Source organism: Helianthus annuus, chromosome 17 (assembly GCF_002127325.2).
Source record: "Helianthus annuus cultivar XRQ/B chromosome 17, HanXRQr2.0-SUNRISE, whole genome shotgun sequence".
Classification (NCBI taxonomy): domain Eukaryota; kingdom Viridiplantae; phylum Streptophyta; class Magnoliopsida; order Asterales; family Asteraceae; genus Helianthus; species Helianthus annuus.
In genome coordinates this window covers 9,153,500-9,204,368 of record NC_035449.2, presented here as the reverse complement: position 1 = coordinate 9,204,368, position 50,869 = coordinate 9,153,500, and the positions used below count along the sequence as shown (strand labels likewise).

Here is a 50,869-nt window from a genome sequence, read left to right as displayed (position 1 = left end):
GAATAGGTTTTACCCTTTCTTTCCTGCTTAAGGCATCAGCACTACATTCGCTTTGCCGGGATGGTACCTGAGATCTCACAATCATAGTCATTCAAGGTTTCCATCCAACGGCGCTGCCTCATGGTTCAACTCCTTCTGGTTGAACAGGTGCTGGAGGCTTTTGTTGATCAGAATAAATCACAAATTTAATACCATAAAGGTAATGCCTCCACAATTTTAGTGCAAATACAACGACACCCAACTCCAAGTCATGGGTGGTGTAATTCTTTTCGTGCACCTTTAATTGTCGTGAAGCGTAGGCAATAACCTTGCCCTTCTGCATAAGCACACACCCCATGCCCGTGTTGATGCATCGCAGTAAACTACGAATTCATCTGTACCCTCCGGTAATGTCAGCACAGGTGCGTTGCTTAGCTTTTGCTTCAGTATTCGAAGGACTCTTGCTGCTTTGGGCCCCAAATGAACTTTTCTTTCTTCTTGGTTAGGGAAGTCAAGGGCGCAGCAATCCTCGAAAAATTTTCAATAAACCTCCGGTAGTATCCTGCTAACCCCAGGAAACTACGGATTTCGGTAGGCGTCTTTGGCTCTTGCCAGTTCATGACCGCCTCTACCTTAGCGGGATCTACTTGAATACCACGCTCACTCACAACGTGTCCTAAAAACTGACCTCTCGTAGCCAGAATTCACATTTCGAGAATTTGGCGTAGAGTTTCTCATGCTGTAATAATTCGAGAATGCAACGGAGGTGCTTCTCGTGGTCAGCTTGGTTCTTGGAATATATAAGGATATCGTCGATGAAGACTATGACAAATTTGTCCAGATACGGCTTGCAGACGCGATTCATGAGATCCATGAACGCAGCCGGTGCATTTGTGAGCCCAAAAGGCATCACTAGGAACTCGTAATGACCATAGCGAGTCCTAAATGTTGTCTTATGTACATCCTCATCTCTGACCCTTAGCTGATGATAGCCCGACCTCAAGTCGATCTTCGAGAAATAGCTTGCTCCCTGCAGCTGATCGAATAGATCATCGATCCTTGGCAAAGGATATCTATTCTTTATGGTAACTTTATTTAGCTCTCGATAGTCGATGCACAACCGCATCGATCCGTCCTTCTTCTTTACAAAAAGGACTGGTGCTCCCCAGGGAAATGAACTAGGTCTGATAAAACCTTTCGCCAGCAGTTCATCCAACTGGGTCCTCAGTTCTTTCATTTCCGTTGGAGCTAGCCTGTAAGGCGCTCTTGCTATCGGAGCTGCTCCAGGAATGATGTCTATTCTGAATTCCACTTGTCTATCCGGTGGCAAACCAGGTAGTTCTTCAGGGAAAACCTCAGGATATTCAAAAATGACAGGAAGATCTTCTATCTTCGGCTTAGGCTCTTCTATTATCACCTGAGCCATGTAAATTACACAGCCTCTGTTCAAACACCTTGAAGCTTTGAGCATAGATACGTCCTCGGGTAACCCGTACTGCGTATCTCCTCGAATGGTAAGAGGTTCACCACTCGGAGTCTTTAAAACTATCTGCCTCTTGCCGCAAATGATTTGGGCCTGGTTATGGGATAACCAGTCCATGCCTAGCACAATGTCAAAACCCGCTAATTTGAAGGGAAGTAGAGATAAAGGAAAAGAATGGTTCCTAATGGACATTTCACATCCTTCTAGAATAGTTGAGACGGTTTCTATCGTGCCGTCTGCTAACTCTACTTCGTATTTCACATCAAGGGTTTTGATAGGCATATTTAGTAGTTGGCAAAATTTCTGGTCTACAAAGGATTTATCAGCGCCAGAATCGAATAGTACTCTTGCAAATATATTATTTACGAGAAAAGTACCTGTAAGCACGTTATCGTTCTGGACCGCTTCCTTTGCATCCATGCGAAAAACTCTCGCATTTGACTTCTTTGTCTCTTCCGCCTTCTTGGCATACTTAGGGCAGTTACTCTTGATGTGCCCCTTTTCATTACAACCATAGCAGGTTGCATCCTTGATCTTTTTGCACTCCACAGTCTTATGATCCTTGGACTTGCATAGTCCACAGGAAGGAGTCTTTGATTGCGACTGTGAGTTCGATGCAAATCTACATTTCCCAGAGTGGGGTTTCTTGCAGATTTTGCAGTTGGGCCTTTCACCAGCTTGCCCATCTTTCTTTGCCTCCGACCCTCTTTTGCCTTCACCGTTTCCACGGTGCTTCTTCCCTGATCTTCGTGAGGTATCATCCTCACATTTTCTCTTCTCAGCCTCCTTGCTCCTTAGTGTCCTCAGACGGACAGCGTCTAAGGTGAGAGACAAGGAGAGGTCAGTAACTGACCTGAAGGTCGTCGGCCGAGAGGCCTTTACACTCGCCTTTATTGCGGGCTCCAAGCCCCCAATAAAACGGGCGATTCTTCGGGGTTCTGGTGTCACAAGGTATGGGACCAGACGAGACATTGTATTGAAACTCGTCAAATATGCCTGGCAGTCCAGGTTCGTCATCACCAGTGACACAAAGTTAGCCTCGATCTTCTCAACCTCATGCTGAGGGCAGTAGTTTTCCTTAATGAGAGTAATAAATTCCTCCCACGTCATTTTGTATAAAGCAGACTTACCAGATGCCTGCACCAACGCCCTCCACCATGCCAGGGCCTCGCCCTTAAATGACTGGGACACATACTTCACCACATCCCTCTCTGCACACCCGCTGATGTCCACAATAGTGTCCATTTCATCTAGCCAGGTGATACAATCCACAGCACCTTTCTCCCCTGTAAATTCCCGGGGCTTACAAGATACAAAGTATTTGTAGGTGCAACCCTTAGCATTTGATGCATCAGTATATTCTCTATCGCGATGAACGCTGTTCTCAGTGGACGAGTGTTTGTCGTCATCTTTCTTGGGTTGAGAGGGTGGTTTGGAGTGTGTCTTTGGTTTAGAGGGTGGTTTTGATACGGTTCTGCCTTGGGACTCCGTATATTGACGATCAAGAGCTGCCTGAACAGCATTGTCAATCAGAGCCTTTAGCTGTGCGCCTGTCAGATGCACTGGCGCGTTGTCGTAGTCATCTTCATTTGTATGGTTGTTCTCTCCATTGGGATCCGCCATTGTAACTTGAATCTGCTACAGAAGATAACAAAATTTATTCAGGAGCTTATTATATAATTGTCTTTTATGACAATTTGTCAACCATGGTAACAGAGACCATATTGGGTTAACTTATTACTTCATTAGATATTAGGATTTGAATATATCCTATTTCAGCTATATCAATAATATTGGCGGCATAAAGCCTAATCACGAGGATGTTTTATAATATTAGCCGAGATTCCAGAGAATCAAAGGCATAGAGGTTTGAACCGTAGTTCTCTTACCCCTTTCTGGCAGGGAGTCATAGACCACCACTGTATTTTGTCTTTATAAGACAATTATTATGGCCCATAGGCACCACACCACTAATGGATGTTTTAATAAGGTTGGCCCGTAGGCACTACATCACTAATGGATGTTTTAATAAGATTGGCCCGTAGGCACTACATCACTAATGGATGTTTTAATAAGATTGGCCCGTAGGCACTACATCGCTAATGGATGTTTGAATAAGTGATCATCTCTACTGATGATTTAACCCATGATTTATAAATCATTTAGTTGGGTTTTGAAATCCTTAAAGGGTTATTGTATAAGAATGACGCGCGTGATTTTAACGAATCACATCTGCCATGATTGTTAACATGCTTGCAGCGGTTAACAGGTAATCTGAATCTTTTAATTAAGTCCTACCATCTTGGCCGGATCTTAAAAGACACCAGGCTAGGTTTCACTCGTAAGATTCTTTATTTAGGCAGATAAATTTAAAAGTATTGGTTTTGATTTATTTCATACATATTAAGACAAAACTCATAACATACATTCCATAATCTTAAATACAATTACATATTGCCCTAAACGGGTCTTTCAAATAGTGCATACCTCCATAGAGGTTTAAAATAAGTGACAAGTCCACGCAGGGACTAATACAAGATAGGTGTCCATGTAAGGACTAAAAGATAAGTCCACGTAGGGACTGAAATACGATAAGTGTCCACGCAGGGACTTATTTCAAAATAGAAATTACATTAGTACAACTATTAAGGGCTAATGGTCACGTTTCTTCTTTTTGCCCTTAAGTAGGTTCGCCAAGCCCTTGAGAAATCCTCGGTGGCTCTTTTTTTCTTCTTCGAACTCTCTCTCCACACGATCTAGTCGATGGAGTATCTCTTCCTGTTCAGGAGGAGAAAATCGTGGTTGTGGCGCGTGTTGCGGAGCTGGGGGTCTGGGAGGTATTGGATACCCATGAGCTGAGTAGTCCGGTGGTCCCATGTTCCCATGAGCTCCATCAGGGTAGCGCGCATTATATCTAGCCGACACCACATATGGGTCGCGTTCATAATTGTAGTTGTATTGTGCTTGTGACGGTTCGAACGGGTTGTAAGCCGTTGGACCCGTGTAAGCAGGTATGGGTTGGTCGTACCCAAATGGTGGCGAATTTGGTGCTGGTGCGGAGTTCGCCTCCTGTATAGGACTTGAAGGTCCTTCTTCTTGTAGTGGCGGATAGTGGCTACTACTAGAATGTCGAGGGGTGCTGAAGTGGATACCCCCTCCTCCTCGGGTGGACATACGAGCATTTGTCCTCCTACGCCTTGGCGGATCAGGCATTACTGGTTGCGCCGGTGGCGGAGGTGGTGGCGTAACTGCCTCAAAGCGTGAATCCTCAGAGGGATCCTGTGGATGTCGCGGTTGTTGTGATGTCTGTTGAGGTGGCGTGTAGTACCACTCATGTCGGTCAAACAATGCTTGGAAACTGTCTGGTCCCTGATAGGGTGTGCCATGGAAGGATGGCCCATCAGAGACTTCTATCGGATGCATGGGCGTACCACGAGCAGGTTCAGTTGGATCAGTATCTTCATCCATATGGTCTTCGGAGAAGTGATCTTGTGGCCCTAATGGAACAAAGCCTGAAGGTTCCTGTATGTAGTCAGCCGGATTAAACTGACCTATGAAGTATGGAGTAGGGTCGTCGTAATTTCGGTGTGATACCGAACGTTGTAGAGGTATGAAGGAAGGTTGTGGGTTGTTGGGATCATTCTCTGAGTTTGGCCCAAAGGAGTGCCGATAAGATGGCGTCGAGCTGTGCGAGGTGGAATGCCTCGCGGGTTCGTAGAGATCTCTTCGTCGTTGTGGTTCTTCGCTCCTTGTCATTGAAGGATGTCTTGTACCTGATGGTCCAGCTTCGTTATCGTGATGTGTTACGACATCTCCTCTGCCTCTTCTTCCCCTTCCTCTTCCTCGGAATATAACAGCTGGCATTTTCCTGCTTTATAAAACTTTAAATTCCAATAATAAAAGAAAAAGACAAAATTGGGATAACAATTCGAATTTGTCCTAAGTTCTTGTCTAGACTCAAGTATGTGCAATTGTGTCATTGAGATTAAACACATTAGGATAGTGTTTAATTCACTCAATGTTGGCTCTGATACCAACCTGTCACACCCCGATTTCCACGTGTCTCACCGGTGGGCCCGGTGGGGGATTACCGTGACGATGTTGGCAACAATATAGTCAAACCACACAATTATATAAATGCACAGCGGAAGCTTAAAGATAAATATATATACTTCAACCTCTGGTTGTAATATCAAATGTATTACAGAAGTCGAATATATCCACAGCGGATCAAAATAATAATAAAATATTGTTCATTCAGATACGGCATCGAGTTTGCGAGACTATTCGTGATGCTTAGGAAGCTAATACCAGCCAATTTCGTATAGTACCTGCACTTAATCTTTTTGGGGAAAATACGTCAGTTTACACTGGTAAATACATTCAACTGACACATTTGAAAATGTTTATTAAAATTGATTTGAATGCACAAGGCACAAACTCTTTTATAACTTGGGAAAATTATTAAAATCTTGTGAACGTTTTACATGTTCTTTTATGCGTTCAGTAGCCCGGGTCGTGCCGGGTTAAAGATTTATAGACACACCACATTGCGTAAAACCGTAGTATAAAAACCAACGGCTACGTCTTTTAATTTAATGTCGACAATATATACCGGGTGTACGCCTACACCGGGATGTCGATGGTCATGGCCATTTCGTAAAATGATGCCAAGGATATCCGGGACAACGGTCATTAAACCCCCCAAAGGCTTTTAAGAAACAAAACTGTTTAAATGAGCCGATCATATTATTTAATTAACCACCTAAGCGATGGAAAAATATAATGCTCAATCAAGCGGTATTAATATACCGTAACCCAAGCCCATATAGGGGAAATAAGTTAAAGTATTTACCTTTGCAAGTATATATCCTTAGTTCGATTAAATCGCCGATAGCTTTTACCGGGGCTCCTAATCTGGAACGAAGGTTTTAATTAACCTCTTAGAATCCTAACGGGTCCTTATATTAGCCGTAGCCTAGACCGGTTGGTTCCGATATATATAGATATGGTTTAATCGCGTGAAAAGGCGAAAACCGAGAATGGAGTGTGATTCTGACCCAACAAGTTCAGAGACTGGTTTTCTATGGGTTTATGGTTCACACTCTGGAATTTGGGGTTCAAATAATAAAACTGACCCGTATCGGCTAAATTATGAAAACTAGTTTCATAAGCCGAATCGTGCGCGCAATAGGCGAAACGGTTAACCATGAGAGTCCTACGCTTATTTCCTAGGTCAATATGCCTTAAAGAGGTTGTGGTATCAGTAGGATACCTTCCGTGATGCCCGTAACGAGTTTTAGTTAATATTACGCCCCGTAGGGGTTTTTCGGTCATTTTAAAGACTTTAAAAGGGCTTTTCGAGTTCTACAGGAAATCTGGGTTTCCCGAACAGCTTATAAAGCTTAAAATACTTTATTTATTATTTGGAACCAGTAGCAACTGGAATCGGGTCAAAAGACCTTGTAGAACTCATGTTTTGGCCGAAAAGGGCATATTCGGTATTTACCGAACCGTAGCCATAACCGCAGGTTATGAGCAAGGTAAAAATTATTAAAAATCTTTAAAATTCCCAAAATATTATTTTAATACAGTGGGTAAAAGTTTTGGTGACGAAATCTTGGTTTAGATAGGCGTTATGCTAATCGCGCCGTTTATTACAAAAGTTTACTTTAATTGCGCTATTTAGCATAACTCTCATTCTAGACCTCGGATTGACGTGAAACTTTAAGGACATGCTTATAATTTAATAAGCAAGATTATGGTCCGTTCACGTGTCCGGAATACTCGTTTTATTTTTAAAATGGCGTTACGGTCAACCTTTAGGCGTTTGACGGAAATGCGCAAAAGACTCGGATAACTCATGAACCGATCACAGAGGTTTATACCATCATGTAACCTGGTCCTAAGAGAGTCCTAAGGTATATCTATACCTCACTAAAACGGGTCAGAACTGAAGTCAAAACAAAAGTCAAACTTTCGCGACATTCGGCTCCGAACCGGGTCAATATAGCAAACGGTCGTTTCAAATGAGCGCAAACAAGTTTATATACTTATTATCATGTTTTATGAACATCAAAACAGGTTTCATAACGTATACATTACAGGTTATGTAGAAAACGGCAAAATGACTTTCTGTTGACTTTTTAAGTGCGCGTTTGACTCGATATTTGACATAGTTAGAGTGGTGATCAGAGGGAACCCTTTTAGGGGTTTATTACCCACATAAATACCAACTCAAAACTACTTTTGATCCGACAATTCACTGGACCATTTGTGAGTTATCGCTATAACAACCGTTAGTTACGACGGTTGAGTTTATAAGCCAAAACTATGGAAATGTAAGACCAAATTGGTTATGAACGACTTACAGAAGTGGTATCTTGCTTAGAGAGCAGAAGAGAATGCTAGAGAGCTCTTGGAATGATCAGATGAATGAGTTTGTGTTGTGGTGAAAGTTGTGTGCATAATGTGGCTATTTATAGTGAAGCCAAGCATCTAGGATCATCACAAACACCTACAACAGGCCAGGGATGATGGGCATGTGTCCCCTGAAGCTATGGGTCAAGTGTAGGGTGCCCATGCTTCATTTATTGAGGTTTGATCGTTCATAATGTTCAAAAGGCAAGAAAACACAAAGTTTCTGCATCTGGGCGTCCCACGCGGCCCGCATGGGAGTTCCATGCATGTTCAATGCGGGTCGCCTGAGTTTCAATTATCAGACGCGTATCTTAGGGAGCTCGCGGCCCGCCTCAACTTAGCCCAATCCTTTACGCGGGTCGCGAGAGGTTAAAATTTCAGAATTTTTAAATCTTTTGTCATGATTACGAAATCCTGGTAATTAATAACGAAATCTTTCGTAATGATTTACCTGACCTTTCGGGTTTGAAGGGGTAACTTTGCGGTTTGGCCCTCGGTTAATTACAACTAGGGACCTCGTGTTATTTACCCGCGTTATTAAATCCCCGGTTAGTTTATTAATTATTCAGAAAGCCTTAACTTTCATTATTGACGCTTTTAACCCTTCTCCTACGAATTCGATCGTAACTTTCTCGTTTCATAACGAAACTTCGCGAAATGTATATATTATATTTTAGTGAGTGTATAATACCGTTACAAAGCCTTGGGAACGTCAAAGGGTCACTCAGAGGTATAATTAAACATGTTGACACGGTTAACCCCTGTAGCTTGTAATCTCTCACTTTCTTTCGCGTTTCGCTTCTGTACGATCTATGATTTATACGTTTGAAGGTTCAAGCATTATTTAGGGTTACTATACAGTATATTTACCCTTGTTGACATTTATAACCCTCGAATTTATATACTTTCAAGGTTTGTCAAAATTAGTCCTTTATTTAATATCAATGCCACGTGTAAACAAATGACACGTGTTAACACATTATTGGACACAAAAATTCGAGGTGTTACACCAGGCCTATCATCTCCGTCTACGTTTGGTTTCCTCAACGAGTTGCCATCAGCCATTATCATCTGGAGAAGAGTATGTTGATATAGGAGAGTTGTTTGAGAACCTGATTCAGATACACAACGGTCTCTTTGCTTCGTCCACTAGAACTATTTGTGTATGCATTCTTTTGGTAGTTAACAACGATAAGCTGTCACAGTTGTCAAGACTGTTTGTCGGGTTTCCAATGCTCACACAGGGTGTAATTTTAATGAAGCAACGAAGATTGAATATGCAAACCGCATCCGTCTTCTGTTATGATTCGAAACATTCCGAATAACTAGCAGAACCCGACACGTCTTCATAGCCATATTCCCACTCACAAGTTGTTCATACTGAGCTTCCTGATACATATCGTTCGTAAGAAACTTTTCGTGCACTGAACCTTCAGTTGTGTAAAAACGAAGTAACTGTTGGAATTTGTGGATTTTGGTTGGTTCAGAAACTTAACAAGAGAAGCAACTAAAAAAATACAATTGATTTCTCTTCATGTTACGGAGAATGTTCTAGAAATTGAAGGAAAAGGAAAAGATTTGTTGAAATCAAATTCAACAGAGATAACTTAATACAAACTGTCAAATCACAAACTATATAAAGATTACAGAGGTTTTTACCATATGTATACGGGCCGTATACCGTTTATACGGCCGTATACTCTCGGTAAAAATTTTTTTTACCGATCGTATACAATGTATACGAACGATGTATACGGGTCGTATAATGTTATACGGCCCGTATACTATGGGTAAAAATTGGTTTATTCTCTTTAATCTATTAGAACGATCCTTGTTTTGAGAATTTGTGGATCAACAGAAATAACTGAAAATAACTCGCCATTCTCTTGCACCTGATTCTGATTTAAATTTGTTTCCAAGTAGGGTTTAGAATGTTTGAGGTATTCTTGGTTCAATACCAACTCTTCTGAAAGACAAGAATACAACGTTCATGTATCACAAGGAATGACCGATCTAAGGCAGAGAACCCGATCCACTTACATTCGAATACCGCTGAGAATCCACAACGCTTATGGCCAGATTCTTTCCTTCAATCTTGGCAAAATCAATGTCTGCTTGTTTTATTATAATGAAAGTACTGAACAACCGAGATAGGCACAATGACAACAACAACTTTCCATGATTTGGAGACTGATCGGAATCGAATCAGTGATTTTACTGGAAGTCGTTTGATTATTTGTGTATGCATTATTTTGGTAGTTAACAACGCTAATTAGAAAAAAATCTGTAAAATTAATCATATCGATTGCTATAACAGGATGGATGTGACACACACAGATAGATAAGCTGTCACAGTTGTCAAGACTGTTTGTCGGGTTTCCAATGCTCACACAGGGTGATAAACAACGCTGATACGAACACATGTGTTTCGAAATAGGCTTTGTTCTTGGTTTAATGAAGTTACACGTAACATCTACTTATATTGAGATTTAAACAATGCCCGCCTCAATTGAGATAACAGACATCCATCAAGCTCAAAAAGAAAACTTGTGTTTCCCATAGTCACAAAAGATTGCGGTTTGTATTTCGCATAGCCACCGTTTCCGTAGTAAAAAACGGTTGGGTTTACACATTCAGTCTTCAATACTTCATTAAAATACCACTAGTAGAAGAACCCGACACGTCTTCATGTTACGGAGAATGTTCTAGAAATTGAAGGAAAAGGAAAAGATTTGTTGAAATCGAATTTGACAACTATGACAGCTTATTAAAGGTAGCAATCACCTCCAATCATTTGCTGGTCAAATCACACACTATAAAGTTTAAAGTTATCGTGTGTTGTAGTTTGGAAAGATGACCGAATAGAGATCTGAATAACAAACTGTGGAGAACTTGTTTGTCTCGAGTTCTTCTGCTAGTTACTTGATCAACGGACTAATCGGTAACGTTACTCTACTTGTCCTCCGATTTAAGCGGCGTGTTCCGATCGTGTGTTGTAGTTTGGAAAGATGACCGAATAGAGATCTGAATAACAAATTGTGGAGAACTTGTTTGTGTCGGGTTCTTCTGCTAGTTACTTGATCAACGGACTGATCGGTACCGTTACTCTACTTGTCCTCCGATTTAAGCGGCGTGTTCCGATCAACGTTGTTTAAAGGTGATAAGAGTTTAGAAACCCTAGAATGATGGTGTTTTTACAGGAAAAAACGTGATAATTGAAAAACATCAATCTATACGGCCCGTATACAGTTATACGACCCGTATACATTTGGTAAACATCAAAAACCTCAGAAATAAATCCATTGAGCCGTATACTTTTTATAAAACGTATACACTTGTATACGACTCGTATAACTATATACGGGCCGTATATAATAAAATAAAAAAAAACATTCTCTGCGCATTTTCCTATTCAAAAACATTCTATACGGGCCGTATACTTTGTATACGGCCCGTATACACTAGGGATGTGAAAATAAGATCTAGGGGGTATGGGAAAATAAGATCTTGGTTTAAGTATTTTCTTGTAACTTGCTATATTTGTGTTTACGTAATCGCGAAGTGTACCGGATTTGTAAATAATGCGTCATATATCATACTAATTAGGGGAGACAAATTATAAATTGGACCTACAAAAGCCATGGTTGTCACATAGAATGCGCAAATTAAAAGATAACTTAATCATTTTCCTATTTTTCTTTATGCATATTGTTACTTTTGTGGGTTTTTTTTAAAAAATTGGAATATGTTTTTGTGGGTTTAACATATTGTTTTGGTAAAAAAAAATTACCAAAATAAGCGTCGGCATGCGCAAAACAAAACGACTTGTTGGTCGGCGCATGGCTCCATACTATCATTCAAGATTGCCTTGATCATTTGAAGCACCCATATGAAGTTATCACTCCGTTCTTTACAAATAACGGCATGCGCAAAACAAAACGACTTGTTGGTCGGCGTCATACCCGTAACCTGGACAAATGGCATGTTGTACATGTTTGTATTGTACGTCGCATCGATTAACAGCACGTGCAGGAATGCACGCCACATATGACCCAAGTATCGATGAACAAATAAGAGCTCTGTTATGACATCTGTTCCAGGTTCCTGCTGGGTCTCCTAAATGAATTTGTTTTCAAACAATAGGGTTTCAAGCGAGTGTATGGAAGTCTTTCTGTCTCTCTGTGAGGCTCTAATCTTCTGCACCATATTTTGTACATCTTTCTGAACATGGAGCCTGTAGGGGTCCTGCTTCCTCATTGTTTGAAAAATGTTGTGTGGCTCCATGTTTTGAACTATCATCAGCTTGTATTCGCTGGTAGAAAATCTTTGCATACACGTGTGGCCCGACAGGTCCTTAGCAGGTTCGTGGTTATGTTGACTATTTCCCACTGCTAGTCCCTATACATCATACGGTTGGTTGGTAACGCACCGCCACCAGATAAAACGAGCAACTGATTTTTTGTTGCCGGATTTTCTAACCGTTGCTATAGTACGGTGCTCACTACCACGGTCTCATTCAAGCCGTGCCCTCCCGATCTTTCCCTCAATTTTCTTCGATCTACGTGTGACAATAACGTAACGTTCCTCATTTGCCCTTTCTTGTACCCATTGCGTTAATTCATTTAGAGAGTTGAAAATCTAAAACACCGATACGGTTAGCTTACATTTTATATTTATTAATCTAGTTTAATCCTTTTATATTACATTTATTGATTAATATATATAACATACGTACAACACTTTCTCAGGTAACTAAGTAAATTTGATACCTTTTTAGTTTGGTAAGGATTACTCGGACTAGGAGGTTCCTCGTCATCACACGATGGTGTATTAGAAGCCTCACCATTGTATCCTCTGTATCCTTTCGGTTAGTCTTCTTGAACGTACAGAGAATGTGACGCATTGTAACTTTCGTAGGGGTTTCTCGGGTTAGTGAATTGTTCATCACCGTACGACGCGGTGAATGGAGGATCACCATTGTATCCTCCGTATCCATCCAGATAGTCTTCATGAACGTAAGAAGATTCACGCCCGTATCCAAGGGCGGAACCATAGTGTTAGGATTTGTAGCACGGGCTACGACTCAACCCCTTATTCGTAGTATTTTTTTTGGTTTTATACAAAGTATACCCTAACCAAAAATAGAATACTTGATATTACTAAAATCTCATTTTTTTAAGCCGAAACATTTTACTACCCAAAAACTTGTAGAATAATTAATCCCAAATGATAAAATAAGCTCAAATTAACAATAATAGAATTGAAAGGAGACCCTAAATATAATTGATAAAGTTAGCCCAAGACCCAAAACAATATTATAATTAAATAAGTGATCTTGCTCGTCTTGTGGTGGAAACCAGAACACATAGTTCTTGTCTTTTGGTTTATCGGCTAGTGAAAATAGCTTTGATTTTACCGGTTGCAACCGCAATCGTTGAAAGTTGTTTTTCTAAATTGAAGTTTGTCAAGACAGATTTACGCAATCGAATGGGTCGGAATATCTGAACAATGCTATGATTTGTGCGATCGAAAAAGAAACTTTTGATAAAGTAAAAGACGATGATGTGATGGAACGATTTCAAACTATGAAAAAAAAAGAAGAGGAAAAATCTATTAGGTATTTGTTTTACTCTATTTATTATCGTTTTTTTTATTATTGTATGATTGCACGGTAATTTTTTTCGGGATACCCCTGAATTAATGGGCTAGCTCCGCCACCGCATGTATCCGTAATCCGGGTACCCTTGTTGCACCGGATCGTATGGTTCATCAGCAGGGAGAGAGTCGTTCAAATCTATAAACGGTCTGTTTTGATCGGCCTATACACCACACACAACTTCCTCTTCATTTGAGAATCGGGAATGCCACACTTCTCCTGAAAATCAATATTACAGATAGTAAATAACCAACACAACAAGGAGTTTAACTTAATAAATGTTACCAGATCGGTTTCGACCACCCATGAGTCGTTAGAATACTTCCCAAAGAAATAATTGTCGTCCCAGAATGATAACATTTGTAATGTGTTGAATCAATTATCTCTCGTTCAACAATCAGTGAAACAACCAACATCAAAATACAAAGAAGATGAGTATAAGTTTATCGAGCATGAAGATTTCTCTGCATCCCAGTCTATATACAATTTTGAATTAAAAATATACGCCACATACGACCCTCTACGCAACGTATATGCTTAATCACGTGCCTAGACAACATCGTATCTTAGTCAAATCAGTCTGCTGGTACACTACGTACAGGCCTATACTTTGTGTATAGGGCATCGTATAACCCAACATATAGTCCCATACATGGCGTACATGTGACCGATTCGATGTTATACGAGGTTGACCACTTGGTTATGAGACAAAAACCTTATACGTCTCGTATAAATGGTGTCCAGAAGCGTGTGTGTGAATTTTTTAAAATTCCAAATTCTTGTCTAACCCTAAATTAATCAGATCCCCAATTTTTCAAACCACATCATTACCTTTTCAAGTCAGTTTTTTTTCTTCAAAAGTTACCAAATTCTTTTCTCAAATTGACAAAAATTGAGGAGAAATCAACTATTCCGATCGATCGGAATCAAATCTACACATACAGATTCATTTGTGTATATAATAATACACACAACACACATAACATATATAGATACATATAGATAGATAAATAGATACGAATTTTTGTAATTTGTGTGTTTGTGGTAGCAATGGTGATGGCGATCGGTGGAGAAACACGGCGGGCACACGCAGCGATGACAATGGTGCAACTTTTCGCCGGTGGATCTCATGTTATTACCAAATTAGCCCTGAATTTTGGCGTTAGTCAGCTTGTTTTCTGCGTTTATCGTGATGTGTTAGGGCTTTTAATTCTCGCTCCAATCGCCTATTTTCGTGAAAAGTTAGTCAACGTCTCTTAGATCTCAATATTTTGATTAGATAATTATATGTTTTTGTAGAAAATAATTTAATTTCAATGGTTGTTTTGCTAATGTGCTATGTTGAATTATGGATTTTGTGATCTTTTTTTACAGTTGTGTAGAAATGTGCTTATTAACAATTATGAATTATGAATTGTAAATGTTTTGTATGTGAATTTTCTTTTTATTATATATGCTATACGCATATGGATTACGGGTGTACATGATCAGTTGTTTGAGGGGGTGTTAGTTTTAAATGAATCATTGTTAATGGAATCTGTTTATGCTGTGATTTTGTAGTGTATTGTAGCATGAATTAATAGTTGGAAAGTTGAACTAAAATCGATGATCTTTAGATGAATAATGAATTTAGCATAAAAGTGAAGTAGTTTGCTTGGTGCTTAAGACGAGTACCGATCTTTCATTCTTGAATTGGTGATCAAGTGATTATTTTTTTATTGTGATCTTGGTTTTAAAATGCGTGCATCATAGTTGTTAAAAGCCATCGCCTTTTGCGCCTAGGCACATTTTTCAGGCGAGGCGAGGCAATTGCGCTTTAAGTCGAGGAAATTGCGCTTTAACTCTCCAGGTGATGGTTCAGGCGCACATTCCGGCCAGATTCCTAGATTCCGGAGAGTTTCCGACTAAATTCTGACAAGATTCTAGCCAAATTTCTACTTTTAATCAAGGAAAACTACTTTTCTACACTAATACACTAATATTTTGGTACTAATTAGATGATATAAAGTGTTACATAATAGATTTTGTTTATTTTATTTGAAGAATAGTATGCTTTTTCTAATACATAATATATTTTTTAAATTTTTCATTATGCGCTTTATTTGTCTCAGGCCCTCGCTTTTTTTTGCGCTTTGCGCCTAGGCCCCAGGCGAGGCCTATGCGCCTAGTGCCTTTAATAACTATTGCGTGCATAATGCGTGATGCGATCATAAGATCGCATCAGGTGATGCGATGCGCTGCGATTACATGATGCGCCCTAAATCGGCTTTTGGGGTCAAAACGCATCGGAGCGCATCACACATTTTAAAATCAAGAATGTGATATTGTTTGATTTGATATATTCATTGGTTTAACACTTTAACTTTAATATAACTTTCTACTTATCTTCTAGCGATAAATAACAGATGAATATCAAGTTATCAACTGCAAAAAAACAAAACTAAAGTTTTCGGTTTTATATGTTTTTTTTTTTTGCAGGAGAACAAGACCACCTATGACTAGGCGTTTGCTTTTGTCATTCTTCTTTCTTGGGTTAATCGGGTACGTTTACATATCCAAAAGTTCATTTGTATTAATTATCATATTCCGCATGCAAATTTCAGTATTCATTCTATTAATTATTTATTTTGATTAAACTTGAATAGGATATTCGGCAACCAGCTTTTGTTTCTTTTTGGTCTCGGCTACACAACTCCAACATACGCTGCAGCCGTACAACCTTCGATTCCCGTATTTACATTTATATTCGCCACAATTATGGGGTCAGTTCAACTAATTTTGTTCACTGTTTTCTTAGTATGCATATGTATATGTTGTGTAAATATATACATATACACCTTTCCTTTGAGTCCATATGAAGTGGTTCGACATGCAGTACAGAAACGGTGAATTTGCTCAGAGTTGAAGGTCAGGTGAAAGTCGGAGGTACATTTGTTTGTGTCTGCGGTGCCATCTTCATGGTTATGTTCCGTGGGCCCGTTGTATTCGGCTATTCTCAGAACGACCTTTCTATACATAATGAAATTAGTGCAAGGAGTCAACCCGAACCCGCTGGATGGTTATTGTCTACTTTTATAGGTCTCGGGTTTGATACCTGGCACCTCGGTGTCCTATGCTTGTTAGGGAACTGCATGTGCATGGCAGCATTTCTCGCTATTCAGGTATTCGATCGTACTACGTGAATTATTCTAGTAATTAGCCATGTATTGGTTTAACTTTCTTTATGTTTTATTTTATATCGAGTAAAATGCCATTTTCATCCTTAGGTTTGGCCAGTTTTGTGACTTTCGTCCAAAGGTTTGTTTTACCGCATGTGGATCCGAAAGTTTGAAATCTTGCGATTTTCATCCAGCTCGTTAACTCCATCCATTTTTCTCCGTTAAGTCAGGGGTCTTTTCGTTTTTTTGTTAATGTAAAGGGCAATTCGGTCTTTTGAATATTTCTGCATTATGCTAAATGCTCGTACATAAAGTGAAAAAGACCGAATTGCCCTTTGAGTTATCAAAAAAGACGGAAATACCTCTTATTTAACGGAGAAAAATGGATGGATTTAAAGAGGCAGATGAAAATGGCAAGATTTCAAACCTTTTGGATTCCAGATGTGGAAAAACGAACCTTTGGACGAAAGTTGCAAAATGGGCCAAACCTCAGGGACGAAAATGTCATTTTACTCTTTTATATTTAATTGCTTTTGAAGTTGAAAATTATGCTTTAAAATCATTTCAGGCTCCAGTGTTGGCCAGATATCCTGCAAGCCTATCGGTTACCGCGTTTTCCTACTTTTTCGGTGTTATTTTTCTGGTCTCAACCGCGTTTGTGATGAACAACGAGTCAACTGATTGGAGTTTGACAAAATCTGAGTTTTGGGCAGTACTTTATGCTGTAAGTATTATTTTTATAGCTTCATTAGAGTAAAATGCAATTTTCGTCCCTGAGGTTTGGCCACTTTTGCGACTTTCATCCAAAGGGTTGTTTTTCCGCACCTGGATCCAAAAGGTTTAAAATCTTGTCATTTTCATCCGACTCATTAACTCCATCCAATTTTTTCCGTTAAATGAGGGGCATTTCTGTCTTCTTAGACATTTTTCTTTACAATAGAAAACACTATAAGAAATAAAGATCCACCTCTGTTGACTTTCTCCCCACCCAAACCCTTCAATCATCACAAAAAAAAAAATTGTCTAAAAAGACGAAAATACCGATGACTCAACGTTAAAAAATGGATGGGAGTTAACGAGCCGGATGAAACTGACAAGTTTTCAAACCTTTTGGATCCACATGCAGAAAAACAAACCTTTGGACGAAAGTCGCAAAAGTAGCCAAACCTCAGGGACGAAAATGATATTTTACTTTTTTTGTAAAGTTTTATTTATTTGCAAATTATGTGTTTAGATTAGATACTTGAAAGCTTCAACTCATTATATAGGGAACAATATCAGTTTGCAGAATTTTCTACGCATCGTTTAAAAACATAGACACGATTTTATTTTCAGGGAACCATATCATCTGCGTTAAATTACGGACTTTTGACATGGTCAAACAAGATCCTGGGACCGTCTTTGGTCGCACTTTATAATCCACTTCAACCCGCTGCAGCTGCGTTTTTGTCGAGAATTTTTCTCGGAAGCCCAATATATATGGGGAGGTTTGTTTCATCACCTCTTTGTTGTGTCAGTATTTCGCAAAATTGGTTCTTAATTAATTCTTACATTGATTATTTGTCGTGTAAACAGCATTGTAGGAGGATTCATGATCATCTCGGGACTTTATCTGGTCACATGGGCAACACATCGTGAAAAACAACAAGTGATTTTGGGCGGTCGGCATGCTCGGGCATCTGAGTCACCATTGATAGGTCACATTTTCGCGGGGACTCCCACCTCCTTACCAAAGATTGTGGATTGATTCGTCGTGTCGGGTGCAGGATTATGGTCTTCTAAATTTATATTTCTATGACTAGCAGGGAAAAAAGATATACTCGAGTAGGGATTTTGATGTTAGAACGATACAAACTTGACCCATATTTTTAACCATACATTATTCCTTTCGACCCGATAGTCGGGTAAGACGGTTGGAACATTTGCAGAAAAGTAATCTGGTAATTCAGTTATGAACATTTTTTGCTTACATGTGTTCTACTATTCTTGCTAGTCGAATATCAAGTTTTGTTTCCTCTACTTGAGTCTTTATACATAATATATATGTTATGTTTGTGTGTATCTACATGTATAATTGTATACCGATGATAGTGGCGGATCCATATGGGATGGAGGGTGGGCATAGGCCTACTGTAGAAATTTGTTTGATAATGGCGGTGAAGACAATTGTTTATTTAAAGTGAGAGAAGTGAATGAAAGTATTGATGTTCTTTCGGGTTTTGGGTATACCCGTCGGGTTCGGGTTTTTTTCCATCCCTAATTTTTGGTTACATGAATTGTGGAACATGTTATGAAACATGATATGAAGATCGAACAAATAATACACAAGAAATAGCGACAAAATAGGTGACAAAATCTTATTAACCAACCCGAAAGAATTTACCCTCCCAAACCTTCAGATCTTACAAACTGTAGGATCATCAAACAATACAAGATACAAAAAATATCCTGATGATCATCAATACGAGAAGATCAATCTCTCCAATATACATATGAGAGAGATTGCAACGATCTACAACAGATCAATGATAACAAACCCTAACAGACTAACAAAAGAAAACAAGTGCGAGATAAGATAGAGAGTGGTGAATGACTGAATCTTCAGTCATGAGCCCAATGACTGAATCTTCAGTCATGAACCCTTTTATATGCTTATCTAGAAAAGTTACATCCAGGTCCACAGGATATGAGCATGATGATCATAGTCCTCCAAAACATTCACATACAACCCTCATACTTTTAATCTGCAACCATTCTAGACCAGTAATAAGAGCCCAATAACACATATTAACAAGCCCAACACCACTCAGGAGCCCATATCAAACATAAAGCCCATAAATAAACATATGAATGATAAGTCCAATTATCATTTCAACATATGAAGACATGTATTGTTATTAGATCCCACATTTTCTCACAATAAATACCTTCATAGGATGCTTCTCATCACAAAGTATTAAAACATGCTTATAAATAATATAATTTATTTTATGGCGCCTCTAAAGCAACAAATACAAGTTATACGTTTACAGAAGACATGAACACATAGTACATTGTCTTCAAAAACATTAAATATAACAGTTTCTAAATGATCTAATAGTAGTCCTCAAAATATCAAACAAACATCACTCCCGACGCACGATCTTACCAAAGTATCTTTGAGCAACTTTAATGGGGGCTCATGGTTGCCGCTCTCTCCTCTATGTCGAGGTTGTTCGCCTCAACGCACTCAGAATTATCCCCTTCTTCACGGACAATTACAAACACGTGATAATTGTGTAGCATGAGAATCAATGAATCATCATTCTCCCTCCAATACTAATTATATTGTACCACATTTGATATATTTCTTCATATTTCATAATTATAACCAATTTTTATTCAAAACCCAATTTCTATAAATTTCAATTATTAAAAAAAGTAGTCAAACACTATCATATGTCTATTATCCGTACAGTAGATCTGAAGTCTTTTATGTACAGATCATTTTTTATGTAAAGTTTATGTAGATAATTATTTGTGATATGCAAGTGCTACTATCCTTAGAATGTAGACATTATGTCGACCTCTTGTTAAGGCACACATGGTTTTAATGTCAGGAATTTTTCGTATTTTTATTATTTTAATATAATAATTTATTATTCTCTTAAACTGACACATTAAATAATAATTTTTTTATAGAAAGTAGTTAACTTCATAGTTTCAAAGTAAAGGTCTTAATCTGAATGTACCCTTCTTATTACTAGTTATATCTCTCTTTGTGAGAGAAAAAGTGACACCTCACCCGTAAGTATATGAGCGGAAGAGGGGGGGGGGGTTACACTTAGTAGGAGTATTACAAAGAAGTACAAAAATAATTTGTTACTTGCACATATTAAATGATTAATAATAAATATTTATGAATTATAAACCATATTTTGAAGTACAATATGATTGAAATTATGTATAAGTAATAATCTAATATATTTGAAATCAAATATTTAGTTTTATTTCCATAAGTTACTAACTAATAATTTAATATATTATTTTTGTTACTATGTTTTTAGTTAATTTTCTTTATTTAATAATATAATACGAATAGATGAAATAAGAGAGAAAAAATAAAGAATTTTGACAAAATAAAACTGTGATAAGTGGTGTAACCAGTTAATTTATTTATTAGCTAGGTACAAATTAATATGAAAATTTTTATTTGCTACTAAACGAATATTACATAGTGGCGGATCCAGGAATGTTTTCCACCAGGTTCCTTTTGATAGATTCTTACTATTTTTTCTAAATCATACAAGGTTTCCACTAATTTTTTTTCATTTTTTTTCAAACCGAGGGGGTTCCTGGGAACCCCCAAAACATCCCTGGATCCGCCACTGATATTACATCCACATAAAACTTATCGATTTAATTACTTGGAACATACATTGATACATAATTCTATTTATGACCAATGGGGTGGTGGTCCATTTGTAAAGATAAAGCCTTTAAAACACCTAGATTGAAAGAGAAAAGTCATGGATTCAAATCCAACAGATAACAGGGATTAAAGAAGTTAGCCCTTAAAAAAACATAATTATAATTATGATTGGGTAGAGACAATACATGGAATAACACCCCACCGATGTTTAGGTACCAATTGTCCATATCATAAAGTGATTTGTTTAGTTACCTATCAATTATGTCGAGGTCACACTCTATTATGATAATAACACTGTTTCTTCGATAACAGTTTCGTTTTCACCACTTACTGCAGGCCAGAGTAAGTTAAGAAATATAATATTTTGTTCGTTTTAATTTTTTTTTTCTAATATAAAGTGTTTTTTTTACCTTTGACAGGTGGTTTATAAGCGTATATACCCGTTTTGACAGTTTGAATGTTTGCAATAAGGGTATCTGTCACTCCTCCATCATCTTTATTTGTCAATCCTTCATCATCTGGCTGCCGTACCCCTATAGATACAAATTATTGAATTTTAATACATCAGAATCAAAATCGCATGGTATACATGACATTTCATGCGAAATCAAATGTGAAGTGTTTGTATGAAATCGCATGTGTCTTTTTAAGGTATCGCATGTGTATAGGAAATGGTGATTTTTTACATAAATTCGCATGTGTTAATTTGAAATCGCATGTTTTACCTTCTAATGCCATTTGTACCAAAACATTGGATATTACTTGTTGAGCTTCTTCATTCTGTCTACTTTCTTCGTTTGTAGTAACTTCATGATGAACTTCAGAAGCTGCATTTTCAGGCTGTTGATGAATATGAGAGGGTGCAGTTTCATGCTCTTGAACCGAATCAGGCGGCACACAAATGAGATTATTCCGAAGCGTCTCATCCCACTGCTTACAGGCCTCCATAATCTCCGGATCCCAAAAACACTTAGTTTTTGCTTCTGAAACTAAGTTGTTCATCCCTTGAACATCTTGAACCATTTTAATGTATTTTTTGACATTGGCTTTCATTTTTTTCAACAGGTTCTGTAATATTTTTCGAGTTAAGATACTATCAATCCAGATGTTAAATATAAATGGATTAAGTGAAGTTAATATTTTTCATGCTTACCTTTTTGTTGACGTTCAAAGCCTCTCGTTCTCGTTGTTGAGCTGAATCGTAGAATACTGACGGTGAAAGTTTAGCAGGAGTGTTGCAATAGTCCATCATTTTCTGTGTCTGTGTCCCAACTCCCATCTCAAGGTTCAACTGAGACATTTCATTGAGTTCAAAACTGAAATCCATCATATCATCAATGTTTTTGTTATCGTTTGGGTCTTCCTCGGTTTCTACGTTTTGTACTGCACGTGCAGTCCTTCTTCTGTAGCTAATTGTGGTGTCAACCGGTGGTCGTAGTGTATACTCCTCCGTTGAACGACCCTCTTCTTTTTCATTTTCACTCTCACTTGATGTCCACACAGGTCCATTATCCGAAATATGCACTTCAACTTTATCAATCTCCGAAGATGTGATATAACGAATAACTGGTATCTCCACGACTTTCTCAAACAGTTTAAGCCTCTTGTTGTACTCATGCGTGTATAGAAGCTGTATAAATCGCAAGATCAAACAAAATTATTTTTAAAATCACATGTATCATTTAATTATATAACAAAACAAACTAGTCTTTTAAATATGTTATCAAATGTAGTAATGCATACCGTAAGAAAGGCAACAGGTCCCACGAACTGTATTTTATAGTTCTTCCAGCCCGCTCGTGTACGACGCAAAGTGTCATGTAGATATGAGCACCAATCTAGATTCTGTATTTCCACAACAGCCTCTACACCAAGCAAACATCTATCATTTGCAGTTGTTGCCTTTGTAATCTCTGCAAAGAACATCATCCAATACACCAGGAAATTTAATCTAAATAGGCTGCCCCCATCTCTTTGATTATCCATTGTATTTGCAATTAAGCCATGGGTAATTCTCGTGTTTTCCCTCCACTGGCTGATGAATGTATCCCTGACAGCATTTCCCGGTTCTTTACTCTTTTCAATTTTCTCCACCTTTTTAACTTTTCTCTTATTGACTATTATTTCAACTTGCTTTGGCCCCTTTGGTATTCCAAATACCTCATAAACTGTGTCCGATGTAATTTTTATTTGGTATCTACCTACGTTTAGTGTATCGAACATCCCAAAGTTTCTTGCAAGTCAATATGCCAAACGTGTTGAAATATGATTGATATTCATATCTAGAATAGCTCCAAATCCCATATTCTTCACCTCATCAACCTGTTTTTTTGAAAAATTTTTCACAGTATCCATATACGAGTTAGGTTGACATCTTAACAGTATTGCTTCGTTGCTGTATTCGAAGAAAGCTCTAGTTTCTGTTCTAGGTGGTTCCACCTTTTTTGAAGGTTTTTTTGTTTGTATCTTAGATTTCCTGTCATCTTTCTTCTTTTTCGGTAGTGGCTTAACAAAGTCATCCTCCTCAGAACTTTCTTCAACAATCCTTCTTTTTCTATTTTGTTAACTTTTTTCAATGTTGATATTGGGTCTTCAAAGTCATCATCAGAATCTATTTCTACAAAATCGCATGCTATCAGTCAAAAACCGTTATAGAATCGCATTTATCAGTTAATCATGTACCCTAACTCATTAAGTTGTTAAAATCGCATGAATGAGTTATCAATTCGCATGTCTTAGTTAAGCATTACCAAAACTAGCCAATCTTATAAATCGCATGCTTTAGACAACTAAAATTAATAAAATCACATGTATAATTTAATCATAATCCCATCAGAATCTATTTATCAGTTAATCATGTACCCTAACTCATTAAGTTGTTAAAATCGCATGAATGAGTTATCAATTCGCATGTCTTAGTTAAGCATTACCAAAACTAGCCAATCTTATAAATTGCATGCTTTAGACAACTAAAATTAATAAAATCACATGTATAATTTAATCATAATCCCCTAAAACTAACTAATCATATAAAATCGCATAAGGTTTTTATCATTTCGCATACTGAGGCTAACCTAAGACAAAAACCTTCAACAAACAAAAGTTAACATATAAAATTGCATTTGTTATACAAAACCCTCACAAAACCCTATATAATATCGCACATATATCAGCATATCATTAACAAAACTGCATAATCATACAAAACCTAATAAATAACCATACCAGTCATAAACCCTAACAAAATCGTAGTTGTGAACATTATGTAATCTTATAAAACTATAGGTTTCAGACCAAAACCTTACTAAACAAACAAAATCGCATATGTCATTCAAAGTCCCTGTAAATATCATTATAAAATCGCAAATGTCAATCAATACCTGGATTCATCTTCTTTGCCTGTGGTCTGTCGTTGTTGGCTTTGCTTCGTTTCTCAAAACTCACGAATCTTAGTTGAATCGCAACGGTGAGTAGTAGGGAACTTGGGGAAGGAGAATGCAATGTTGATTTTGGGTTTACGGTATGATTGTGAGTTATTGTTTGCTGATTATCAGGGATTTTGATTTCGCAATGGATGATTTTAACCCTTGGCGGTTTCATTTATTTATTTTAATTTGATTAATTTTTAATATTTAAACACGCGGTTTAAATGAGATGATCTGACGATTGTGGTTATTGCGCACATAATGTACGATTAGTGGATTCGTATGATAACCGGCCTATATATATATATATATATATATAACTTATATTATTTAACAAGTAGGTAATAGGTAAGATAACTATTAGAAATATGAGATATCTAGACGAGCATGTACAAATATATTGTTTAATAATATTAAATTATATTATATTTGGTTAAGCTTCGTTCTTTTTTGTAGTGTACATGTGCAATAATGCACATCTGTAGTACACATATAATGCACATGTGCAGTACAAGTTTTTTTTTTTTTTTTTTTTTTGAAAAAAAGTTTTTTTTATATATAAAAAGTAGCGAAAATTTGTAAAAAAAATAGCATGTTTTTTTAGACTTTTTTAGTTAGTTTTCAAGTTTTCACTTTAATTAGTTGTTTTTAATTGAACCCTCCCCTACAACAATAAATAAACATATTTATTCTTACGTATGTAAGTATGATGTGTATAGTTATGAGGTTAATGCCATGTTTATATATATAGCCCTAATTAGGTGTATATATATTTATATTTATATTTATATTTACTCCACAACTAAACATATATGTTTGCAGTTACTAAGTGTAACACCCCGTGTTTTCGAATGTCAAAGTCAAAGTCAAAGTTAAAGTCCAAGTCAACTTTGACTTTCTTTGACTGTAAATAGTCTATTTTCTGCTTTACTTGTATGAATGTTTAATCGACGCGAACCGATTTACGACTGTGAATAGTAGGAAGTAACAATGCGATAAAGTTAACTAATCAGTAACCAAACCGATCTAACCATCATCGAACTCGAATCTCGAATTACGTGAACGTTGGTTCTTGTTTTACATGTGTGTGTGCCTTATGTGTTACCTGGGCGTGTTTACTTTATGTTTTGTGTGATGATCAGTCGACTCAATCGAAACTCGAATCGAAACTCGAATCGAAACTCGAAACTCAAACCGAATACAATCGAAATCGAATTACGACAAGTGGTAACGTTAGGATAGGGTGAATTATAGATGATCGTATGTTAGATATAGTAGTTGGGACTGAAAGTAATTTGAATAGGAAACGCTATCGTACTCGTAACGTCTTCAATCGAAACCGAAATATCGAAAATCGTCGCACCGAACACTCGAACCAGGCTGCTATTCGATCAGGCTGTCAGCCGATCGAACAACCCAGTCGATCGAACAGACTGTTCGATGGAGCAGGCTGTCCGATCGGGATGCCAGCCGATCGGCCAGCCCTTCCTCTTTTACAGCCTATAAATAGGGCTGTCATTGTCATTCTTTACCACTTTTGGAAAGCTCTGACTGACCAGCCCGTGCTCGTCTTCTTTTCTCATATTTCCTCCGATTCCGGTAAGTTTCCATCCTAAATCTTGTACTTTCTTGATCAAAACATGCTCCTACACCTTTCTATCTTTCGAATCTTGATTTTTAACCGTGAAATCACCAAGATCTAAGCTTTCTCGGATGATGTCATCATGGTGTTCTTCAAGAACACCATGTTTTGACCTTAATCCACCATGAATAGCCCAGATCTAACTGATTTCCACATAAACAAGCCAACATCTGTCAAAGATCTAAACATTTACATGATGTGAAGGATTGAAAGAAGGAATTCCAACTTTCTTTCAACTCTTTTACGCTCAATGCCTTCAAACCGGTAGAAGCGGAGCTTGAGTCAACTCACCAAATTTTCTGGTGGATGAGTGGTTCAAGATTCGGATTCTATCTACGAGGTTCACCGATTTCGGGTTAAACATTAAACTACCGTTCCGAACCGTTCACTGGCCGTATTTGGGTGATTCCTGTCCGAACAGGTGAAACAAGTAAGAATGGAAGTTCCATGGTTTAGCTCGTTGTCAAACTACCTCGATATAACGTCAAATAACCAGAACAGCCAAGTGTTAGACGAACAGGCCGACCAGGTCAGGATGCTGACCGAACGGTTAGGCTGTTCGAACGAACAGCCCAACCGATCGGACAGGTCAGTCGATCGACCAGGCCAGCCGATCGGCTAGCATGTGGCCCCATAATTTGACAAGCTCATGAAGTATGGTATTAAACGAAGTAATGTCCAATCGAACAGCTGTTCGTCAACATTACTCCTCGGATCATGAGATACTATGCTTCAACACTTAGTCGATTTTCAATTCGTTTGTTGCATAGGAATGCCACCCGATCGAGTATGCTATTCGATCGAGTAGGCTGTTCGATCGAGTGACATCCTGATAAGGACTACTACTGGAGTTCCTAACCAATCGGGTATGCCGACCGATCGAACGGATCGTTCGATCGATTGACCTGAAAGGTAAGAACACTTCAGTGTTCTCAAATGCTACAACGAAAACTTCAAAAGGACAAGCCATTATACACAAACACATCTTTCACAAAGGAAGAAACAATCCACTCGAACAGTCCAGCCGATCGAGCCTACCGGCCGATCGAACAGGTTGTCCGAACGAATTGTCCAGCCGAACGAACAACCCACTCGATCGAACCAACTGTTCGATCGACCAGGTTGTTCAACCCACTTACACTTGTTTCCATTCTATGTGTTCTTCATCGTTGTGCTATCGAACTGTTCAGGCTAACCCCACTCTCAAGCGCTCCCTTCAATCCATCAAATCAATCGCTGTGAGTATACTCGATACCTTTTTGCTTTTAGCACTTTGGGTGTTACATACGTTACTTATCAAAATCACTACCGAACACACTACTCAATTGTTTGAACGCTAACCGAATTGCATGTATTACGTGACTAAATGAATGCTTGTTGATTGTGTTTAGACGTGGAATGCTGTCTACCTGCCTTAACGACGTAGTACTATAGTTTGGACTCAACACCCGTTCACACGGGGGTTGTTAAGGACAATTACTTGCATAGATTACGGTGGTAATCATGTATTGCGAATTGTCTCGGACAGTCAACCCGCAGTCACTGGTATCGATAGGTCCATGTCGATAATTAACATGCTTCGGTTTCTTCTGTGTACGTGCTGGTTATGCGTAAACTATTTCGAACTCTACATGCTATATCAAACTTGTATGCTCACCTTTCCATTATATGTATTGACTTTATTTTAACGTATGTGACAGGTGGTTAAGATGTTTACCTGCTAGGAAGGCGAGCTAGGAATAAGCGTCTAGAGCCTAGTTGTCTGCAGATCTTGCAGATCGAGTCTCTAGAAGCATTTGAACAATATTTCTATTTTATTTAAAATCTGAGTTGTCGGAACAGAATATTTGACTCGATGCTTGTCTGTAATAACTTGTTTTATTGTTTGGGGATACGGTATGGGACGTATCATTTAAACTGAATAGTAATGAAGGTTGTTATGGAAACTTCTGGACAATCTGTTTCGCTCAGTGCCATGCCCCGATGATTCCGCCATCGGTTGGGGTGTGACAAATTGGTATCAGAGCCATAACTATAGGGAGTTAGGCAGGACACGACCTAGTCTGGGTCGCTGTCTTAGAGACCTAGACTATAGTTAGGAACCAACAAACCAAGCTTAGGTGTGCTATATTCCGATGTTCTTCGCTATCACTGCACTCGAATTTTCGAATAAACTCAAGCAGTTTGGTCAGGATTAGGTGTGAAAACCGCAAACTCCCGACTAAATTACTTGATCAATGCCGATTTTATCAATTTGTCAATGATTTCCTTATTATTTTCAATAACGAACGAGGAGAATTATACCAAATCAGGAGTGAAATCCATATTTTGATGAATAATCCCCTCGAATTTTACTAAAACAAGGAAGAAATTGCTAAGCCAGGGGTGAAACCCGAATCTTGGCAACTTATTCCAACTTTTACTCATCTCACCAAAGCCTCGACGGACTCCAACGACCTGAACTCACAAGTATGACCTACGGAATACGCGCTGAATGCCCAAGAATCGAGGCAGAAACGCGATCCCAAGAGTCGAAAAGTGACGACAAGTCTACTGCGAATAGTCGAATCGCTTTGGGTAGTCGATGTCTAGTAGCCGCAGACATTCTATTTCTCGATTTTATGTGTTTCGATTCTGAGCCCGCAACCGCAGACTCTGATGGTTCGTTAATTTTACGTGTTTTATGTGTGATTTACTTGTTTATGTGTTTTATTTTGATGATACGTTCGATCTTTGCTATCACTTCGATCGACACACACGACTCGCATTGCTCTTCTATCTCAAAACGGTAACAAGTCGCTGCAATTCTAGACGACACTATGCTAGGATATACGCTATACTATGCTGTACTCGACATGCTATACGGATATGTGATGCTCTTTGATATACTATACGCGATCGCTATATACGAACGACGCACGAGCTTTGAATGATAGGTTTCTGTATTCTGACTGCATCCGTGGTTCTGTGCTTATGTGCTTCTGTGATTATGTGCTCTATGTGCCGCTGTGATTACGTGAATCTATAGTTATGTGCCGACATGTTTATGTGATGTGTGATGCGACGTGATTCTAAGCTTTAATAAGTAGTAGACGTGTGAGGTGAGATTCGATTTGTTGTGTCTGAGACATACGACGATGTCTGTCGTAGACCATGTCGTCATCTGGACACCGAACCCCACTTACTCACCAAGGGAAGAGAGATAGACATCTCGCTACTATCATCGCCAAGAGCGTGGCAAAAGCTGTGAGCGATGTCTTTGAAAACGCCAGCAAGTCGTCTGAAGAGTCGCGAATCGATGCTCCTAAGGATACCAGCAAGACTGGGTTCAACTTTAAACAGTTCAAGGCATGCGGACCAAAGGAATTCACCGGAGAAGATGGCCCCACAGCTATGTTTCAATGGTTCGATTCTATCGAAGTCACTCTGCGCCAAAGCGGCTGTCCAGAAAATCTCAGCACCCTCAATGCTACAGGCGTCTTCCAGTCCCGAGCTCTAGACTGGTGGACGGCCGAACGAAACAAGCGCGGAAATGATGCAGCTTATGAGCTGACATGGAAGGAGCTGAAAGCCATCATGATGGATGAATTCTTCCCTCCCCATGAACGCCAAAAGCTGGAGGACGAGTTTTGGAACATGAAGCAGAAGGATGGAGATAACGCTGCCTTGACTGCATGCTTTAAACAGCTCAGCATCATTTGTCCCGATCAAGTCAAGACGTCAGTCATGGCCATCAAGAAGTATATTCGAGCTCTACCCGATTGTGTTGCCGATTTCGCTCATGCTGCCAAGCCATCATCGATTGAAGAGACCTACCTGCTTGCCGCTAAGATCAATGACAAGCGGGTAAAGTCTGGTTTTTGGGATAAACATACCAAGTCTCTGCACCAAGCCACCACCGCATCAACCGTCGACACCGCCACTACTCAACCCTCCAAGTCATCAAGTAGAAAGAAGAAGCACAACAACAACAGCTCCAGCAACAAGAACTGTGCTGTGACAATGACTGCTACTCCTTTGCAAGCCGTACCGGCTCAACAACAGTCTCACCACCGACAAGCTCCAGTGATTAATGCGCCGCCGGCTAAGCGCGCTTACACAGGTCCCCACCCGCTCTGCCCGACATGCTCATATCATCATCCGGTGGGAATCGCCTGTCACTTCTGCGCCCACTGCAACCTCTACAGGCATTTCACTACGAATTGTCGCTATGGTCCCCGTCCAGCCCCAGTTCAAGCCGCCGCTCATCAAGCTCTACTCCCAGCCCCTCAAGGCCAACCTGCAGCTCAAGCACCCACGGTCAATGCTCGAGTCTGCTTTGCATGTGGTGATCCTAACCACTTTGCAAACATGTGCCCAAACCGGGTTGTGAAACAAGAACCCCAGCAGCAGAAGCAACAGCAGCAGCCTCTGCAGCAACAGCAAGCAGCCCGTGCCAGAACCTTTAACATCAACGCCCGTCAAGCCCAGGCTGACAACAACGTGGTTAATGGTACATTCCTTGTGAATGGTATTTATGCATCATGTTTGTTTGATACTAGAGCCGATAACTGCTTTGTGTCGTTTGAATTCGAGAAGCTCCTTAGTCGTAAGCGTTCTTATCTCCCCTCGTCATTCGAAGTCGAAGTTGCTACTGGAAGAATCGTCGCAGTTAATTCTGTTCTCCATGATTGTACTCTCGAGCTCAACAATCACATCTTCCCAATCGACCTTATTCCGATGCAACTCGGAAGTTTTGACGTCATAGTAGGCATGGACTTTCTTCGCAAAAACCATGCTGAAGTTGTGTGTTTTGAAAAGATGATTCGATTCTCGCTCGCAAATGGTGATCTCTTATGTGTATACGGTGAAACAACTTCGAAGGGTCTTAAACTTATGTCATGCGTCCAAGCTAGCAAGTATCTCCGCAAGGAATACAGCGCTTTCTTGGCCAACATTGTAGTAGCAGAAAAGGAAAAGAAAAAGAAGGTCGAAGTCAAAGACGTCCCAGTGGTTCGTGAATTTCCTCAGGTGTTCCCTGATGATCTTCCTGGATTACCGCCAAGTCGTGATATCGACTTTCGTATCGACCTTATTCCTGGAGCTAGCCCTGTTGCTAAAGCCCCTTATCGACTCGCGCCATCCGAAATGAGGGAACTCTCGAACCAACTCCAGGAGTTACTTGAAAAAGGCTTTATTCGCCCGAGCACCTCTCCTTGGGGCGCACCAGTCCTTTTCGTCAAAAAGAAGGACGGGTCGTTCAGGATGTGCATCGACTATCGGGAATTGAATAAGCTGACCATCAAGAACCGTTATCCTCTACCTCGAATTGATGATTTGTTTGATCAGCTACAAGGTGCATCGTGTTTCTCGAAGATCGATCTACGTTCAAGTTATCATCAGTTACGCATACAAGAGGAAGATATACCCAAAACCGCCTTTCGTACTCGCTACGGCCACTATGAGTTCGTTGTTATGCCTTTTGGTCTAATCAACGCACCCGCGGTCTTTATGGATCTGATGAATCGCGTATGTAAACCGTATCTTGACCGTTTCGTCATCGTGTTCATCGACGATGTCTTGATTTATTCCAAGTCGAAAGCCGAACACGCGCAACATCTACGTTTGGTTCTCGAGTTACTCCAGGGGAACCAACTCTATGCCAAGTTCTCCAAGTGCGAATTCTGGTTGGAGGAGGTTCAGTTTCTGGGTCACATCGTGAATAGTCAGGGTATTCATGTCGATCCCGCGAAGATTGAAGCAGTTAAAAGCTGGATTACGCCAAAGAACCCGTCTGAAGTTCGTTCTTTTCTCGGACTAGCGGGCTACTATCGACGATTTATCGAAGGATTCTCCAAGATCGCTGTGCCGCTTACCGCTCTTACTCATAAAGACAGGTCTTTTGTTTGAGGAACTGAACAAGAATCTGCTTTTCAAACCCTTAAGCGCAAGCTCTGCAATGCTCCCGTTCTCGCGTTGCCAGACGGAAACAACGATTTCATTGTCTAATGTGATGCTTCTAACCTTGGGCTTGGTTGTGTTCTCATGCAACGAGACAAGGTTATAGCTTACGCATCTCGTCAGCTCAAAATCCACGAGAAGAACTATACAACCCACGATCTCGAGCTAGGCGCAGTTGTTTTTGCATTGAAGATTTGGCGACACTACCTGTATGGTACCAAGTGTACGATCTTCACCGATCACAGGAGTTTACAACACATCTTTAGTCAGAAAGAACTTAACATGCGTCAACGCCGATGGGTAGAACTTCTTAGCGATTACGACTGTGAGATTCGTTATCACCCAGGCAAGGCAAATGTTGTAGCCGATGCACTCAGCAGACGGAGTTATTTGCTCAGTATTCGCAATACCCAAGCCCAGCACCATCTCGAAGCTCTCATCCGCGAAGCCCAACATGCTTGCTTTAACGAACGCACTTTGAAGAAGGAGAGAATCTACCATGATGGAGCTCAGCTTGTAAGCAAGGCAGATGGGATTTTCTATTATCTGGACCGAATTTGGATCCCTAAGCGGACCGATTTGCGAAAGATTATAATGAACGAAGCCCACAAGTCCCAATACTCTATTCATCCCGGTGCCGATAAAATGTACCAGGACCTTCGTTACAAGTACTTGTGGCCGGGTATGAAACGGGATATCGCTCTCTATGTTGGAGGTTGCCTGACTTGTGCAAAAGTCAAGGCTGAACATCAACGACCCTCTGGCTTACTCGAACAACCTCCAATTCCCATATGGAAGTGGGAGAGTATAGCTATGGATTTCATAACCAAACTTCCACCCACGCCATCAGGTCACGACAGCATTTGGGTTATAGTAGATCGTCTGACCAAATCAGCCCACTTTCTGCGAATACGGGAAGACTACAAGGTAGAACGACTAGCCCGAATCTACACTGACGAGATTATTTGTAATCATGGTACGCCTCGTGACATCATTTCAGACCGTGACGCTCGGTTTACTTCGCGATTGTGGGAAACGTTTCAAGCGGCCCTTGGTACGTCGCTTAATCTGAGTACTGCATTCCATCCTCAAACCGACAGACAGACTGAAAGAAAGATCCGTACTCTTGAAGACATGCTCCGCGCGTGTGTCATAGACTTCGGTGGTAGTTGGAACAAATACCTACCGTTAGTCGAATTCTCGTACAACAACAGCTATCATGCCAGCATACAAATGGCACCATTCGAGGATTTATATGGAAGAAGATGTCGATCGCCTATTGTATGGCACGAGATCGGTCATTCGCAATTAACCGGTCCCGAGTTACTACAAGAAACGACTGACAAAATCCTCCAGATTCGCGACAACTTGGCAAAAGCTAGGGACAGACAGAAAAGTTACGCCGATAGAAGACGCAAGCCCCTTGAATTTGACGTTGGCGACTACGTACTCCTAAAGGTATCACCTTGGAAGGGTGTAGTCAGATTCGGCAAGAAAGGGAAACTAGCGCCTCGATATGTTGGACCTTTTAAGATTCTGGAAAGGATCGGAAAAGTCGCCTACAAACTCGAACTACCGGAGGAACTCAGTAACGTCCACCCGACTTTCCATGTGTCGAACCTCCGAAAATGCCTAGCTGACCATGATTTGATTGTACCTCTCGACGATCTTCAGGTCAACGAAAAGCTACACTTCGTGGAAAAGCCTGTCGAAATCATGGATCGCCAAACCAAGCAACTCAGACGCTCACGCATCCCTATCGTGAAAGTCCGATGGGAAGGCAAACGAGGCGCGGAGTTCACTTGGGAACTCGAAGCGACATGAAGGCCAAGTACCCGCAGTTGTTCAAATGAAGATCTGAAGCGTCAAATTGGTAATTCACGGTGCTGTGCAGCTTCGAGCCTAATTTCGGGACGAAATTCCCTAAACAAGGGGAGGCTGTAACACCCCGTGTTTTCGAATGTCAAAGTCAAAGTCCAATTCAACTTTGACTTTCTTTGACTGTAAATAGTCTATTTTCTGCTTTACTTGTATTATGTGGAGTAAGTATTGTATCAGGAAGAATCGAAGTAATCGAATGTTTAATCGACGCGAACCGATTTACGACTGTGAATAGTAGGAAGTAACAATGCGATAAAGTTAACTAATCAGTAATCAAACCGATCTAACCATCATCGAACTCGAATCTCGAATTACGTGAACTTTGGTTGTTGTTTTACGTGTGTGTGTGCCTTATGTGTTACCTGTGCGTGTTTACTTTATGTTTTGTGTGGTGATCAGTCGACTCAATCGAAACTCGAATCGAAACTCGAAACTCAAACCGAATACAATCGAAATCGAATTACGACAAGTGGTAACGTTAGGATAGGGTGAATTATAGATGACTGTATGTTAGATATAGTAGTTGGGACTGAAAGTAATTTGAATAGGAAACGCTATCGTACTCGTAACGTCTTCAATCGAAACCGAAATATCGAAAATTGTCGCACCGAACACTCGAACCAGGCTGCTATTCGATCAGGCTGTCAGCCGATCGAACAACCCAGTCGATCGAACAGACTGTTCGATGGAGCAGGTTGTCCGATCGGGATGCCAGCCGATCGGCCAGCCCTTTCCTCTTTTGGAGCCTATAAATAGGGTTGTCATTGTCACTCTTTACCACTTTTGGAAAGTTCTGACCGACCAGCCCGTGCTCCTCTTCTTTTCTCAGATTTCCTCCGATTCCGGTAAGTTTCCATCCTAAATATTGTACTTTCTTGATCAAAACATGCTCATACACCTTTCTATCTTTCGAATCTTGATTTTTAACCGTGAAATCACCAAGATCTAAGCATTCTTGGATGATGTCATCATGGTGTTCTTCAAGAACACCACGTTTTGACCTTAATCCACCATGAATAGCCCAGATCTAACCGATTTCCACATAAACAAGCCAAGATCTGTCAAAGATCTAAACATTTACATGATGTGAAGGATTGAAAGAAGGAATTCCAACTTTCTTTCAACTCTTTTACGCCAATGCCTTCAAACCGGTAGAAGCGGAGCTTGAGTCAACTCACCAAATATTCTAGTGGATGAGTGGTTCAAGATTCGGATTCTATCTACGAGGTTCACCGATTTCGGGTTAAACATTAAACTACCGTTCCGAACCGTTCACTGGCCGGATTTGGGTGATTCCTGTCCGAACAGGTGAAACAAGTAAGAATGGAAGTTCCATGGTTTAGCTCGTTGTCAAACTACCTCGATATAACGTCAAATAACCAGAACAGCCAAGTGTTAGACGAACAGGCCGACCAGGTAAGGATGCTGACCGAACGGTTAGGCTGTTCGAACAAACAGCCCAACCGATCGGACAGGTCAGTCGATCGACCAGGCCAGCCGATCGGCTAGCATGTGGCCCCACCATTTGTCAAGCTCATGAAGTATGGTATTGAACGAAGTAATGTCCGATCGAACAGCTGTTCGTCAACATTACTCCTCGGATCATGAGATACTATGCTTCAACACTTAGTCGATTTTCAATTCGTTTGTTGCATAGGAATGCCACCCGATCGAGTATGCTATTCGATCGAGTAGGCTGTTCGATCGAGTGACATCCTGATAAGGACTACTACTGGAGTTCCTAACCGATCGGGTATGCCGACCGATCGAATGGATCGTTCGATCGATTGACCTGAAAGGTAAGAACACTTCAGTGTTCTCAAATGCTACAACGAAAACTTCAAAAGGACAAGCCATCATACACAAACACATCCTTCACAAAGGAAGAAACAATCCACTCGAACAGTCTAGCCGATCAAGCCTACCGGCTGATCGAACAGGCTGTCCGAACGAATTGTCCAGCCGAACGAACAACCCACTCGATCGAACCAACTGTTCGATCGACCAGGTTGTTCAACCCACTTACACTTGCTTCCATTCTATGTGTTCTTCATCGTTATGCTATCGAACTGTTCAGGCTAACCCCACTCTCAAGCGCTCCCTTCAATCCATCAAATAATTCGCTGTGAGTATACTCGATCCCTTTTTGCTTTTAGCACTTTTGGGTGTTACATACGTTACTTATCAAAATCACTACCGAACACACTACTCAATTGTTTGAACGCTAACCGAATTGCATGTATTACGTGACTAAATGAATGCTTGTTGATTGTGTTTACACGTGGAATGCTGTCTACCTGCCTTAACGATGTAGTACTATAGTTTGGACTCAACACCCGTTCACACGGGGGTTGTTAAGGACAATTACTTGCATAGATTACGGTGGTAATCATGGATTGCGAACTGTCTCGGACAGTCAACCCGCAGTCACTGGTATCGATAGGTCCATGTCGATAATTAACATGCTTCGTTTTCTTCTGTGTACGTGCTGGTTATGCGTAAACTATTTCGAACTCTAGATGCTATATCAAACTTGTATGCTCACCTTTACATTATATGTATTGTCTTTATTTTAACGTATGTGACAGGTGGTTAAGATGTTTACCTGCTAGGAAGGCGAGCTAGGAATAAGCGTCTAGAGCATAGTTGTCTGTAGATCTTGCAGATCGAGTCTCTAGAAGCATTTGAACAATATTTCTATTTTATTTTAAATCTGAGTTGTCAGAACAGAATATTTGACTAGATGCTTGTCTGTAATAACTTGTTTTATTGTTTGGGGATACGGTATGGGACGTATCATTTAAACTGAATAGTAATGAAGGTTGTTATGGAAACTTCTGGACAATCTGTTTCGCTCAGTGCCATGCCCCGATGATTCCGCCATCGGTTGGGGTGTGACATTAAGTTAGCCGACTAAATTGAGATGGGCAAATTATCCATACATTGAGTATATGTAAAGAGAGTTGATGTATTATATATGTGACTTGAAGTTAGCTACCATTAAGGTGAAATGTATATACTACATATACATTAATTTAGGGAATACATACATGTATATTTGTCACAATATATATGAAGTGCAAAAGAGCTTTAAAAACTCTTAAGTAAATATTTGGAAATATGAAAAATTTGTGCCAGCTCATGTACTAGATGCTAGTCATGAGTCATCATAGTAAACTTTGAAAGAAGCCACGTGAACATGTACCATAGCCACGTGTTGAAATAAGGATGATATCAAATTTAACTATATTCATTATAGTTATCTCAAATTCTATCAACCCGTGGTAGTTTCTGTAAGTCGAAAAGAGAGTTGAATGATAAACAAAAGATGACGGGGATGATTTAGATTGGTGTTAGGGGTCGGTAAAAGGAAGTAAAATTACGATTAAGTTTCGGATACGATAAACTGTTGGACTATTAAGGATCATAAGCAAGGCATTAAGTTGTGTTTAATTACGAAGATTATCGAGGTGAATATGTTTAACTATTTTACAAAGTTTGAAATGATTTACATATTTTTAATATGGCATCAGTTTATATTAATTATGTTTAGCATGTATAGTAAGTTTACTGAAACATTTGGAACAGTGAGTGTATTTCGAATTTGATCAAATTGGTACATGTTGCGAAACCACAAAACCGAGTATGTAATCACGATAGGTAAATTGTACGTAAAACCGGGTATGTATTCACGGTAGTACACACGAGTAATGATACTCGCTGAATGTGTAGCTTACTAGTACGTGTGTAAATAGCTTTAATATTACTTATGCCTTGTTAAAAATTGTTTAGTGTCTGTTAAATGTTATTCACCAGCTATAAGCTGACATATTATTTTTAAAACGTTTTCAGGTAATCATGAATAAATATGAATAGCAGAACTAGTGCTGAAAGGAGGACGATTCCCTAGGCACAGAGAAACCTTGTGGCTAATTTGTTTTGTAAAACTGACATTAGACAAGAATTTTGATTACCTATGTATGAAACATTTTGTATGGAAGAAGGGGTGTTTAATTCCCCGTGTATAAAAGTATGTTTTGTTAAACTTAACAGTTGTTTAATAAATAACAATAAATACAAACATTTTTTCGTTGCGTGTTTATCAAAACAGGTACCAACCAAGTAGTCGCACGCCCGGGGTGTCGAAAGACCGGGGTGTGGCATATAAAGCCCTTGAAAGACCTATACACTCCCCTAAGAGTACATTACCGCAATATGTCATCTCTGTGAACTCTTATTCCCAACCATATACTTTGAGAGATGCAATTTTAGCATATTTTGCCTAATCCACTCATCGCATGTCAGAAGTCCAGAAATGTTGATGTTTAGGGAATGGGTTCGATTTAGCTTGTCAAGGATATATAGGATCCTCCATAATTTGGGCATAGCCTGGGAATAGCATATTCTAGTAATTTCAAAGAACTTATTGACAAAGGTTGAGAATAGGAAGGTAAATTCAATACTGAAAGGATAGAACAAGAAACACACCCATTGGGTAGAGCACAGGTCGGCTTTGGAAGAGAAGTCGTAGGGTTGAATTACAAAATTTTTAGGAAGAACTTGGGAAGCTTTCAGTTGCTCAATTCACTGATCATTGAAGGAACAAAGTTCCTCCTTATAGGACTCAAGGATCTTCTGATTCGTAAACTCGGAAACGTTGGATGATCGAAGAGATTTCTTCACCATTAGCAGGTTTTGCCGAGAAAAATTGAATCGAAAAAACAAAGGGTAGGTAAAAGTGAGAGGAGAGAATTAACCTGATCCTTCAAATTCCTCCAGTTATAATGAGTGAATAGTAAATTAGGGACTTGTGGTTATAATGAGCATCATAGCGGTCAAATCAACATGGGTAACCGGGTCAAAAGTCTATCCTTTAATCTCGTCCACATCTTTTATTTGAAATTTGAAAATTTGAAATTTAACAGCTGTTAATCTACAGCTATAAAATTTGGGGACAATTGTTAGGGGTAGATTTTTCATACTCAGGATCCTTATGTCTTTACCATGCGACACTATCCTAACATGAATTATACATAGGAATAATTATCGTCCCTCTCAGGAATTATGCACAGGTTCCCTCACAAGGGTCGCAAGGTGAAGGGCTCCGGATATGTCGTATAAGAGGTTTGAGAAAATGTGTTGAATGAGGCTAGAAGGGCTGCAACGTTCACTTACTTAGTCATCGTAGGATCCCAGAAATCTCGGACTTCTAGTTAGGATTTGTTTAACCTTTGTACTATAAATAGCATGATCCGGTCGAGTTAAGATTAACTTTTACACACAACGCACACTCACAATACTTGCAGCCAACTCTGTAACACATAGTTCTCGATCGATCAAAGCTCACAATTGTAATTTTTCAGGTGCTTAACTACCGAAGTTATGTCGTTTCCAGCTCCCGGGGTTTTTTGTGCCGGAGATCATCTGTCAAAGATATCAAGGGCTTTTTCCCCGTAACATATCACCTGTGTTCGTGCTGATTCATTATATTCGTCACATTACTCCTATAAACCTTTTTTATCAAGCCTATGGTCCTGACATTAACTCCAGGATCCTCAATATCAAACTAGCAGTTTTTAAGAGTACCTCACCTAACTTTCTCAATTTGGTTACTAAATTGATCTTGTCAGAATTTGATCCAAACAATGTGCATGTTTGATGTTAGAATGTGTTTTGATTAAAATTTCTAAACATTTTATATAAATTGGTAGCTCCTTGTTTTTATTAAGACTATGATTCACTCAACATAACCGACTTTTTAACATGCATGCCAGATTTATAGGTTGATGCTTTGATAGGATGTCCACGATAGAGATTGAAGGCTCCCATACTCTTCATGTTGGCATCCCGTCAACCATAAACAACCCGTTTATGTTAATTTGAATGTTTTGTTTAAAATTGATGAATTGGTGTACTTAGTATCTGATGTTTCCCGCTGCTATTTTATGATATTTACCGATATAAGAACTATGTTTTAATGCAATGATCCAACTATGTAGTCTTACGATAAGTGAGTCATACATCTAAGCTTTAAGGCTACACAATATGAGCGTTATTAGCCCATCCACCTCAACATTTTTCTCCTCAATAGCGCCCTACCATACCATGTGCGCCATTGGAGGGGCACTATTGAGTGCTCGCCACTGCAATGGCGATGAATAACGAAGCAGAGGGTGTTGACCATGTGGTTGTTTTTTTGCTGTTGATGGAAGAAGAAGAAGAGGAAAGGAAGAAGGAGTGGTGTTGGTGACTGGATGTTTAAAGAATTTAGGGTTTAGTTGTGTGTTTTTGTTTTAAAATAATAAAGAGTAGATAGGCTAACAAATGTGCTAAATTAGGAATGCATTTTATCAAGTTTAATTATAAATGGGCTTAAATGATGAATGTTTTTTTAATTGAAACTAGAATTGTACCCCGCACATTGCGGCGGTACCAGTACAATACTGATACGGGATGTAGTTATCAAAAGAGATAAAAAAGCAACTTTATTGAAGTTTAAATACTTTAAGATAACTTAAGTATTTTATCACGCGTATTGTGATGGTCTCAGTAGTATTGGCACGCATTGTTGTCGTAAAGAAAGAAGGAAAAAGTAACTTTACCAAGTTAAGGAATTGTATAATAGCTTTATTAAAATGCAGGGGTGTAAACGAAAAAAAACTATGAACTACAAATTCGTTTAAAAGAAAAAATCCATTAAATGACAACACCATTACTATAGTAAAGTGGTGTTGTCATTTGATATATATATAATACTGTTATGTTTATTTAAAATGTTATGTCTTTTTTATATATTTATATATTTAAATGTTAATACTTGTTAAAAAAACATAAAAAATGATTAAGTAATGATTGAAGGGTCCCATTCCATATCATGGGCTTTATTCAGAAAAGGCAATTGAGCCTCTTGTTCTACGTGACGCCTATGTGTCGATGAGGTGACGCAATGGAGCCCCTAGAGGTTCTATTCCATACCCTCCAGCCTAATACAATAACCTAATATATACTTCATATGAGCTTAAATTAAACCTTAGAACTTAGGAGCTATATTTTTGTTAGGAGTTAAATGCCTTTCAGTCCCTGTTGTTTGCGCCATTTTGTCAGTTTAGTCCAAAGGTTTCATTTTTCGCCTGTGGGTCCAAAAAGGTTTCACCGTTGCCATTTTAGTCCACTGGGTTAACTTCATCCATTATTTCAGTTAACGAGAAGGGCAATTTGGTGATTTTATAAGGCGGAACTGCCCTTCTATATAACAGAATTACATATAAAATGACCGAATTGCCCTTCTCGTTAACAGAAAAAATGGATGAAGTTAATCCAGTGGACTAAAATGGCAATGATTAAACCTTTTTGGACCCACAGACGAAAAATGAAACATTTGGACTAAACTGCTAAAATGGCCCAAACCACATGGATAAGCTTGGTATGACATAGTCCAGGGGATGCCCCCAGGCCCCAACTCAATGTAGTTAGTTGCATCACTTGATGACGTTACCCCACTATTCACTTTTTGTATTTTTCTAATAAACTATACGCACCATAAAGATAAAAAAAAACTAAAACATAAAAAAGTATTGTCTCTTCACTTTAGAAATTAAAACAACCATTGACTTGCAAGAAGGCTTCCACATCCTATGAATTAAAACTATAAATGGTATAAATATGAAATATGAACTTGAATTGATTAAGTGTGTCATAACAAGAAAAGAATCCCTCTATATATAGGGAGGAAGAGGGACCAAAAAGAAATAACTAATTACATGTGGGTACACCTATAATTGCATGCAAGGACATCTAGAATTGTATGCAAGGACTCTATAATTACATGTTGGGACCTCTAGTTAACAACTAGGTCCTTCTACTATTTACAACTAACACTCCTCCTCAAGTTGGAGCATAGATATTAATCATGCCCAACTTGTTACATATGAAGTCTATTTGTGCCTTCCGGAGTGGTTTTGTGAAGATATCCGCTAGTTGGAATTCCGTCCTAACATGGATTGGCTGAATCGATGGGGGATCCTTTTAAGTACCGACTATCTGATCTCTGATTAGGTGACAATCAACCTCATTGTGTTTAGTTCTCTCATGGAATACTTGATTTTTGGCTATATGTATAGCTGATTGATTATCACAGTACAATCGCATCAAGTCTTCAGAGATAACCCCAAGTTCTTTGAGAAGACGGCGAACCCATATCATCTCTGATGTAACATCTGCCATAGCTCTGTACTCTGATTCGACACTTGATCTGGATACGGTGTGTTGTTTCTTACTCTTTCAGGATACAAGGTTTCCTCCAACAAAAAACATAATACCCAGTGTTGGCTTGACGGGAAATAGGACAACCTGCCCAATCTACGTCTGAGAATCCAGATATATGTCCATCTCCATCTTCTGTGAAAGCACCCACACGACAATGACCCTAATCAGAATATAAGATCCCTAGGCCTGGTGTGGTCTTGAGATATCTTAAGACACGGAGAGCAAAATCCCAGGGTCCTAGGTACGGAGTGGCCATGAACTGACTTAGGACACTGACGACAAAGGATATATCTAGTCGGGTGACAGTTAAGTACTTAAGTTTTCTGATCAATCGTCAGTATTGCTCAGGATCTTTCATTGGAATTCCGTCCTCTGGAAGGAGCTTCCTCGTAGGAAGTATGGGCCTATCAACCGATTTGCAACCTAGTAAGCCACACTCAGTTAGCATATCAAGGGTTTCGTTAACAGAGAAGTATTCCTTGCGGGGAATAAGATACTTCTATGCCAAGGAAGTACCGAAGTCGACCCAAGTCGCTAATCTGAAACTGAGACTGAATGAACTGTTTGATCTTGGTAATCCCTTCTTCATCATCCCCTGTAACTATGATATCATCCACATAAACAACTAAGATGATCGTTTATCCCTGATGATGTCTGAAGAATACGGAGTGATCATATGTACTACGAACCATTCCAAATTCTCCCATAACACTAGAAAACCGACCAAACCATGCTCTGGGAGATTGTTTAAGGCCATACAGAGAACGACGTAGTTTACATACTTTGGATGCCTCCTCCTCAATAATGAACCCTGGTGGTTGCTCCTATAAACCTCCTCCTCAAGAACACCATTAAGAAAGACGTTCTTGACATCAAGCTGGTGGAGCGCCCAATGATGAATGGCAGCAAGAGCAATACAAATGCGAACATAAGGAATTTTGGCAATTGGGGAGAAAGTCTGATCATAATTAATACTATAAACCTGGGAGTAGCCTTAGCTACCAAATGAGCGTTCAGACGATGTAGAGAACCGTCAGGGTTAAGTTTAACCGTGAAGACCCAACGACAACCAATAACTCGCTTACAAAGAGGAAGTGGTTCAAGATCCCATGTCTCATTGGCTCGTAAGGCCCCAATACTTCCATGGCTTGACGCCATCCTGGGTGAGCTAGAGTTGTCATTGCATTCTTGGGAATTGGGTAGGAATCCAGGGAAGTGGTAAAGGCATGAGACTCAGTAGAGAGGTGAGCATAGGTAACGTAATCCTGAATGGGATAATGAGTGGAGCGTCTGTGACATTCCTGAAATTTTTATTATTAAAAGGATGCATCATGAGTAAGTTGACCAATAGAAATATGAGGTATTTTGAGCAAGCGTAGGAACCATTTAATAATTAAATTATAAAAATACATTATATTTGGACCTACTCTGTTTTTAATGAAACGTGGTTCAAAATGTAGATAAAAATATGCTCGTTCTAATGGCATATTTATTATTTTATAAAACGTCATATTTTAGAGGTTATAAGCACCAGTTAAGTGAAGCAGTTAAATTAATTAAAATATAATAATAATAAATATGATAAAATAAATAATATTTGATCCAATAGTAAATAATCATCACTCTACCTAATTCTACATACATACAAAACACTCAAATTGTAACAAGACATATGCAAACATTAATTTTAAATAGATATTATGTCATTGTAAGAATTTATGTCATAATGGTGTAGGTGGATGTGTACGGCCAAACTTAGCGTACACTCCAAACTAAAAAGATGACAGTATAAATAAGAGTGCAACTCAACCATTTGGTTTGTTCATTTCCTTCCTCCATCTCGTTCTCTACTTGTCATTTTATATATACATTCACCCCTAAATCCTACAAAGCCCTGCCCCATTTTAAGTATTGTAGCCCCTGATCACTGATACCCTGTCCAAGTGACGTAGGGCCCCGTAACGTATGACAAGGCTCTGCCTAAATTCGTTGGGGTTCTGTCTCGTGACGTAGGGATAAAGTAGAATTGGGTTGCTATACTTAATGTGAGTGCACTATATATTTTATTAAATAACCCATGAGTGATACCCAAAATAGAACAACCCTCCTAAAACACCCCTGACACCCATACACTTCCTAAAATACACCCCGTATGTGAAAACCGAGCCCGAAATACAATATATTATTAAAAATAATTAAAAATAAGAAAATATGAGTTGAGGCGGGCCGCATAGACCCACCCTAACCTTTAACGCGGGCCGCATTAAGGTGTAACCGGACTCTGCTGGAATCTTTAGTTCATGCGGGCCGCGTAAGATATCGTTAAGTTAACGCGGGCCGCGAGAGATCGAAGTTGTGGCGCAGCCCGGTGATGACACGTGTCATCATCGTGGCGGGTCTAGGGGGTGAACAAGCTAGTCCGTTGACCAGGATTGACGCGGGCCGCATAATCCCTGTCCATTCTTTACGCGGGCCGCGTGGGAACCAGTTTCAGCAACTATATAAGGAACGCATCGGATTTCAATTCAGTTCGTTCATTTCTCAATTCTCAATCACAATTTCTGTAGTAGGCTTATTATACTCGGGTATTATACCCCCTAATTAGCGAAGCTCTGCCTCGCTGTAAGTATCATAACCCCTGGATACGTATTAGATACTCTGCCCGATTGATCTAGGGTTCCGTAACGGCTGTCGTGGTTCTGCCCGACGTAGTCGTTGGAATGCCGTCTCGGGGAGGGTATTACTAATGTTAAAATGGGTTATTATACTAACACGTGTGCATTGTTTATTTAATTAGAATATAACCAGGAAGTCACAAAGGAAAGCCCTATAATAGCAATGTGAGTTAATCCTCTTTTTATATACTCATTTTTGTGAGTTGATTCACTTTTTGTAAACCTTTTGTTTACTGTTTTTACAAAACCTCACTTAATTAAATATATACAAAGCAGTTATTGAGTATTTGTAAAGAATACAATTATAGTGGATATGTTGGGGTTTTGTATACAAAATTGGTTACTGGCGTGGTAACATCCCATAAGTTGAGTATGACCGTACCACTGATGTTAATTGTGATGTCTTGGATACAAATGTAATTGCGGATGTGCCCTCAATACTGCATATTGGTTTTTACTTAAACTTGATTAAACTGGGATTCACTCACCAGTATTTCCTGCTGATAAAATGTTTTAAACACGTGTTTCAGGTAACTTAGTATGAAGCCAATAAAAGCCAGCTGGAGAGCACTGAAGGCTTGGAAAAGTGGCAATAAAAGTTACCTAAAATAAAATAGATGTTTTTATTAAATAAAATAGGATTTATTCCTATGAAAATGCATGTACTGTAAAACTTGGGTTTTATCCCATGTGTTTAATATTATGAAAATATGGTGGTGTTACTCTGATAAAATATTTCCTAACTACGGTCCTGATGAAAAATTCCGCTGCCAAACTAGACAATAACAAGATACCACCGAAACTGGCTCACGGCCGCCCGTTCCTGGAATTTTACCATGAGGGAACGGGGGTTGTGACATCGTCTAGGTTCCCTGCGGAAGGAAATAGGGATATCGGGATATGGTGCACCCGAAAGTTTATAAGCCTCCGAGGTAGTATGGGTATCTGGTAAGGGTGTATTAGGTTCAGTCATAGTGGGAACAGAGGACGTATAAGAGGCATGAGTAGGTTGGGGATCAAGGGCCACTGAGGTTTGATCCTTACCTCGCCGAGTGTCACAACCCCCGACCTTACCCTGGGCGGGAGCCGTGAGCAGATACAAGTGGTACTGGTGTTTACTAAAATTGTCGCAGCGGGAAACTTATCAGAACCGGGTGTTAGGAAAAATATCAAAGTTTCAAAACACCAAAATTTTCTTTTCATAAACTGTGGGGTAAAGCCCGTATTTACATAAAGGATTTTCCATGGGATAAACCCTTGATTACAAAACACGTTTTATTCAGGTTTACATAGCCACTTATTTAAGCTTGAGTGCCTCATAGCACTTTCTTCTCTTCACAGTAAATCACCTGAAACGCGTTTTAAAACATTTGATCAGTGAAAAATACTGGTGAGTTCATTCAGTTGTACAAAACACATTGTTATAATTACAACATTAAGAGTTTTTACATTTGTTTATATCTTAAAATTACCCAATAATATTTGTCACTCAGCAAGACCTGTGACTATGGTCATATCATTGTTGATCATTCTCTCAACTAATGAAGCTTGTCAAGGAGTGTATACAAAACCCCACATATCGACACTAATTTAATAATACAAAGACTTAATCACTGTAAATATAACTAGAAAACATTTAGGGTTTTGAAAGCATTTTAATAAAATAGAATGACTCACATTACAGACTTAGGGTTTCAGTACTATCCTTCTGGTTTAATGCTTGGTTTCCTAATTAAGCACACAATCCATACGTATTAGTGTATTAACTCAATTCAGCTTTAAGATAATCACAAGACAAAAAGCAACAACGTGATGACAAAGTATAGCCTTATTCAGGCAGCACTTAAACATCCGTTGGCTTGGTTTCAATCGATCAGATAGGGTACCGTACCAGTGATTCGAGTTAGCATGCTGATTACCGGAAGAGGTTTAGAACTCGGGTATAATAGCAGCAATTTAGAGAGAAAGAAAAGTAGTGAGCGACTGAGAATGCCCCACGCACGTTCCTTTTATAGTTGATCTTGGACCTCGTCGCGTCGCACGACTAAATATGTATTACCCATTCGCGTAGCGCGAAGGGTCTAATCTAGGGCATAGGTGTCATGAGTCACCACGTAGGCATGCCACGTGTCCACTGTCATTCAAAAGTCGGTCGCGTCGCACGATCACATTGTTATACTACCGTCGCGTAGCACGACGTGGCCTGGATTAGAATTCTTTCGTTTTTCATGCCGGTTCTTATCGTGCATGTTTGGAGTCTCGGTTACGAGTCGTTATGGTCTTTTTGAGGGTTGTTACACCGAGAATATGTGAAGAGTAATGTCGGAGGATCTGTCGGAAGGCGAGAAGCTATAGGAGTTGGAACTGTCGTGTCTGAGACCGGAGGGGTAGAGGGAGTAGATGATACAGGAAAGGTGTCACACCCCGATATTTACAACATCGCCCGGTGGGCCTGGATGGGGAGTACGTGACGAGATTGATATCAAGATACACAATATAGCATATCGGAAGTCTTAGATTTAAAATATTATTACAAACATAATTGTCCGAGTGTTCAAAAATAATAATACAGACTGCTTGTAATAAAAGATCCATAGGCGGATCGAAAAATGTACAAAAATGAAATAACATAGTATAGGCTTCAGTGTTGTAGAAGTCGGTCTAGGCTGCTGATTAATCGGTGCCTAGGCGCTAATCGGTTGTTCATCGCCTAAATTTGAGCAAATCGGCCAATAAATCGGTCTAGGTCAAAATCGGTCCTAGTCGGTCAAGTCGGACTAATCGGGCTAGGGTTTTTTTGCTCAAAATCGGTCCTAGTCGGTCAAAAGTCGGTTAATTTTTGAATTTGTAAGTACTTGATTTGTTATGTTTAAATTTAATTGCTTATGTTTGAACCATACTCTTTGAAATTTGAAGTATTTATGTGAATTTTGAAGTATTATTATTATCTTATTGTGTGTATATATATATAAATATATATATATATATATATATATATAAATTTGAAAAATTACATATAAAGATTCCCATTCCGATTAATCCTTATTAATCCCGATTAATCCCTAGACGATACCTCACCGCCCGACTAGCGCCTAGCGCCTTCTACAACATTGATAGGCTTCTATGCAAAGGAGTTGCAAATTCCTCTTCTAGCATTACCAGGCAACTTCCAGCCTATTACGTAACCTTGCAACCTGTAACTTAGTCTTTTGAAGATACGTCAGTTTACACTGGTAAATATAAATAACCAACTCATTTTGAAAATGTTTCAAAATTGTTTTAAGTGCACAAGGCACATATAATTTATATAAATAACTTGGGACAATTCAAAATGATCTTGTATATAGTTTTACATGCATGTCAATACATATGGGGTCCGGTGCAGAAACCAAATAACATGATTAACCGACACGCCACTTTAACCCATAAAGGGGTATCCCCAATATGGGTAAGATAAATATTTTATAATAGTATTAGCATCTGTCAGGTGTATGCCTACACCCCGTGCTTAGTCGTGGCCATTAGTAACTTGAATAAGCCAAGAATATCCAAGACACGGTCGCGTTAACCCCCATTGTTTAAGTTATCAGACAAAACAGATTAAAACGGGTTATGAAGATTTTGTAGTCACAATCCGACATATGATCCCATACCCGACCATGCGGTAATAATTTACCGCATCCCAAGCCCATATAGGGAAAATAGGTTAAGAGTATTTACCTAGGTTAATTATGTCTTACAATGCAAGATAATAAAGTAAGCACAGTCGTAATCAATTAACTAAGGCTGATTGCAATCTACCGGAAGGCCCTAGTCTGGAATGAATGGTATAATACCCAATTAGAATGTTAACGAGTCCTATTTAAGTTGTAGACTTGGATCGATTAACTTAAATTAATGAAAACGGTACGATACGCTTGATTAAGCGATGAACGGAATAAAATGTAGTTTAAACCCAACAAGTATTAAGACTTGTATAATATGGGTAAACAATATACATTCTGGAATTTGAAATAAAAATGATAAGAATTGACCCGTTTCAGTAAACTTACGTAAACTAGTTACATAAGCTTAACCGTACGCATATAAGCGATATCGGGTAACCGGATGAGTCATAAACAAGTTCTATATGCCAATATACTTTAAATAAGTTTTAATATCAGTAGGTTATCAACTTATATGACCATGGAGGTTTTAAAATCAAAATATGCACCATAAGGGCGTTTTAGTCATTATTTGACATAATTTGAGAACTTGCATAAAAATCTGAGTTATGAACAAGTACATTCTGTAAAAACACTTTAATTATGTTATAATATCAGTTGGTAATAGATTTTATATGATAGTTATGGTTTAAAACCATATCATGCGCCAAAAGGGCATTTTGGTCATATTATAACATAATTTACGAATTTGTATCAAAACTCAGGTTATGAACAGATTTGTAATACCAAAATATGTTAATTATAGTAACATATCAGTAGGTAATTCATTTTGCATGTTCATCATTGATTAAAACCAAGTTTTATGCAAAAAGGGCATTTTGGTTATAATTAGGCATAATACAAGAACTTGTGTAAAAACTCAGAATCTGATTATGATCAAGTAGTATAACCTTAGAGGGTTATTCTACATTATAATATGATCATAATACAACTAAAATTCCGTAGCTAACTTAGATAAATCGGGTCAGAATCGAAAGTCAAAGCAGAAGTCAAACTGCTCGACTTTCGGTTGCGGGCCAACACTAAAACTGGAAATGATGGGCTGAACATGTCCATACATGTTCTAATATTAATTACCAACTGATTAAGTGTCAAAAACATGGGTTATAACATTTATAAGATCAATTTATAAAGTTTACGAAAAGCTGCCCTTTGACTTTTTAATTAAAGTTAACGTGATTTCAGGAGGTGCCCTTTTGAGGGATTAACACCTACCTAATTACGATCACGTAGCCATGTTCGATTTGAACAATGGCTGGACCATAATGATCTAAACCAAAAGTCAAAGCAAAAATCATTTTTGCTTAACTTTCGGCCATAAAAGCCTATAAAACGAAAATGAACTGAATAGGAACACTAACAAGTGATCCTTGGAACGAATTGAACTTTGTAGGATGCTCCTTTTAGACCATGAACTTCCAGAGATGAGAGGAGAATGATTTTTAAGAAGGTACAAGTGAAATGGTTGCAACTAGTGTGCTATTTATAGTTGAATGAAGTTGATCAGATCATTAAAGGTGTCTAGAGGTATTAGAGGATCATAGCAAGTGTCCTTGGACGTTGCATGAGCTGCTAGAATGCTCATAGATTCGATTAAGTGGCAAACATGCATGTTTGCTTGGGCTGCACACATCTCTGTCTCTGGCGACCCTTTATGGACCATAGGGGATAACCCTTTGCGGTCCGTAAGGACCTTATGCGCCCACAGACTTCAACCTGCTTACGGACCGTAAGCCACAAGGCTTTGCGGTCCGTAACCGATCATCAAAACTAAAAAATTCCACATCTTGCGGTCCTTAAGCCAAAAGGCTATACGGTCCGCAAAGGTCACTCAGAGGCTAATAAATTAGCATGTTGACACTTTTAGTCCCTCCACATTCAAACTTTCATATGTTGTCAAAATTAGTCCCTCTCGTCCAACTTTTGACACAAATGAGAGTATGGACACGTGTTAGTACATGATTCGACATACGAGGTGTTACAAAAGGTAGGGATGATGTGATACTCTGGTATATCAGGATCAGGAAATAGGTCAGAAACTGGAATGGCATATTATAGAAAGAAAGGGTGCAACTGATCAAAGGTGATGTCGGCACTGGTCCCAGTCTTTGACTCTTAATGAGTACTTTCATTTTAGCATGACCATGTGTAAGGTAGTGGACATCTAAATAGTTCTTGGCCTAGTACAATCCATACAAAAATCTACCAT

The 50,869-nt window shown here is 39.2% G+C and overlaps 1 protein-coding gene across 1 annotated transcript; it reads left to right on the top strand.

Moving 5' to 3' along the window:
* The first annotated feature begins 14,316 nt into the window (after positions 1–14,316).
* LOC110942012 (WAT1-related protein At4g19185) lies at positions 14,317–18,694 on the top strand. Its single transcript, XM_022183707.2, has 7 exons — positions 14,317–14,779; positions 16,017–16,079; positions 16,184–16,300; positions 16,414–16,699; positions 17,265–17,420; positions 18,032–18,183; positions 18,272–18,694. The coding sequence occupies exons 1-7, from the start codon at positions 14,589–14,591 to the stop codon at positions 18,441–18,443; spliced, it is 1,137 nt and encodes a 378-aa protein (XP_022039399.1). The 5' UTR covers positions 14,317–14,588; the 3' UTR covers positions 18,444–18,694.
* Positions 18,695–50,869: the final 32,175 nt, after the last annotated feature.

Bases quoted from the DNA above. Each gene is read 5' to 3' on its own strand.
- LOC110942012 (XM_022183707.2), top strand. From the start codon at position 14,589: ATGGTGATGGCGATCGGTGGAGAAACACGGCGGGCACACGCAGCGATG. The intron at 16,080-16,183 runs GTACGTTTACAT...AAACTTGAATAG, and splicing joins TTCTTTCTTGGGTTAATCGG to GATATTCGGCAACCAGCTTT. The intron at 17,421-18,031 runs GTAAGTATTATT...TTTTATTTTCAG, and splicing joins TTTGGGCAGTACTTTATGCT to GGAACCATATCATCTGCGTT.